Source organism: Arachis hypogaea, chromosome 18, assembly GCF_003086295.3.
Source record: "Arachis hypogaea cultivar Tifrunner chromosome 18, arahy.Tifrunner.gnm2.J5K5, whole genome shotgun sequence".
Taxonomy (NCBI): Eukaryota; Viridiplantae; Streptophyta; class Magnoliopsida; order Fabales; family Fabaceae; genus Arachis; species Arachis hypogaea.
The window spans coordinates 116801932-116874020 of record NC_092053.1 but is presented as its reverse complement, the minus strand read 5'-3'; the positions used below and the strand labels follow the sequence as shown (position 1 = coordinate 116874020).

General features: G+C 34.0%; 4 protein-coding genes across 5 annotated transcripts; 3 read left to right on the top strand and 1 right to left on the bottom strand.

The window, feature by feature from the left end:
• Window positions 1-22988: 22988 nt before the first annotated feature.
• Window positions 22989-29217, top strand: LOC112770953 (glycosyltransferase-like KOBITO 1). Its single transcript, XM_025815465.3, has 11 exons — window positions 22989-23736; window positions 24354-24503; window positions 24632-24684; window positions 24847-24955; window positions 25049-25183; window positions 25271-25315; window positions 26313-26500; window positions 26588-26729; window positions 27090-27136; window positions 27229-27316; window positions 28493-29217. Exons 1-11 carry the CDS (start codon window positions 23374-23376, stop codon window positions 28769-28771), a joined length of 1599 nt encoding a protein of 532 aa, XP_025671250.1. The 5' UTR covers window positions 22989-23373; the 3' UTR covers window positions 28772-29217.
• On the top strand, window positions 28913-40455 carry LOC140181435 (uncharacterized). The gene is made up of 9 exons (XM_072225003.1): window positions 28913-28981; window positions 29317-29354; window positions 29450-29537; window positions 30166-30292; window positions 30844-30904; window positions 38746-38852; window positions 38960-39137; window positions 39528-39906; window positions 40177-40455. The coding sequence occupies exons 1-7, from the start codon at window positions 28913-28915 to the stop codon at window positions 39115-39117; spliced, it is 648 nt and encodes a 215-aa protein (XP_072081104.1). The 3' UTR covers window positions 39118-39137; window positions 39528-39906; window positions 40177-40455.
• LOC112770955 (FKBP12-interacting protein of 37 kDa) lies at window positions 40047-46956 on the bottom strand. 2 transcript variants are annotated; one of them, XM_025815467.3, is made up of 15 exons: window positions 46487-46956; window positions 45135-45163; window positions 45000-45039; window positions 44826-44893; window positions 44112-44179; window positions 43965-44001; window positions 43565-43652; window positions 43354-43418; window positions 43174-43251; window positions 42500-42547; window positions 42182-42235; window positions 41483-41644; window positions 41219-41288; window positions 40834-40889; window positions 40047-40559 (listed from the first exon to the last, which is right to left on the bottom strand). In XM_025815467.3, the coding sequence occupies exons 2-15, from the start codon at window positions 45159-45161 to the stop codon at window positions 40395-40397; spliced, it is 1026 nt and encodes a 341-aa protein (XP_025671252.1). In that variant the 5' UTR covers window positions 45162-45163; window positions 46487-46956; the 3' UTR covers window positions 40047-40394. The 2 variants fall into 2 exon arrangements, with proteins under 2 accessions (XP_025671252.1, XP_025671253.1); XM_025815468.3 differs by having other exon boundaries at window positions 46494-46929.
• On the top strand, window positions 46944-52778 carry LOC112772127 (uncharacterized). Its single transcript, XM_025817010.3, has 3 exons — window positions 46944-48878; window positions 49859-50170; window positions 52431-52778. The coding sequence occupies exons 1-3, from the start codon at window positions 48745-48747 to the stop codon at window positions 52483-52485; spliced, it is 501 nt and encodes a 166-aa protein (XP_025672795.1). The 5' UTR covers window positions 46944-48744; the 3' UTR covers window positions 52486-52778.
• The last annotated feature ends 19311 nt before the right edge of the window (window positions 52779-72089 follow it).

The window sequence follows — 72089 nt, the reverse complement described above, 5'->3', positions numbered from 1 at the left end:
TGATGGCTAAAATTTAACAAAGTTGCTGTCACTTAGACTTTTCCTATATTTTATATTGTGATCATCTACTGTTGCTGCTGCTATTATTATTATTAAATCGAAAATATAGATAATTTATAATGAAAATTTTAATGTTAAGGCCATTATTGCGTACTTCCCTTTGGTAACAAAACTTAAAAGGGAAGAAAAATATTGGTATTTTCTGTATGTATTTAGTTTTAAATAATTATACAAGATAGTGCTACATATACATCGGCGAGTATCTTTGCAAATCTGTCATAATAATAAAATCAGTAGTAAAAAAATTTTACTAGCCAATAAGATGGTCAATTCCCATAACTAAGTTTTTAGACAAAAAACTAATATATGTTTTCGAAAAAATTAAACAAAAAACATATATAAAAATTACCACCGTAAATATTTTATAAAGTTATAACTAAAACTAAAATTTAACGATTTTTAATATTGAAATATTAAAAATAGTTAATATTTTTTTAATTAATTTGAGTTAATTAATGGTTATTTCACTCATCGTTCTTTTAAATAAGTGTCAGATATTCAAATTCTACCTTATGTGTAGTAATCTATTAACTATCAACAAACTCTTTAAATAGAGCTCTAATTCGTAGTAAATTAGTTAGTTTTAACCTGTTGAGTCGAACAATATTGTGGAAAAAAATAGTATTTATCTTTAAGGTCTACCAAATTAAAAAATATCATAAAAACAAAATAATATTTGTCTTTAAAACAGAACAATTACTCATTGATAGCAATATTTATGGATTTTTGTTTTTGTTAAAATTTATCTAGGCCAATTTCATTTGTTGATATCATATTTATTCTTGAAATCAAAGTAATATGATCAATATTTTTACCTATTAAAATTTTATATTTTATGACATAATTTTTAAGCTGTCAAATTTGTAAACTTATGTCACTACAAAAGCTATTGGATTAATTAATATTTCTTACTAACATCACTTGTACACTATTCTTGAGTATTATCAGTTTGTGTGAAGAAAAATTATAATAATTTTTATTATTTAATATTTTATTTTATTAAAAAATAAAATATGATCAGCTAGATTGATAAATATATTTTTTTACACTAATTTATTTAGCAATAATTGTCATTAAAAAATAAATAACCATACTATCTTACAATATCATGTACAAAATATTTTTTATTTTAAAATTAATTTTGGTTAATCACATAAAATTTAAAATATTTTTTATTTTTCACTTAAATTTAAATTTAAATTTAAAATTGATTAATAACTCTTTTTTTTAATTTTAATAACAAAATCAAAATTAGTTAGATACAAAACATTCAGTATTGGTTTTAATCGTTTTAATTTTAATTACTAAAAATTAAATTAATAATTAATCATAACTTAATAATCGATAATATATATATATATAATAATAATAATAATAATAATAATAATAATAATAATAATAATAATAATAATAATAATACATATATATACATGTAAATAATAATATATAATTTATTTATTTTTTTGACAGGGCTAATATATAATTTATGGAGGATTGATTTATTGTCTAATTTTTTTTATAAACTTTCTAGTATGTGAATATAGTAACTTTATTTTTTATTATTTAATAAATAATCTATAATTTTTTATTATGTAATTAAACTAATTAATAACCTTTATTATTATTCTTTTACCAAAAAAAACATTAATTTATACTATTTATATTTTTTTAATACAAATAAGTAAATAAGTATTTGTACTATTATGTTTATTATCCTAAATGATGCCTTAAGTTGTTTATTTCGTATATTATTAATAATATACATAATATCGTGTATATCTTAAATTCATTAATTTACCTATTAGGAGGAGAAAATTTATGCAATAAATCATATATTATAAAGATTAGATGATTTATAGATAAATTTACTATATGATCGTTACAAAAAAAATTATTTATTATATATAATAATTCTTGATATATGTAATGTCATGTATATATTAGGATGATCTATTTTAATTATATGAGTGATTATTGTTATTTTCACTTTTTTATTATATTAGTAAATAATATTTAAAACTAAAAGAGATAAAAAAAGATCATTATAAACTTTTTGAATTTGAATAAAAAAATTTCTTGTAAGTATTTATAATTTTTATGTATATTAAATGTTATAATATTTAATAGTATATTATTTATTATAGTAATGATTCAAAATATTAATTCAAGATATACTTGGATCTAGTAAGACCCCAAACAAAAGTAAGATAAAGCCTAAGTTCATTGTTAGAATCCCAAATTCAACCTAGGTTCATTACTTTAAGATCTAATACAGATAAAATCCACTATATATTGGCTCATATTGAATCTTCGTTGCTAGTTAGGGATGTTAATGCATACTTTGTGAGGGCGTGGTGGGCTCCTTTTCCGTCTCTCACTCCCAATAAAAAATAATGTCTCTTGTCCTCTTTCCATTTTGTCGCAAGTCTTCATTTAATTAAACTCTCAGGGAACGCAGATACTCATGAGTATCTGACGTGGCGGAAATTGGCCGATTAAGAAATTAATATAAGAAATACGTTGTAAGTATAGTTCTTAACCAGCAAAAATCCGCTTATCAATTTAGAAAGGTTGTCACAAATTTAGAATAAAAATACTGGGAGTAGAAATCCCAGGTCGTCTCCCAACGACTTGACAAGAGAGTGCTATTTTATTAGTCAGGGGTTTCTCGAGAATTTTTTTAAGAGTTGAAGAACAGAAAAATAAAGGATTGTGAATTAAAGCAATGTAAATTAAAAGAGATATATGTATTCAGAATAAAAAGTCTTGACCGGGGGAATGATTAATTGGAAGTTCTATCCTTGTTGAATTTTCTCAAGTGTAGTATCAAGAGGTTGTTGTTTTCACCTAGTTAACCCTTACTAAATAAAGGAAAGTTAAGTGATTGAGCTAACTCTTATTCGCAAGTCCTAATCCTCTCCCTTGGGAAGGATTAGCATTAGTAAATAGAGAATTAGCTAACAACTTCTAATTTAACTAATCACTTGAGCATTCCAACTCAAGGGTCTCCTTTTAATCAACCCCCAAGTCAAGTTGGGAGTCTACTCCATTGACAGAAAAATTACTTGCACAGAATTAAAAAGGGAAAAAAAGGAAGACATGATAAATAATAACTAAAAATTAATTAAAAGTAAAAATAGTTCTTTACATTAATAAATCCCAAAATCATAAACATACTTATCCAAACAGGGTTAATGGGCAATAAAAGAGTAAAGGAATAGGAAACAAACTAGAATAATGAAACTTCAACGGAGGTAGTGACTCTTCTCAATCTCCAAGCAAAACCATAAGAAGCATAAAAACTAAAAATCTATGAATGTGAAGAAAACCTAGAGGAAGTCGTAATTTTCTCTCTAAGATTCAAACTAAAACTAAAAAACTATCCTAATGAGAATGTCCCCCGAGTCTCTGCTTGTCCCCTGGCTTTAGTATGTGTTTCTGAGCCGAAAACTGGGTCCAAACTCAGCCCAAAATCGCCCCAGTATTTTCTGCGTTTTCTGCACGTGGCGCATGTCATGCGTACGCGTCGATGGTCTTCTTCGCGTGTCACGCGTACGTGTCAGGTACGCGCATGCATCGCTGTGCTCTTTCGCCTTTCACGCATACGCGTCAGGTACGCGCACGCGTCGCTGTGCAAATCCCCAGATCACACGCACGCGTGAGCCATGCGTGCGCATCGATGCTCGCTGGTTGTCTCCTTTATTTCTTGTGTTCCTTCCATTCTTGCAAGCTTCCTCTCCACCCTCTAAGCCATTCCTGCCCTATAAATCCTGAAAACACTTAACACACAGATCACGGCATCGAATGGTATAAAGGGGAATTGTAAAATCATGCAAGTGGTATGAATAAGTGTGCAAAGACTTGATAAAAACCACTCAAATTAGCATAAGATAAACCATAAAATAGTGGTTTATCAGTATCTATAGATATTCTTTAAAAATATTAAAAAAATAAAAAATACATAATACAATAATCATAAAATAATCAATTCAATGTAATCTAACACGGCTCATAATATATTTATAATAAAAAATGATATTTTAAAAGAAAAATATAAAAAACATCTTCCAACATAATAACATAACATAATTTTTTTGGATAAAACTGCGTAACATAGTGATGGCCTTGAAAGACAGAGAAAGTTAGTTAGTGAGAGAGACACGAAATCGAAGATGAGAATAAGTCTGAAAGAAAGAAGAATGATTTGAATTTGAAGTAGAAATTATGGTTACTAAATTTAAGAAATGGATTTATGGATATATAAATTAGGATAAATAAATAATTTCATATTCGCATGGATTTAACGGGTCCCTTGGGACAGGTACCTATATCTCCATCTCTGTCTATTTACCTGGATAGGTCCCACCCGTGAGATTTCACAGGTCTCATGTAATCCTAAATCATGAGTAATCTCTACAAATACCTATTTTGACTTTTTTTTCATCATTCTTATAGTTAGCATTCGTTTGTTTGTGACATAAAGTTACTCCAACCACTTAGTAAATCCTCAAATAATCAAAGTGTATGCTATATCATTTTCATAAAGTCACATGTATCCTTATTATAACAATATTAATCGAAGATAAATGGTTAAACACTAATTGAGTCACGTTTTTCATTATATATATATATATATATATATATATATATATATATATATATATATATATATATATATATATAAAACTAATATTACCTATTATAACTGTGTAATCATAATATTTTAAGAAATGATGTATAGACAACTTAAATATTGATAAATTTAGACAACTTTAGAAAAAAGTTAAAAATATTAAAATATTATATATTAATCTATAAGATTTTTTTTTAAAAAAATTATTCATAATCTATAATTAATAATTTTGGAATTATATATATATATATATATATATATATATATATATATATATATATTATTTACCTTATATATTATTTATTTTATTTTATAAAGATTTATACCTTTCTTTTGTATTAATGATGGTGACTACAGAGAGATTTTTACCATTAAATGATTAGAGAGAAATTAAAAACAAAATTAGTTCCTGAAAATTTATTTAATTAGTTTTATTTTAAATTTAGATTAAATTATATATTCTATTTATATTTGTTTATTTATCATAATTAATGTATATAATAGATAATATAATTAAACATATTTTGAAAGAAAGTATCCAATTTTACATAATTAAAAGATAATCATGAGATTAAGACTAAGACCAAAGTAAACTATAATAAACATACAAGGAGTAAAAGTAAAATAACTAATTAAAAATGAGTAAATGATTAAATTCGTCCCTAAAAGATCATCACTCGTTCTTTAATTTAGTCCTTGAAAGATTTTTTTAAATCAAATTCGTCCTTCAAAGATTTTAAGTTGGTCACATTAGTCCTTCCATTACTTCCATTGTTGATGACATCAAAGTTTATTGATATGACACATTAAGTAACACCACAATTCATACCTGGCAATCCTAATTAGCTTCTAATATGATAAGTTTGTGAAATTATATCAAATCAATCCTAAATTGAAAATTTTTAATACCTGAAAGTCCTCAGCAATTTGGGATTAATTTGATCTAATTTCATAAACTTATTATTTTAACAACTAATTAGAACTGTCAGGTGTGTGTTGTGGTGAGTGTGGTATCAATTAATGTGCCATATTAGCAAATTTTGATCGTCAATAACGAAAATGACAGAAGAATTAATATGACTAATTTAATGGGTCCTCTTGCAGAGCAATCACCGAACCCAGTTACCCGGACCTAGGTCACCGTCATAGCCTAGGTAAGTCCAATAACCACTGACTAACCTGGAAACTTCAATTCTTAACCGACATTCAAATTCAAACATTCTCGTTATCTTATCTTATCTTAACCAATGAGATAGGATAAGATGATGACTGCAAACTATATAAAGGGGGTCAAAGACTCTCTCAAGTATATTACACAATCCTAATCCATACTCATACCTCTCAGATCCATTCTGACTTGTGCGTCGGAGTGTCGCCACCAAGACCAGCCGATCCTCAACCCTATCCACAAACCGTGCAAGTGACTTCTTGTACATTGGCGCCATCTGTGGAAAACTCCCTAGCCTCAATGGCATGACAGAAGAATTCGAGGATCGATCCTCGAGCCATCACCATGAACCTAACCCACCAACCCACGAAAAGGCGGTTAACACAGGACACCACCTTCCAACTCCTGACCAACAACACACGCGAGACGACAACCATTAGCTCGGGAAGCCCAGAGCAGGCGACAGCCTAGGAGAAAAAGCAATCCAAATAATCCACGAACTCTATGAAAGGGTACAGACTGAGGAAGGCCAGGTTGCTCCCAAAGAGCGATACTGACCAGAACATGCAAGCCACACGACCTCCAAATCCCAATCACGACGAGAGATCAGGAACGAAAGGACACTCGATTAGCATCACAGTAAGCGCCGAGACCACAGCGCTTCTCTAGAGCTAGAGCACAAACGAGATGATGACGACAAAAGGCACCAATGAGATCCCAAACGGACAAGCAACAAATACGTGATAATGGGAGCCACCCTATTCACCGAAAGAATCCTAAGGGCCAAACTACCAAAAGATTTTGAAAAATCTACCAACATATGACGACACCAAAGATCCCCAGGAACACCTAACGGCCTTCGAGACTAGAATGAACCTAGAAGGAGCCGCCGATGTAGTTTGATGCAGAGCCTTCCTGGTAACCCTAGCTGGCCTGGCAATCAAGTGGTTCAACACGCTCCCAAACAGATCGGTCGCCAATTTTGGTGACATCTCCGGGAGGTTCATGGCACAGTTTACTACCAGGATCACAAAGGTAAAACACCCAATCAGGCTGCTGGGAGTCACCCAACGACAAGATGAACCCATGTGGAAGTACCTCGACAGGTTCAACGACGAGTGCTTAACGGTCAACGAACTCACGAATTCTGTGGTGAGTCTCTGCCTGACCAACGGACTCATGAATAGAGACTTTCGGAAGCACCTGTTGACCAAACCGGTCTAGACAATGCATGAGATAAAAAATGTGGCAAGAGAATACATCAACGACGAAGAAGTAAGCCAAGACGTGACCGCCAATAAATGGCACCATGGCACCACAAAGCAATCCCCACCCAGAGAAACCCTAAAAAAGCACTACATGCTCGTCTCCACCAACTAGACACCTAAGGTGGGAAAATTCACAAACTACAGACCACTGCCAACCCTAATCATCAAAATTTATCACCAGATAGAAAAACAAGGCATTCTCCCCAAGGCACGACAATTGAAGGAACGGACAAGCGGCAACAAAAGTCTATATTGTGATTACCACCGAGGATACAGACATAAGACCCAAGATTGCTTCGATCTGAAGGACGCTATCGAACAAGCCATTCGAATCGGAAAACTCCTCAAGTTTGCCAAAATTATCCAAGAACCCAAAAAAGCTAAAAGAGAAAGATTGTCAGAACATGAAGGAAGAAACCCTAGGACGATACTATAGGCACCCCAAGAAAGTTAGAAGGTCGACCCCACCATAATAGTAAACATAATCACGAGAAAAGACGCGCCGAAAAATTCAAAATCATCACTAAAAAAGGATCTCAAGTCCTAGTTGTAAAAAACCAGGCACCAACCTCTTCCTGTCTAGCAGCAATAACGTTCTTCCCCGATGACTGCCAACACGGAACCTCGGCGAAAGACACCCCCTTTGTCATCTTGGCAAAGGTCGGGACCGGACTGGTGAAAAGAATATTGGTCGATACCGGAGCTAATTCTAACATCCTCTTTAGGGGAGCCTTCGATAAGCTAGGTCTCTAAAATGAAAATTTGCAAAGCCATCGCAATGGGGTAACCGGACTCAGAGACAACTTCCTCAAACTAGACGGTTCCATAGTGCTACCACTAACCATCAGAACCGGAAGCCAAAAGAAAATCATACTATCCTAATTCATAGTCCTCAAATATTCCACCGCCTACAACATCATCCTAGGAAGAAGACGATCAACGATTATGCGTCGTCATATTCACCAAATTCCTCATCATGAAATTCCAAGCCGGCAATGGTACCATCGACACACTATACACGATGACTGGAAAGTTGCTGTAGAGTGCGACAACACCAGTCTAGCCCTCTAGAAACATTCCCGAGATGTGGCAGGGATCTTCCTAGCCGACCTCGATGCACGACAAGACAATCAGCCATGACCGAAGCTAGAGGAAGACATGGAAAAGTTACAAATAGGACAGACCAAAAAGGAATTCACATTCATCAATAAAAACTTACCCTTCAGCCTAAAAGGTGAACTCGTGGAGTTCAGGAAACGAAATAGAGACCTATTTGCCTTCATCTCGGCTGACATACTAGGGATTGACCCGGAATTAATGTCACACCGGTTGGCCGTAGACCCCAAGGCAAAGCCAGTAGCACAAAGAAGAAGAAAGATGTCCACAGACCGGGCCTCCAAGGTCAGAAAGCAAGTCAAGATCCTACTTGAAGCAGGCTTCATCCAAGAGCTCCCATATACGACCTGGCTGGCCAACGTCGTTCTAGTTAAAAAAGTAAACGGTAAGTGGCGAATGTGGGTTGACTACACAGACTTGAACAAAGCCTACCCAAAAGACGTTTTTCCCCTTCCAAACATCGATGAACTAGTGGACGTTGCCTCGGAACACCAATACCTAAGCTTCATGGACGTATATTTTGGGTATAATCAGATACCGATGCACCGACCAGACGAGGAGAAAACAACTTTTATGACCCCCGAGGACACATAATGCTACACAGTTATGACTTTCGAACTAAAAAATGCCAGGGCCACATACCAATGGCTAGTCACTAAGATTTTCAAAGGCCTCTCGTGAATCAAAATGGAGGTCTACATCGACGATATGTTAGGCAAAACACGAGCCGGCAAGGAACTCATTGACGACCTAAAACTTGTATTGGGTACGCTAAGGGAACACCAAATGCATCTCAATCTGACTAGGTGCGCCTTCGGGATAGAGGTCGGAAGTTCCTAGGATTCATGATTACACAACGGGGAGTCGAGAAAAACCCAGACAAGTGCAAGGCTATCCTCAAGATGAGCATCCCCGCAAACATCAAAGACGTCCAAAGACTAACAGGACAACTTGCTGCTCTTTCTCGCTTCTTTGGAGCCTCAGCTCAAAAAGCCATCCTTTTCTTCAGACTCATGAAAAATGGCATTGGCTTCAAATGGAAACCCGAATGCGAAAAAGCCTTCCAGCATTTCAAAAAGGTACTAGCTGAGCCCCTCATACTTTCAAAACCAAGAACGGGAGAAAACCTTTATCTCTACCAAGCCATAATGGACGAAGCACTAGCTGTAGCGTTCCGACGAACAAAAGACACAAAGCCCCGTGTACTTCATAAGTAAAGTCTTCCAAAATGCTGAGATACGGTACTCCAAAACCGAGAAACTCGCATTCGCATTACTCACGGCATCCCGACACCTTCGACAATACTTCCAAGGCCACCCCATCACCGTCCGGACGAACCATGCGGCGAGGCAAGTATTGTAGAAACCAGACCTCGCAGGGTGGACGCTCGCCTGCTCAGTTGAGTTGTCACAGTTCGAGATCAATTTCGAACCCAGGAATGCGGTAAAGGCCCATGCTATGGTAGAATTCATAGCCGAAATGACCCCGGGGGTGAACCCGCCGAAATGTGGAGGTTCCACATTGACGTCTTGTCAAACACCAACTCAAGGGGATAGGAATAATAGTGGAGAATGAGCGTGGGGTTGCGATCGAACAATCCATTCGATACGAGTTCCCGATCTCAAATAACCAGGATGAATACGAAGTCCTTTTAGCTGGGCTAACACTAGCCAAAGAAATCGACGCAAAAATGTTAGAAGTCTGCAGCAACTCCCAGATCATCAACTACCAAATGAACAGAGACTACCAAATATGGGACTCCATGTTAGGGCAATATCTATCTAAAGTCAAGGAGCTAACCTTTAAGTTCGACGGAGTGACCATACAGCACGTCCCTAGAGAATGAAACGCAAAGACCGACTTACTTTTGAAACTCATTAACGGGAAGTTGAAGGCCCTTCATCCCTTTGCCCACTGTTTCAATTCCCGTCGCCCTCCTTGTAGGTTGAAGAACAACCCTCCCCCGCTGCCTCAGGATTCACAATGACTTGGAACTTTTTTCTGATTGTAGCTCCATCGCTGTTGTGAGTTACGGGCGAGTTTTGTAGTGATGCGGGTCTCAATCGTTTATGCCTAGACTTGAAAATTGGGGACCTCACCGGAGTAGCCAAACTGAGCTTGAAACCTTGACTTCTCACACCTTTTTATATAACATATGACTTGTGGGAGTGGTTGCTCGCTAGGCCTATCCCTTTCTCTTCAACTTTTTTATTGGACTTGGGTAGAGCCTTTTTTGGTGTGGTTTTTTGTTGGGCCTTTATAGCAAAGCCCAATTGACCTTTACCCTCTTCTAGTGACCTTGGTCTAGCCTTCTTCATCCTTATTTTGAAAAATTTTCACGTTAATACCATGCAAAAATCCTCTGCAAAATCTACCTTTCCCGCAGCCGTTACAACATTGATGGTATTCTTTCCAAATTCAAAAATCTTATCTTCCAATTATGGTCCTCAGTCCCTTGCCTGGCTTATGCCGCCAAACATTCTTTTTCACCCTTATTGGCCACAATCCCAGCTTCTTCACCATTGCAACCAACCTTGCCTTCCCTAGTGACATGCCCAAAATAATTACACTTATCGCAAATGAGATGTAAGATCTCATATTCAACATTATAAGCATAACCATCGACAATAACTCCTAGCATATTTTTATTTTTTCCTAAACTTTATAGCTAGCTCAACCTTAATTGGGTTATCCACAGCTGAGGCAATTTGCATCATTTCTTTTTCTTAATAGTACCAAATATTAAGTCCTAAAATACGTATCCAAACCACAGTTGCATCGAAAGTATCTTCGCAAAGTTTAGAGTCCGAAGACCAAGGTTTAACTACTAGATAGTGTCCTAGAATTATCCACGATCCTCCTAACAACACATTTTCTCTATCTTTTTTTAGGTCAAATTTAACCAGAAAATAAACAAACTCAACATCCAAGACTTCATTGTTACCTTGAAGTTTTCATACTCTTTTCAGTTTATGAACAAGAGCCGTATAACTAAAGTGTTTTTCTCAGCACCTTAATCACAATGGCGTCTCTATAAGGCTTGGATAACGAATCTCTAACCTCCTTGGTGAAAGTCGTCATGGGAGGCGTTACATCATCTTTTTGCCCAAAACTACCGCCATGGTGTCACCTTCCAAGGCATCAGTTATTAGAAAGGCCTTGATCTCAGAAGAACTAACCACCTTATCTCAAAAGAAAACCATGTGATTCACGCTAAAACAACCATTAGAATACACTTCTTTAACATCAGATGCAACCCCCCGAGCACTCTCCCCTTTATTCACCTTAAAGGACGATTCTCATTGTGTTCTTCCCTCACGCCATTCTCTCTTTCCTCATCGTGTATGTTTTCTTTTTTTTTTTCTCTCTCTTTACTTTCTTTTTTTTAATTGTCATAAAAAAATAAGAAATAATTCAAAAAAACGAAAATAGCGATGCTAATAGTAATTATACAAATCAAAATACATAAAAAAAATATATTATTATATAATAGAATTAACATGAATATATTTTATTATTAGATAAATAAAATTATAGTAAAACAAAATCACACGTAAAAAAAAGATTAAAATAACAAAAATGATAAAAGAATGATTCTTACAAAATATATATATAAAAGACTGAAAAATAATAAATTTATAATAAATTAATTTGTATTTATTATATTCAATTTAAATATAACAAATTATCTTATTTTAATTTAGTCATTAAATTTATATGATTTGATTTTGGTTCATTACATGAATTTTATGATTTTTTTCAACGTAAATCATATAATTTGTGTGTGATATAATAATAATAATAATAATAATAATAATAATAATAATAATAAATAACAATATTATTTGATAATTAATATCATTATAAATCTATTGTTTTATATAGGAAATAATGATTTTTTTAATCTGTATTTATTATTTAGTGCATTCAATTAGAATAAGTAAGAGATCATATATTTTTTTGTGTATTTTATAAATTAATGAATTAAAATAACTGGTATAATGAGTTATAATTAATTGATTGATATAAATTATAATAAATTGTATAATATTTAAATAAAAATGGGGTCATTAAAATTTATTGTTTTTGGAAATTACTTAATCATTAACTTAATTCTTTTAGCCTAGTAATCTAACAATATATTTTAGAATAAATGCCTTTTCCAGTCTCTAACCATTTGTACGATGGACTTTGCTCCCCTAACAATTATAAAAACCCAAATCGGTCTCTAACTACCTTTATATTTGTACAATCCAGTCCTTGCAATCGTTTCTCAATAGGTCTGGTATGCACGAATCCCCACACTTCGTACACTGAACTAGCAAGTGCACTGGGTCGTCCAAGTAATACCTGAGCGAGTCAGGGTTGATCCCACGAGGATTATGATTTGAAGCAAGCTATGGTTATCTTGCAAATCTTAGTCAGGCAGATAAAAGAGTTGTTGGATTAGGTTAAACGCATAAAAAGAATAAAGAGATCTTAACTAGGTTGATATATTTATAATGATAAGAAGATGGTTAAGGCTTGGAGATGCTTTGTTCTTCTGGATTAATTCTGGTCTTACTGTCTTCTTCAACTGTGAATGATTTCTTCTATGGCAAGTTGTATGTGATCAACGCCGGTTGAGAGGTCGAGAATGCTCCTCCAGATCTGAACCCCAGGGTTAGTGTGGATCCATTCTGATTGAGGGTGAAACTCCTGCAGTCCATTCTCCTTAATGATCCTACTCAAAACGCCACAGACAAGGTCGAATCTTCCAGATCAGAGAATACTGTGCCTTTGGATTCTAGCCTCTACCACAAAGACTCTAATCTTCCCATACCTTGGCTAAACTGATGTCTCGAGAAGTTCCCAACGAAGTCATGGATTAGCCGTCTAAGAGATGAATAATCAAGCTGGTGGTTCAATGCTTTTCAGTTACGTTGTCACACGAACCTAAGAAGAAAACGGGTGGTTGTCAGGCACGCGGTCTTAGAATGAAGAACGAAGATATATCTTAGAATAGAGAATCAAACACCAATTGAAAAGAAACAGTAATACTTTTATTAAACCATAAAACTCAGCAGGGCTTCTCCCCTCAACCTAGGAGGATTAGAAACTCATACTGATAGAAAATACAATGATAAATGTGTAAAATGTGTGTCCTCCCCCTCCTAATAAGAGGTGTAAAAGTCTTTGAATACTAAACTAATGATTAAGGATTACATTAAGAAGGGTAAAACAGTCTTTTAGTGCTAAAATCCTCTTTTGGGGCCCACTTGGTGAGTGTTTGGGCTGAGTTTTGATGAGATCCACATGTTAGGAGGCCTCTAGGGCGTTGAACATTGGCTAGGAGGTTTTTTATGGGTGTTGGGCGCTGGTCTCTTCTCCTTTGGGCGCTGGACGCCAGAATAGGACAGGAGGTTAGCGTTGGACGCCAGTTTTAGGCCTTTAATTTTGAAGCAAAGTATGGACTATTATACATTGCTGAAAAGCTCTGGAAGTTAGCTTTCTCTAGCCATTGAGAATGCTCCATTTGGGTGTCTGTAGCTCCAGAAAATCTCTTTTGAGTGCAAGAAGGTTAGATCCAGACAGCATCTGCAGCACTTTCTCTGCCTCTGAATCAGACTTTTGCTCCAATTCCTCAATTTCAACTAAAAATTACCTGAAATTGCATAAAAACATACAAACTCAGAGTAGAATCCAAAAATGTGAAATTTTCACATTTACCTATGAAAAAACAATAAAACTTAAACAAAACATACTAAAAATTATATGAAAATGATGGCAAAAAGCGTATAAAATATCCGCTCATCAAAGTCACTTATTAATGTGTCAGTAATGTGTCCATGTGGGTTTCTTTCCTTCCTAATAGGGACAAATTACCTCCTGAACCTTTGGCAAAATGCTGTCGTTCCATAAAGTGGCTTATTCCATAAAATCCCTTGCTCTCCCTCGTCATTTACATATGGCCCTAATTCTGAAAATCTTTCATCTTCCCTCCAAAAGAGCGTTACATTGAGGACGTGCGAATGTGTTGTATCACTGTGTGAAAAGACATTGACTGCATTTTGAAGATTTTTTTTTTTGAAACGGTAAAGAATACTTCGTCTCCTTTTACTTACTTTATCTATTATTGTAGTCTAGTTGAATAGTGTGTGAGATAGTGACCATAAAATTAGTTTTGATGTCTTTACAAGTGTTATACATGGTGATTATGAATGGAAGTAGTGGAGTGTGGTACGTTGGTAATTTAAGCACTGTAATTGTTTGATGACTTAGGGTTTTTGCAAAGCTAAAGTAGTGGTTTTAACTTCAAAAGTTTCTATCGTTGTCTTTACTAATGAGTTAATAATTCTTAACTGATTGACATGTAGTTGACTGATTGATAAGTATATGTGGCATTATAGTTATTTGCTTTTGATTAGCTTTGAATTTTAATTTAGTTACTAAATTATGGTTAGATTTTTTTGCAAATGTCTGTATTTGTTGTCTCTTTTTTCATCATGGTGGGAGTTTAAAAAAGATTCAAATAGAATGTTATACTACATAGATAGAAAGGTTAAGAAGTTTTTATCCTTGGATGTTGATTTTGTCAATAAGAAGGACTTGGAAGAATTCTTCAAGAGATTAGGATATCTAGAATATAAAAAAATTTATTGGCTTGATCTGGGGATAAGAAACATGCAGTTTGGACTTCATATTCTTAAAGGGTAGATATCTACTCTTTTGGTATTTGTTTTAGGGATTTGTTTATGGTAGAAAAATAATTTTATGGTTCTTTAAGGACCTATTGATAAGATTTCTAATTTGTGGCCAATGTTGCAGCCATTCAGTATTTATGTATGCGATTTTGCTAGGTAGACAATAATTTTTGTAAACAATGTGAACAATAGGGTTTAAAATTAACTCAATAAAAAAAATACTCCACCTCTAAATTATCTCTTAAACTTTAACATTAGGATAACCATCTGCACACTTAGTGAATTGAACATCCAGCTATTGTTAACTGTGCATGAGTAAATCGAATAAAAAAAAATAACTATTCAATTAAGAATAATCAACATAATCATTTGCATACCTATTGGATTGAACATCTGACATATTCATTGTTTAGTATTCTCGTTATTTTCTTATACTTTTTCTTACGTATACAATCTGACCCAAAATATTTTCTAATAGTAAATGAATCTCCTATAATTAAAGCAATTTATTAATTTGTTGGCCTATATTCTTTATTGATAGCTATATGCATTGTTATTCGAAGTATAAAAGAAATGTTTTGTGAAAAAATATTTTTTTGTTTAATACTTTTTTAATACAATTCCGATGAATATTTTCTTAATTTCTTTTGCTATATATTTATTTGCGAGTAATAATGAAACTCATAAGAAACGAGTAAAAATAAGTTAAAATTAGACATTATCTTATATTTTTTATTAATGATTTGGATAGTTTTTTTTACTAGTCTAAAAGAGAATTATTTATTTTTTTTAAATATAACTCGAAGAAAATATATATAGGAATCACATGACGAAATTGATCAAATTAATCCTTATATAAAGCTTTTTTGTCTTTTTTTTTTATAATCTTAAAATTTTTATATTTTTTAATGTTACTAATTTTTTTTTAGTTGCTCACGATCGATATTTCCTAACCTGATAGGTCAAGGACTAATCCATCACGAATTTGAGATTCATTTAAGGGTTTATCACTGGTTAATAAATTGCTATATACATAAGGCAAAATTCGAACCCCTAACACTTATATAAGAGAAAAGGACAAATAGGTCCTTGATCTTTTGCCCCGCAGACATTTTTGTCTCTAACCATTGAAAAATACTTTTAAGTCCCTGACCTTCACAAAACTTGGACGGATCAGTCCCTGACGGAGGCATTTGGACGGATCAGTCCCTGGCGGAAGCATTTGGACGGAGGGACTGATCCGTCCAAATTTTGTGAAGGTCAAGGACTTAAAAGTATTTTTCAATGGTCAGGGACAAAAATGTCCACGGGACAAAAGGTCAGGGACCTATTTGTCCTTTTCTCCTTATATAATCTCATTTTTTACACCTTAAAAAGAAATACAATTATCTTCAACATTATAATGTTTATGTCATGATGCTGGGTTGGAATTCTAACAAAATTTAAGGGATGAGAGATAACTTGACTACTACTAGAACATGCTATTTCTTATTATATATTACGTTTTTTTTAACTATATTACATAACCATATACTATATTTTTAATTAAAAAAATATCATTTAAAACATTCGATTATATATTATTTTTATATTTATTTAATTTTTTTAATTTTATATTCACTCTTTTTTAAATTAATTATTTTTTTAATTATATAAATTATTAAAGTAAACATTAAATTTTATTAAACATCTATAAAAAGTAAACAAAAAAGATTTTATTAATAAAGTATTTACTTTTTTAATTTATAGATGTTTAATAAAATTTAATGTTTGTTTTAATCATTTTGTACAATTAAAAAGACAATTAATTAAAAAAAGTGAACATAAAATAATAATAAATTAAATTAAATATAAAATAATATTTAATTAAATATTTTAGATTATATATATTAATTAGTAATATAATATATGATTATGTAATATAATTTAAAAAACATAATATATAATAAAAAATAGTTTAATTTAGCGGTATTTAAATTATTTTTCATTTCTCAAGTCTCTTTTTTAAAACTTACATTCAAATATAATTAAAAAATAAAAAATATATTTTTTTTGTCAATAATTTATTTTCTATAAAAAATTATTAAAATACTTATTAACAAATAATTTATATCCATGAGACGTTTAAATAAGTTTTTATTTCAAAAACAAAGACTCCGAATAAAAAAATAAAGTAAATAATCAAACTAAAAGGCAAAATATAAAAAAATATTTTAATTATAACACATAATTAAATATATGCATAACATCTTTAATCTGATATTATGTTAATATTAAATTAAAAAATATAAAAAAATTAATTATTTTAAGAAGAAAGAAAGAAAAAAAATTGTAAATTAAGTTTATATTATTTTATATAAATATATTTTTTAGATACAGGTTTAATTTTTGTGATACTTATATATAATTCTAATTTTAAATTATAAATATTAGTTTATTTATAATAGTTTATCAATAGGCGTTAACGTGCCAAGTAATTCAGTCTTTTATTATTAGATGTGTATAAAAATAAATAGAAACAACATTAATTAGGATAAAATTATCTATAATTTAATTAAAATATTTTTAAGTTCAAGTTTTAAAAGTAAAAATTAATTTTTTATAAATTATATATAATAAATAATATTTTAAGTATAATTAATAATATTTAATAAAATTTATTTTAATATATATAATTTTTGCTCTTATTTTTAAAAATTTTTGAGTATGTCACTAAATACAGCACAATAATCCCTCAATTTGAATAAAGTTTAATTCAATTATGAAAGCACATTCATCGTGTATATAATACTTTAAAATAAAATGTATATTTGCAAGTGTTTAAATAAAAATTGTATTATATAATAATATATTTTTAATAAAATTTACTACAACAACATTTTTTTAATTTTAACAAGAAATATAATTATTGATAGGGATAAGTATTGTTTTGATCCCTAACGTTGAGGGTCAAAATCAAAATCGTCTCTGATGTAATTTTTTATTTAAAATCATCCTTAACGTTACATTTTATTTTAAAATCGTCTTTTTTAATAATTTTTTTTAAATGACAAAAATACCCTTTTTTTCACCATTTCATTCTTCTTGTTCTTCTTCTTCCGGGAGAAGAAATTCTCTTGTTCTTCTTCTTCTTCTGGTTCTTCTTCCAGAAGAACAAATTCTTCTTCCATTAACAAATTAAAAATACAGATTCAACAAAAAAAAAAGAACACACAACTCAAAATCAGAAATTCAAGAAATCCAAAAACAAATTCTTCTTCCATTAACAAATTAAAAATACAGATTCAACAAAAAAAAAATACACAACTCAAAATCAGAAATTCAAGAAATCCAAAAACAAATCAACAATGAATCCAAAAAAAATAACAGCAATTCAGAAATCAAAACAAGAACAAAACCAACAATAAAAATTAGGGATTATGATGAACAAATCCATTATTCCAATCCAGATTCAACAAATCAATATCAGATTCAATAAATCAAATCTAGATTCAACAAATCAACATACAACAATGATAAAATCAGTAAATAACAAATTAAAATTAAATTAGAAGTAAAAGCAGAAGCACTCAAGCAGAAGCAAAAGTAGAAAGTAGAAGACGAAGCAGAAGATGCAGAAGCAGAAGATGCAGAAGCAGACGATGCAGAAGCAGAAGCACTCAAGCAGAAGCAGAAAGTAGAAGATGAAGCAAAAGATGCAGAAGTAGAAGAAGCAGAAACAGAAATCGAAGCAAGAAGCAGAAGCGGCGAGGCGGCGAGGAGCAGCGGCTGGGTAGATCGGCGGTGGCAGGAGCATGCATGAACGGTGGCGACTCACTCTACGGCTGGGTAGATCGGCAGTGCGAGCTCCTCTTCCCGGCGACGCACTCCACGGCGGCGGCAGATGCAGAGGCTGAAGTAGGACCACCGGTGGGCTGGGTATATCGCGGTGGCCTCCTCCCCTCCCTCCTTCATGTTTCCTTTCCCCCACCCCCAGCCCCCCCCCCCCAACAAACAAAAACGCGTTTCCTCTCCCCCTTCCCCCAAATTGCGTTCTTTTTTTATTTTATATTTTTTATTAAAAGAAGGGTAGTTTAGTAATAAAATAAATAATTTTATTAAAAAGGACGATTTTAATATGGAAAAAAACGTTAAAGATGATTTTAAATCCAAAATTACAATAAGGACGGTTTCAATTCTGATCCTCAACGTTAAGGACCAAAATAATACTTATCCCTTATTGATACGTAGTATGATTTGGGGACTCTTGTGGATGACAAAAATGGGCTTTTCAGTTCAAGCATTTGTGTGGGACACACGTTGTGATTGACAATAGAAGTTTGCGATGAATTGTTGCTATATTTAAAATGAGGCACCAAATTTTTTAAAATTCGATAAACTATCCTGGTACTTGAAGAACCAAAAAATTCTTTCCTCATATTAGAAGCTTCTTTATTTTAGTTTGAAGTTATAAATTTGTGTAACACTCTACCACATAGAGTCTTATACTATAGTCATAAAATTGAGATAGCAAAATATTACGACACCTAAAAATAAAATCATATATATAATTATATTATAGGTTAACATTTGATTCCGATGATGGTTAGGAGGTTCAGAGGGGTTGGATTGGGGAGTATTAGATAGTCTGCCCTTAGCTAGTTGTCTATTTCATTTTCATGGTTTAGTTATATGTTGAAAGTTTTAGGATTGCCTTCGACTTTCTCAAGACAATATATATTAGATATGTGGACGCTGTTACCATTATGAGAATCTCTGGTTCTCACCCCATGCGAATTTTATAGTTTTTAGATGTATGCAGGACTTGAGGCTCCTCGTTGAAGCATGCTGGAAGCTTCTGATTAGCAAAGATATATATATATATATATAATAACCTCTAAAAGGAGTTAATACAGTACATGTATATACGGTGGAGATAATAAGTATCTATATAATTACATATAACCAAAATAAAGCCCCAAAAGATAAAGATCTTCGCTAATCAGAAGCTTCCAGTATGCCTCAGCGAGGAGCCTCACGTCCTGCATCTGAAAACTACAAAATTCGCATGGGGTGAGAACCGAAAGTTCTCAACATGGTAATAGTGCACACATATCTAACATATAATGTCTTGGGAAAGGCGAAGACAATTCTAGAACTTCCGACATATAATTAAAGCTTATAAACATAACTATACCATGAAAATTGTAACTCTTGACATTCTACTCTTTATACTTATGTATTATCCTTTTCTGTTTTTTCGGTTTGCATTCACGCGAGCAATGCACTTTTATTTTTACGACTTATTGTTTAAATTTTCTTTCAAAACTCCTCGAATATATATTCATTTCACCTATAATATATATTATATATATGATTTTATTTTTAGGTGTCGTAATACCTCCTACCTCAATTTTATGACTATAGTATAAGACTTTGCGTGGTAGGGTGTTACAATCTGGTTTGTGAAACTATGGATCTATTTATATTTTAGTTTCAACTTTTATGAAATACTTATAGTTTGGAGTATAATTTTAAATGTGTCACAAATTTGAGTATTTAAATTGTTAATTTCATATTCAGTATTTAACAATTACATAATACAATATAGCAATATCTCAATCTACTATTCTAAATTTTAATAACAATATAAGAAATAAATTAAACATCACTAAATTTAGCACCATAACATAAATTGTTGTCTTCCTATAAGCTATGAAATTCAGTCATAATATATTAATTGTCTTCTATTGACATAATTTTACGCCTTAAACTAAAGTATATTTTTCTCAATTTTAGTCCACTTAAAATTGATGAAATTAGAATTGTAAATATAATTTCAAGTAAGAATGTGGTTAGGGTTCTACATTTTAGTATTACCTCCAAATGATTTTTGAATTCTCTATTTGGTCCTCATCACTTTTGGTAACTTCAATCTTTCCTCTATCTTTTTCAAAAGGATCAACCACTTCATTCTAATTAGCATTAGTTTATATGTATATGAACCAATATATTCATCAAGTCAAGAAAAGTATTTGCAATGTGAAATTGCGATCTATAATAAGCAACACTTCATCATAACAGTAATGAATTTTGAAAAACAACAAAAGTAAAGGTTTACTTTAAAATAAGAGCAAAAAAAAAAAAAAAAAAACATGTTCGAATTCTGTATGGTGCTAGATTCAAACAATATTGTATATATGCCACAATAACATGGTGTTACGAATCTTTTCTTGCCTTGATTTACCTTTTTCTTTATAATCCCAGTGGAACCTAGAACCGGATTCCAGTGCAAATTGTTTCCAACTTCACTGCTTTCCTCCACGCTTGTGAAGAAGAATCTCTGCCTTCTGTAATCATAGTCTTTTTTAGGAGAAAATTACGTTTTTACACACAATAAAGACAATGAAAAATGAAAAAAAAAATCCTAAAGAACTTTGAACCACCAGATGATAACCCATTTTATGGAACAACAGCGTTTTACCAAAGGTTTAGGGGCGATTTGTCCTTCTTAGAAAGGAGAGAAATTCACATAAATACGTTATTGATACATCAAGAAGAAGTGACGGATCCAAAAAATTTTGTGAGTGGGGCAAAATAAATATAATATGATAATAATTTTTATAATTATACTTTGTTATTATAAAATATAATTAGTTTTTAAATTATCTAACCAACAAATTAAAATACTAAAATAATAATTTAAATAATAATATAAAAATTAAATTTCATTTTTTTAAGTTTTATATTTTAAAAAGATTAAATAATTTTTTTATTATCAATATAATTAAATGTCTATCTTTTTATATATGTTATTAAATAATCATTTAAAATTTCATCGCTAATAATTACGAAATCAATTTTTTATAATATTCATATTTAAATTTTTTTTTAACTGATGTTGTCCTAGAAAAAACTAAAGTTAACTTAAAAAAAATACTAATAATTAATGAATAAATAGTATTATTTTGATTTCTTATTTTATTATTATTATTATTATTTATTTAATCATTTTTTATTTAATAGTCAATATAAAAAAAGTCGCAAAGAACTAGGTATTCATTGAAAAAATTCCGAAGAACTAGATATACATTAAATATATATATATTCTAAAAAAAAATTTTAGATGTCATATTTTGATACAATTTTTTGTAAGTAATATTAAAAAAATAAAATATTTTTATTTTAAAAAATTTATAATTTTATGTCAAGTGAATTTTTAAAAAAATTTTTAATTGTGAATGACTAAATTTTTATAAAAAATAAAAAAAAAAATTTAGAGATCAAATTTTGTTCTAAATATTTTTATGCATCTTTTAAATATTTATTCAAACGTTGACAAAATAATTTAGATTAAATGAATATGTTATTTGTTAAATATAAATTTTTTTGTCCCTTTTAATAAATATAATATTTATTAGTTATTTTTATCGTAATTTTCATTCAAAGATTATTTTGTCTGCGCTTTAATTTTTTGGATAGTAAATTAGTAGTTACTTCTATTTTGAACAAATAATCATATATATATATATATAATAACAAATTTATTAGTTACAATTATAAAATAACAAATTTATAATTATTTCACTCATTCTTTTTAAAGGTTATTATAACAAATTCATTTGAGTTTTGAATTACCATTTTTTTTACATAATTGAAGTTAATAAGTGAAGTTCAATTATAATGGGGTTAAATTTAATTATATAGTGAAGGCAAATAAATTTTGTTACTATGTATTAATTAAAAAATTTAAACTTCACTGGGGACAACAAGTGACCTACTGAAAATTGGATTATACAAACATGAAAATAGATAAGAACCGATTTGAATTTTATAATTGATAGAAAAAGTAAAGTCTAATTGTGTAAATTGTTAGGAATAAAAAAGAATATTTATTTTATATTTTATTATATATTTTTAAATATAGATAATTAACTGATGACTAAAATAATAAATTATATTTAATAAATTAAAAAATATATTAAAAAATGCTTCTAAAAAATGTCATATAAGTTTTATGGCTAAGTGTAAAAATTAAATTTTTATATAATAGATTAGATCCAGCAGACAGATAGACTTCTCTCCAAAACAGCATTCTTCTTCCAAATAATCTGATATCATCCTCTACGTAAGCTATAACCATTGCAGCCATTGATCACAAATCATCCATGCTGGCAATCCATCCATCCATTAACAACAATAAAACTGGTGTTTGTAATTGTAAAGTAAAGGACTAACAAGATGCACGTAAGAAAAGATCCAATATCAAGTTAATTGAAAAAAAAATAGGACCAACTTGATTCGAAGGTTAAAATTTTGGACTAACTTGAGCATTCAATCTATCACCGTCCTGGCGTACTCGAAGCTATAGTCAGAGTCACAGTCACGACTCACGACTCACGACTCACGATTAGGTTATGTGACGGGTAAGCTGTTAGTTCTGGTGCCAACCACCGTGGATCAACGATGCCGAGCCACCACCAACTCCACGTTCCTCTCCGCAGTAACCCTTCCTCCTCCTCCTCCTTCGCCTCACTATCTTCCAACTCTTTCGTCTCGAAGATTCTTCTCCTCCTCACCCTCCTCCCAGTTTCCTTGGCAGCCATAGCATTCGTCCTCCAATGGCGAGGTGGCATCACAGATCCAGCTTCCCTTTTGTCCCCTCCTGGTTCTCACCACTTCCCTGGTATGGCAGACCCTTCTCCTCTCTCCCCCCTCTCACACTCCTCCTCCGCCTCCGACTGTCTTAATCTTGGCCGCACCTCTTCCCCCTCCTTCCCTTACTACCACAACTGGAAACTTGACTATGCCGCTAATATCAAACCTAAGGTTCATTCTTTTCTTTTCCTTTTTTACTTCCGTGATTTGTATTTTGGTTTGGGTTATGCCTATTTTGACTAAACTTTTGTACTTTCCAGTTCCAACTGCAGAGATTGGCTACCTGGTACTGTACTAGTTTTGATTTTAGGGTTTGGTACATGTTGAGTTTGTAGTTCTCAATCACTTCAAAGTTCAAATTTTGAACTATTTAAAGGTGTTTTTGCTTTTGCTGTTTCATTTAATCATGTGATGTGTCCGTTTTTGCTCTGTTTTGATGGGAAACGCGGGGAATTTTCATTTATTATTGTTTCATGGATAAACAATTTGGGATCTATCCTTGTTGAGTTGTACATCGCTCACAGTACATCATGAATCCTGATGATTTCTGTTAGTGATGATGCATTAAGCTATATATCTATGTTTGATAAGTTGTTTTGTAATTTGAAATCTTTGTCATTGTTGTAATTTGCTGGTACTTGCTAGTTGTTGATTTCTGGTTTTGCTTCTGAAATCTTGTTATCAACAAAGTATAAAAGGAAGATTGTTTAGAACTCTGTTTGTCTTATCTTACAAATTTCTTGAAAACATTGCTATTGATCTAACTGCATTTAATTCTTGATGTTCAGATCTGTATTACGACTAGTACATCGGCAGGGCTAGAACAGATTCTACCTTGGATGTTTTATCATAAAGTCATTGGAGTGACGAACTTCTTTCTCTTTGTGGAGGGTAAGGCTGCTTCTCCTGAAGTATCAAAGGTCTTGAAATCAATTCCGGTAAGTTAACTAACTTGGTACCTTATCCATATAGCAGAACCAGAGCAGGTCTTTGGATCTATTTTTGTTTTCTGATTTTCTAATCCTTAATAATATATTATTTTTATTTGGTTATCTTATTTCATCAGGGTGTCAAGGTTGTATATAGAACAAAGGAGCTGGAAGAGCAACAAGCAAAGAGGTTTTTACCAATTTCTTAACAACTCTTATCTGTTGAATTTATTTCTTTTAGTTTACAAATTGTAGATAGTTCTTGAGATTTTTCAATTCCTGAGAGACCCTAAATCTTCAGCTTCTGAGATAGTTTTGTTATTATTATTCTTTATATCGTTGATTGCATCAGCCGAATTTGGAATGAGACATGGCTAGCAGGTTTCTTTTATAAACCATGCAATTACGAACTTTTTGTGAAGCAATCCCTCAATATGGAGATGGCTATTGTCATGGCAAGGGTATGGTTTTGCAGCACACACTGTTTAATAAAAGTTATCATTTGGTGCCTACTTTAGATAATTATCACAATATTTTCCACGTTTAAACATCAGGATGCTGGTATGGAGTGGATTCTTCACCTTGATACGGATGAATTAATACACCCAGCGGGTGCTCGAGAGTATTCTTTGAGGCAGTTGCTTCTTGAGGTTCCAGGAAATGTAGACATGGTCATATTTCCCAACTATGTGAGTAGAATTTGCTGGTTCATGCTTCCTTCATGGAACTGGTAAGAACTTCAGTGGTGTAATAATGCTTGTGTCTATGGTTTTCAGGAGAGCAGTGTTGAGCGAGATGATATTAAAGAACCTTTTAGTGAGGTAAGTTGCTGAAGCTGTACATAGTCATTTGCCAGAAGTTTCTGTTCTACTTATTACTTAACAAAGAACCCTTTGGAGTACCTGAGTTTGTAGAATCAGTGAATAACAAAAGGAATTTTGACTTTTGGAATCATGAAGATCTATTTTTCTATTTGGTTTTACTTTTAAGGCTTAGTAGAGGGAAAAGAATCACTTAATTTAGTTATTGAAGATAGTCGTAAAATAGCTCCCTTGCCTTTTATATACAGCAGAAGAAAAGTTAGTGGGGAGGGCGTCAGTGAGGGACGATTCTATTATAGGAGAGAGAGTTGAGAATGTATATGAGAGAGGTGAAGGGAATTAGAAGAGGGAAGGAGGAATTTAGGCTGGGCAGGACCTTAGGAGAGTGGTAGCTTCTCTAATGCTACCTTGTTCTCTACTTTTTCTGTGTTTTATTCTTCCATTAATTCACTCACAGAGACTGGAATGGTATCACCCTGATGCCTTCCACCTCCTCTGTTCTTTCTTCATGCTCACTTCAACTCTCTCCTCTATACTTCTGCTCTTTACACTTTCTGTCTTTATTCTGGTGCGTATGCCTATTCTTAATATCTGTGGTACGAAGCTATTACACCTTACTATACACAGTACTGGTATACTGTATAGGTTCCACTTACCCCTTTCCACTTTCACACACACAAACACCCTGAACTTTTAGCATAGCTAACAATCACCTGTAATAGTCATAACTTAATTCAACAATGAACCTTGTAGCCATTACTGGACAACAATTATTGACCAGAATTAAAAGGCATAGATTGATTTCAACGGTTCAACCAATTATTGTGCAATGGAATGAATTTTAAATTACTGAATTTGTAATCCTTAGATTTTAATTGAGCAGTACTTTGTAAAGAGGAAACCGATAAATCATGTATTGGTTTCCTTATAAATGCAGTTGCATGTTTTGGCATTGATACTTCTATCTCCTTCATTTTCTCCTGATCTGTTGATTCAGGTATCAATGTTTAAGAAGAATTATGACCATCTTCCAAAAGATACATACTTTGGCAATTACAAAGATTCTGTACGTGGGAATCCAAACTACTTTTTGACTTACGGAAATGGTAAATCAGCTGCCCGTATACAAGATCATCTTCGTCCAAATGGTGCACACAGATGGCATAACTACATGAAATCCCCAAAGTATGTTCTGTTGATTCTTTATATTTATGTCTCCCCTTGATGTTTTTTCACTTATGAGTTCCATGATGTTCTCCTGAATTATGCTAGTGAGATCAAGTTGGAGGAGGCTGCTGTTTTGCATTACACATATGCTAAATTCTCAGACCTCACTTCCAGACGTGATCGCTGTGGTTGCAAACCTACCAAAGAAGATGTAAAAAGATGCTTCATGTTGGAATTTGACAGATCTGTGAGTTCATGAACTCTTTTTCCACCTTATTCTTTTACTTTCTTTTCTGTCCACTTAGCCATTTGGTTGAATATTGGGAAAAAAATGGATTTGTCTTACCCGGTGCAGTATATAATTAGATTACTATAGTTTGAATTTAAGGTTGACCAATCGTCACAGATTCTAGTTGCTAAAAAATAGGGAAAAAGGGTTTGGGCATGGTGGGGACTGCTTTCCCAACTCATAAGTTATGGCTCACACCTCTTAGTTCCCTCAATTGTTGGACCATTCTGCTCTGTGCTCCCATTTTTTTCCCCCCAGCTATGAGAATCAGGTGTATATTCTGGAATGAAATTTCCATTTATGCCATATAAATTTCAGGCTTTCATCATTGCTTCAACAGCAACTGAGGATGAAATGTTGAAGTGGTATGTTAGCTTAAATTCTTGATTTTTACACATGTTCTCCATGTCCTTTGCTTTTTCTACTAAAATCATTTAGTTTTTGCTTCCTACTCCAGGTATAATGAGCACGTTGTGTGGGGTGATAAAGACGTGAAGTTGAAACTGCTGAGGAAGGGGATATTGACTCGCATATATACTCCCATGGTAAGCATATTCATTATTTATTAAAAAACGTGGATCTTATATTTGATATGGAAAAGAATCTGTTAGAACCTGGTACCTCAACAATTTTAGAAGTAGAACCACCACAGAAACAGACCAAAAGTGCAGAAATCGATAGAACATGAGATGGAAAAGAATCTGTAATAACCTGGTACCTCAACAATTATAGAAGTAGAAAAAACTACTGAAACAGACTAACAGTTGCAGAAATAGTTAGAACAGTAGCAGAATTAGAAGAATATAGCAGAGAATTGAGATGAGATGAGATGAGATGAGATGAGTGTATTATTTATTGTAAGAAAAAGGGGGATAGTAAGATGCTACCTTCCAAGAGACTACCTTCCCCCAGGGCCTGATTCTAGTCTATTTTCCTAAATGATCTACTCGAAGTCTCGAATCCTCATTCTCATTCTCATTCTTCTCTCTATCAGAATTAGCACACATTATGTTAGGGACTTAGGTATTATGGGGTGTTCAAAGTCTCAGATCGGGTAGTATGCGATGCTTGATGTTGTATATAAGGAGAGTGGTTCTTCCCCCTTATCAGCTAGCTTCTAATTGTGATTTCCCACTTTCCTTAGATACTTAACACATTACTTCTCCAAAACCATACATTGGATATGTAACAGAGTCATATGAAAAGAAAGAAGATACTAACACTCTAATATGTCAGCACATTTGGAAAGTGATCTAATTTGAAGATCCATATTCTTTTTTATCACAATTAATTCGCATTTAGATAAAAAAAGATCTTTTTTTATTTTTTAACGTGTTTGGCAAATTTCTAGTAGTAAAAGTAAAAGCACTAGAAAAAAAAAAAATCTTTTTTGAGAAGTTGTAATTTACATCTTTTTTTAAAAGATCTTTTTTCCTTAAAAAAAAAAGATGTTTTTCATGTAATAAATAAACAAAAAAGTACTTTTATATTGTTATACCCAAACATAATTGATAGATAAAAAGATCTTTTTGCATGAGATACTCAAATATAAAATTACTTTTACTTTTCCATAAGATCTTTTAAAAAAAGATAATTCGAAAAAAGGATTTTTTTTTAGAAGCTCACCCAAACAAAAAGATAACTACATGAATTGTATTTGTTCCCTTCCCCTTATATATCTTTATAACATAAAGTTGCTTTCCCAATGTATTCACATTCAGGTCATAATACAAAGTTTGAGGGAATCTGGGGTCTTCAGCTCAGTTATTGCATCTGCCCCAACACTTTCCAAAGAGAATTTTTTGCTCTCTATCGATAGTAGCAACTCATCAAGAGCTGATGCCTCTGCATCACTCCCTAGAAAGACGGTAAGGACCTTGGAATCTGAAGCTACCGCAAGGAGAGTTCTGGATATTGAATCTGCTGCATTTCATGGAATGGCTGTTCCGCCAATGTCTCCACCGGAAGTAGAAGATAATGAGCCCTATTCTCACTCTTGAAGTCTTGCTCAATCTTACACCATTTCCTTCCCCTTCCATCTATATATATACTATGTCCAATCATATGCAGCGGAAGAAGAGCAAGTTTGCTGCATGCTCTAGCTATCTAGAAACGTTTGATGCTTCGTTGCTATCCATTTAATGTACGAGATTCTTGTGGACATAGTTGTCTCTAGCATTGGACGGCCCCTTATGAAAATAGTTGGAGATGTATCAGCAGGAAACCTAAAGTGCAGCGGTGGGATTTCTTTTTTTAATCTATTTTTTGTCATACAATAGTAAGACTTGATTGTAAATGTGTGAATTATTTTTGTATGATAAATGGTTGCTTTATGTCGGATCTGAGCACATTTGTGGTTGAAATTTATCGTGGTGTATTTTCATGACCAGACATGACTTGCACTCAATGAACACATTCCTAAAAAGAATAATAACAATTTATAACACCTCTCTTCTAATTTTGGATTTTTCAAAGTCAAGGTTGTCTTTCTGTGGCAATAATAAACGTCCAGGCCTAAACATGAACATTCTCCATATTATGGTAGGGATATTTCGGATTTTATGCGAATGATAATATTAACTGGTAAGTTGTGGGAATATTCTATGTCGTGGTCCCGACAGGGCATGAAGTACTTGTAACTTGAGTTATAAGCTTCAATGATTTATACCTGAGTTTAGGCAGCTCAGGGAAGACGTTGTAGTCGGGGTAGATGAGACCATGACAACTCTAAAGGCTCAAGGCGTAGTTTTTGTCTCTGATCTTGACGTTTCCATGCTCTCTGGCCAAGGTTGTAGTCAACGAACAGATCGTTGATGTTCTCCCTTCTTGATTTAGTTTTAACTTTCTTGTCCTTGAACTACTTAACTTTAGATGAGAAAACTCCTTTTCCAACTTTTGATATATTGTCCTTCGAGAGTGAATCCTTCTAAGAGCGAGTCGGGGAGTTAAACACTTCATATTTGAGTTCGTCTTTTTTACATAAACCGTATTAAGCTAGTGCGTTTTAGATACAACTATTTTCATAAAAGGACATCCAAGCTTGAAGGCAAATTGATTAGATTCAAAGGCGTTTGGAGTTTGCTGATGTTTTGTCTCTGAGGATTAGAGAAATTGAATTGAGAGAAGACTACAACAGATTGTTGGTGCAAGAGGAGTTTTTTTTATACTAGAAATTTAAGTAACATTTATTCTGAAGTATTGAGATAGAGAGTGAGAGATTGACTATCATATTTGATTAAAATTAAAATTTCAGTCTTTTTAATACCTCCAACAAATAAGGATACATGAAATTAAATTTTTTAAAGATAAAAAAAAAAATTTAAATAATAATTTTTGTTTAAAATACCCTCGTTCCAAATTGTTAATTTCAAATTTACCCCTTTTGCAAAATCAGATTAGGACACATATATCATCTTCTCAGAGGAAAAGCTTCCAAGCATCGACAGGTGGAGCAGCTGTCCCATCGCCGTCGCCAGGACCACCTCTTCCTTCTCGTCGCCGTTGCAGCCACCGTAAATTAGGTGAGTCACCGTCGCACTTTAAAGTTCGTAACAATTTTCTCGCATCATCAGTTTCCTTATCCTTCCTTTTACGAATCCCATGCTCCTCTTTGCGTTCTGACACTTTTCTCTGCCTCCTTCATTTTTCCCTTTTGATATTTCGTTTCTATGAATTTTTTGGATTTAGCCGTACTTTGAAGATTTTCTCTTCAAATTTGCATCGTACTTGCTTGAGTTAGTGAGTTTAGATATTTAAATTGTGCTTTCTGAATTTGATTACTTTAATTATGTAGTGTCTGCTTAAGTGTCAAATTTGATTAATTCTTGATAATCATCATATCTGAGCTGAGGTTTGCTCTGGAAACAATATATGATGATGGTCGAAAGCAGGTTCTGCAGTAGCCAACAACAAGGGGTTACTGCCGTGTGCCACATTACATTTGCACTTCAGTTATTTTAACCAATTGACAATTGATTTCTATTACTCTTTGAGCATCGACGTTACGTGTTTCAAGCATGTAGTGGTAATGAATGAGTGACGACAGTTAACTAAGTAGATGTATTTGTAATAGATCTCGTGAATTCTGTGAGCACTCCAACTATTGAAAACCCTACTCCGCCACCATCAGAATGGTATGTACCTTCAAGAAACTTATTCCATTGAAATGATTATTGATACGGAACGTAATCCAGGATAAGATGGAAGATTAAAGAAAGGGACTCCTCTACCTCAATTTGATTTCCTAATGCAACAGTTAAGGGAATCACTCGACCTCACCTGTTCACACCCAAGTTTCTCAAAGAAACTCAAAGAAAATTTCATTCATTAAAATTAAGAAAAAAAATGGCTACCAGGTTTTAGAGGGTTTTTATACCTCTTAAATTTAAATCCCTAACTCATAAGTTCACTAGAATAAAATATGGGTCAAATCATAATTGGGTCTAAAACAAATAAATAACAAAAATAAAATAAACATAGAATAAATTCTAAGAAAGTGATGTCTCTTTTAATTCATCTTGACTAATAAGAGTCTTCAATGCATCTTGTAAAATAGTAAGACGTGTGGCTTTTGATAATCGTTAATCATTGTCTTACCCAATTCTTGATGCATCTCCTGAACACATGATTTAGTCATGTTTGCAAAACCTTCTTTTATTCTCTTAGTGAGGTAATGACCAAATCAGTACCCGAAAGATTCAAACGCTGACATTTTGGTACCTCACTATTGTTATTGACAAAATGGTTCTTAAAAGGTTTTAAAATTTGACAAGCGTACCCACGAGTTCATCGGAGCACATTTCCGGCAAGCACAGTGCTGATGTGGCCACCGTGTTTTGGTGACTTGGCAAACCACCCCCAAAGTTCCCTCCCCTTCCCTCTCCCTCCCTGTCGCAGCCCCCATCCCCAACGCACACTTCTCCCTAATCGCAGTCCCCGCCGCATCACAAGCCCCTCCCCAACGTACACTTTTTTTTCCTCCCTCAACACCACCATTCACAGCAACAATAACTTTAACATCAACAGCAACAACAACCTCCACCACTCTCTCTCTCTCTCTCCACCACTCCCCCTTTTCCAACGCACACTTCCCTCTCCCTCCTTCAACACCACCATTCACAGCAACAACAACCTCAACATCATCAGAGTTGCCCAAAATCATGAATTGTCCCAAATTTTTAGGTTAAATTATCATTCAAAAAGATTAATCACAATAAAACTCAAAAATAAATTCATATACAATAATCAAAATAAAATAAAATAAAACTTAATACAGACACCACCAAAGTAAGAATAGAAGAAGAACACCAGACACAGAGGGGGCAGGATACGATAGAGCCAAGATGGAACCCAGACAGAGGAGGCATGGCAACGACTGGGGGCTAGCAACAAGCAGATACAAGTAGTGAAGGCGACAGCGGTGAAAGCGTGCAGACAACGCAATGCTACGAAGGAGACACTGACGGACGCAGAAGACCCGACGACGAGATGGCGACAGTGCAGTGTCGATGACATTGGCCATGTAAGACTGAGAAGGTTGAGCTCTACTGCTGTTTTGGGGAGAGTGAGTTGAGAGTGTGAGACACTGTGTTGGGAAGGAGATTAGAATTCAAAGAGGAAAGGGAAGGGGATTAGGGTTTAGAAAGGGTGATTTTGGACTGAGGAGGGGGGAAGTGCGTTGGAGATGGGGAATTAGGGTTAGAGAGGGGGAGGGAAGAATTAGGGTTGGGGAGGGGGGAGAATGCATTCAGGAAGGGAAAGGGGGGAGTGCGTTGGGGAGGGGGAAGGAGAAGGAGAAGAATTAGGGTTAGAGAGGGGGAGGGAAGGATTAGGGTTGGGGAGGGGGGGAGAATGCATTCAGGAATGGGAAGGGGGAGTGTGTTGGGGAGGGGGAAGGAGAAGGAGAAGAATTAGGGTTGGGGGGTATTTGCCATGTCATCAAAATGCAGTGGCCATGTCAGCATTGTGCTTGCTGGAAACGTGCTCCGGTGAACTCGTGGATACGCTTGTCAAATTTTAAAATCTTTTAAGGACCATTTTGTCAATAACAATAGTGAGGTACCAAAATGTCAGCGTTTGAATCTTTCGGGTACTGATTTGGTCATTACCTCTTCTCTTAGTTGTTGTTCTTATAATTGGACCAATTGGCATATGACAGTTTTCGGTTTGTCCCATAAGGCTCATATCATTCCCTCCCTCCTGAAAAAGATTCGTCCTCGAATCTGCATCACAAGCAAAAGGAGATAGGTAAGAGACATTAAAAGTAACTGATACATTATACTCATCTGGAAGGTCAATCTTGTAAGCATTGTTATTGACCCTTTCGAGCACTTCAAATGGACCATCACCCCTAGGGTCTAACTTGGATTTTCTTTGAGTAGAAAATCTCTCTTTTCTCAAATGAATCCATACTTAGTCACCAGGTTCAAAGATAAGTTGTCTTCGACCTTTATTCACCCGTTGGGCAATCAACTTATTTTTCAGTTCAAGCGATTCACGTGCTTTCAAGTGCATTGTTTTAACCTTTTCAGCTTTACCTTCTGCATCCAAGCTAACAATATCACTCAAAGGCAAAGGTAATAAATCCAAAATAGTTAAAGGATTAAAACCATAAACAAGTTCAAAAGGAGAAAATTCAGTAGAAGAATGAGTAGTTCTATTATAAGCAAACTCAATAAAAGGTAAACAATCTTTCCAAGTTTTCAAATTCTTACCAACAACAGCACGTAATAAGGTTCCTAATGTTCTAATTACTACTTCAGTTTGACCATCAGTTTGAGGATGACAAGTAGTAGAGTATAATAATTTTGTGCCTAATTTACCCCATAAAACTTTTCAAAAATGACTCAAAAATTTGACATCACGATCAGAAACAATAGTTTGGGGAACACCATGCAAACGCACAGCCTCTCTAAAGAACAGATCAGCAATATTTGTTGCATCATCAGTTTTATGGCATGCAATAAAATGAGCCATTTTACTAAATCTGTCTACCACAACAAAAATGCTATCTCGACCTTTTTTTGTTCAAGGCAAACCAAGAACAAAATCCATAGAAATATCAACCCACGGATGCATAGGAACAGGTAAAGGGGCATACAAACCATGTGGTAAAGACTTAGATTTAGCCTGTTTACATGCAACACACTTAGCACAAAATTTTGCAACATCTCGACGCATGCGGGGCCAGTAAAAATGTTCAGATAACACCTTCAATGTCTTATGCACACCAAAATGACCCATCAAACCCCCATTATGTGATTCAAGAACAAGTAAGTCCCTTATAGAACAAGTAGGCACACAAATTCTATTACCACGAAATAGAAAACTTTCATGTCTATAAAATTTGTTAAATGCACTATGTTCACAAGAGGCATAAATAGCAGAAAAGTCAGAATCAGTGACATACAACTCCTTTAAAAACTCAAAGCCCAATAACTTAGAGGTAAGTGTAGTAATCAAAGCATACCTCCGAGATAAAGCATCAGCAACGACATTATCTTTACCTTGTTTAAAGGCAATAACATAGGGAAGTGTTTCAATAAATTCCACCCATTTAGCATGTCTTTTATCAAGCTCACTTTGTCCTTTTAAGTGCTTCAAAGATTCATGATCCATGTGAATCACAAACTCCTTAGGTAAGAGGTAGTGTTGCCAAACCTCTAAAGCCCGAACCAACGCATATAATTCTTTGTCATATGTTGAATATTTACGCTGAGCTAAATTCAACTTTTCACTGAAGAAGGCAATAGCTCGTTTTTTCTGCATTAAAACAGCACTTATACCAATCCCAGAAGCATCACATTCAATCTCAAAGGTTTTATCAAAGTTAGGTAAAACAAGAATAGGAGCAGAACACAAACAGTCTTTTAGGGTATGAAATGCAATGTCTTATTCCCTTTCCCATTTAAATCCAACATCCTTTTTTATGACCTCTATGAAAGGCGCAGCAATGGTAGAAAAATTTTTTACAAATCTTCTATAAAACCCAACTAACCCATGAAAACTTCGTACCTCAGAAGCATTCTTAGGCGTTGGCCATTCACGAATAGCCTTTATCTTTTCCTCATCAACTTCAATTCCACTCGCACTCACAACAAAACCAAGAGATATAACTCAATCAATACAAAAAGTGCACTTTTTAAGATTAGCATATAATTTCTCTTTTCGAAGCACTTCCAAAACAGTTGAAACATGTGACAAGTGGTCATCCAAACAAGTGCTATAAATGAGAATATCACCAAAATAAACAACAACAAATTTACCCAAAAAGTCTCGCAAAACATGGTTCATCAGACGCATACAAGTACTAGGGGCATTAGTTAACCCAAAAGGCATTACTAACCACTCATATAATCCATGTTTTGTTTTAAATGCAGTTTTTTATTCATCCCCTGGGTTCATTCTAATTTGATGATACCCACTTTTTAAATCAATTTTAGTGAATATGCATGCACCATATAACTCATCAAGCATGTCATCTAACCTAGGGATAGGATAACGATACTTTACCGTAATTTTATTGACTGCACAACAATCCACACACATTCGTCAAGTACCATCCTTCTTTGGAACCAACAAAACTGGTATAGCACATGGACTCATACTCTCCCGGATGTGACCTTTGGCTAATAACTCCTCCACTTGTCTTTGAAGTTCCTTTGTCTCTTCAGGATTACTCCTATAGGCTGGTCTATTAGGAATGCTAGCACCAGGAATAAAATCAATTTGGTGCTCAATCCCACGTAATGGAGGCAAACCACGTGGTACGTCAGTAGGGAAGACATCGGCAAATGCCTGCAACAAAGAGACAAAACTATTTGGCAAATTTGGGTTAAGGTCAGTGTCAGAGAATAAAATATCCCTAAATCGAACCATAAACAAAGCTTTCTTGCCTATTAAAGCACTCTTTAAATCTCTCTCTTTTGCAAAGAAACACAATTTGCTCTCAACTTTCTCAATTTTTTTTTGTATTTGTACTACTCTCATGACATGGACTCTTTTCTTTCTTTTCACTCACCTTTGGGCCTTTTGCTATATTCTTTTCTCTCATAGCCTCTTTTCTCTCAGATTTTTTTGTGATCTCACATCCCATGTTCCCCTTGGTATCTTGTTGAAGCTTCAACTGGTCAAGGTAAACCTTCTTAGGTGATAAAGGAGCAAGAGTGATCTTGCGACCATTAAAATCAAAGGAGAATCAATTTGTATAACCATCATGAAATGCTCGACGGTCGAACTGCCAAGGTCGCCACAATAATAAATGACAAGCTTGCATTGGCACCACATCACACAATGCCTCATCAACATACTTGCCAACAGAGAAGGCAATTGTCACCTGTTTGTCAACCTTGATCTCTCCACTGTCATTCAACCACTGCAACGTATATGGTTTAGGATATCGAACACATGACAAACCCAATTTCTCCACCATAAGTGTACTAGTCACATTAGTCCAACTCCCGCCATCAATAATTAGACTACACACTTTTCCACCCACCAAGCATCTAGTGTGAAAAAGATTGTGACGTTGCTCTAGACTTTCTTCTTTCACCTGCAAGTTCAAAGCACGTCTAACAACAAGAGATTCACCATGGACTGCATACTCAACATCACCATCAGAACAATCCTCCAAAGATGGCATGCTATTATGATCAGAGTCATCACCATGATCAGAATCAGACACAATATCATCTCCTCTAATAACCATCAATCTCCTATTTGGGCAATCACTAGCATAATGACCCATACCATGACACTTGAAGCATTTAATATCTCGATGTCTAGAAGTAGCAGAAGAAGAGTTAGAATTACCTTTCTTCTTCGTAGCATCAAGCAATGCATTGGATTCAACACCCTTAGTCTTTGTTGTGTCAGCACTACGAGACTCCCACTTTGGATTAGCATGCGATAATCCTCTTGGTGCTCTTCTTTGTTGTTGCCTCTCCACCTTCATTGCCATACTGACCAAATCCTCTATCTCCACATAATGATGTAACTCCACCACATCAGTAATTGCTCTATTCAAACCACCCACAAATCGTGCCATAGTAACCTCAGTGTCCTCTTCTATGTTGGCAGTAATCATAAGCATTTCCATTTTCTTATGGTAGTCTTCAACGGACTTGGAGCCTTGAGTCAGTCGATGTAACTTCTGATGCACTTCCCTGTAGTAGTACGAAGGCACAAATCGTTTCTTCATGAGGCGCTTCATAAGATCCCAAGACTCTATAGGGTGATCATCATTCCGCCGTCGTGTCTTCACTAGTTCATCCCACCAAAGCAAGGCATAGTCAGAGAATGCAACTGCTGCCAAACGAACCTTCTTTGCCTCAGAATAATTATGACAAACAAAAATTCTTTCCACCTTACGTTCCCACTCCAAATAAACTTCAGGATCATTTCTCCCTTTGAATGGTGGTATTTGCATCTTGATGGCGTTGATATTGCTATCTTGACTTTTATGTTGAGGTGTTATAACCCCATCAGAGTCATCATCAGAAGGTACATGATTCTGACGCCGATTCCGGAAAGGTCCTTGTTTAGCAATCTTGGATAGTGTCTGTGTCACCTCTTGCTTCCATGCTTCCAATTCAGTCAAGCGATTAGTTAAGTGTTGAATGGCCCTTTGCATCAACTCCATGTCAACTAAAGTATCTTTGGAATGAGCTGCCATAACAATGAACCTATAACAAAAATATTATAAAAGGACCTCACAATCACTCGCTCACGTGTTTCACTCAAAGATGGACACTCGTGTTTATTCTCAAAATTGGCTTTTACCCTCTATTGAACCTACCACTCTTGCCTTTTACCACTCTTGAATCTCTTTGACTGTTGCACTTTAGAAATCAAATAAAAATAAAAGATAGAGAAAATCCGACGCAACGATAAGAGGAAAAGATGGACAGAATAATAAAAGGGACAAAGACTTTGTTTTTTTTTTAAAGAACACAATGCTTCTCCTTTTTTTTTTTTGCTTGAGTGCTGCTGTGTAAACTTCAAAGTATGTACTCTCAAGTATGTACTCTTTTTTTTTGGGTACTCAAGGTGTGTTGGCAAAAGAAAATTTACTAATAATAAGAAGAAATTTCAAAGTGCGTACTCTTTTTTTTTTTTACTAATAATGAGAAGAATAATAATAAAATAATAAAAAGGAAGGACGAAAAGAATAACGATGAACACAAAGGTAGCAAGGAAAGAAAATAACCCTAGGGAAAGGAATTAAAAGCCAATCAACAAGAAAAGAATAAGACGTAAGGATAAAGTGACTATGCGTGGCTGAAATTTTTTTTTTTTAAATTTATGTAGAACACAGAAAGGGTGAACGTAGACTAATGAAAATTAATCTAATATCTGAAATCTGATACCAAATGATACGGAACGTAACCCAAGATAAGATGGAAGATTAAAGAAAGGACTCCTCTACCTCAATTTGATTTCCTGATGCAACAGTTAAGTTAAGGGCCTCACCTGTTCACACCCAAGTTTTTCAAAGAAACTCAAAGAAAATTTCATTCATTAAAATTAAGAAAAAAATGGCTACCAGGTTTTAGAGGGTTTTTATACCTCAAATTTAAATCTCTAACTCATAAGTTCACTAGAATAAAATATGGGCCAAATCATAATTGGGCCTAAAACAAACAAATAACAAAAATAAAATAAACATAGAATAAATTCTAAGAAAGTGATGTCTCTTTTAATTCATCTTGACTAATGAGAGTCTTCAATGCATCTTGTAAAATAGTAAGACTGTGTGTCTTTTGATAATCGTTAATCATTGTCTTGCCCAATTCTTGATGCATCTCCTGAACACATGATTTAGCCATGTTTGCAAAACTTTCTTTTATTCTCTTAGTTGTTACTCTTGTAATTGGACCAATTGGCATATGACAGTTCTCAGTTTGTCCTATAGGGCTCATATCAATTATACATTCAAAATTATCCCTTGGACGTTATTCATCTTGCTACTGTACAGGTTAGAGGACACGCTTATTGATCTTTACTTGTCTGGCTACAAGACAGAGAATAGCACAGCTGATACAATGACAGTGCCCTTGGAAAGAGATGATGGATCTGCTGATGGTTTGTCATATACCCCCTTGACGTTTTTAACTTAGAAAAATGTAGAACTACCCTGCTTCTAAATGATCTGTTTCCTGAATGTATGGTTAATGACAATACTTGTGAAGTGGGTGACAAGTGGATCCCAGGGCCAGTAGATGCAAATGGCATAGTTGATAAAACTGCTGTTGATGAAGGTATGGCTTACAGCGATACTTATGAACTGGAAGAGGGTGAGTGGATCCCAGATGCCGAGGACTTAAATCAGTTAAAATGGCACAGTTGATGCAAGTACCACAGATGAAGGTATGTTACAGATGTGTGCTTGTAAGCTTGATATTATATTGACAGAGTTCAACAACATATATCGTATTTTATGATATAGTAATTTACTAGGTTTGATATTTCCTCTATTCTCTTTACACCTAGAAGTAATTTGTAGAAAGATCATTATGTTGTGCACTGAGTATACTGTAAGTTAGTAACTGTAAATTGCTTATTTCCGTGAAAAATCAAATAACCTAACATTAGCTTGTTTCCTTGTTTTGTTTTCAGCAAATCTAGTTTGCTTTGAGTGTTCTATCAAGTGTTTTTCATTCTCTGCATGAATTCACAGCTGAATTTTTATCACATGGTTGGAACTTGGAATTACTTGCCTCTTTTTGTTCATATGCCTAATGCTGAATGCTGTTGTAGGTATCCTATCAGACGAAGAGAAATGGCGAGCTCAATATGGTCAAGTCATTGAATCAGAAACAGATCTGGTTTCGGAGTTTCCAGTTGTGGACATGTGGGATTGGGAAATGGTTAAAGGGTATTAATGTCTATCTATAAAAACTATGGCAGCAAATGAGATGTAAATACAGAGATAGGGTTGCTGAAAGAAGAAACTTGCATGGCGGTTTTGGCGTGGGCTATGGACAGAAGAATTCCGAGGGCAGTTATATTGAGACGCCATCGTCACCCGGTGCTAGCTGTACACAAGAAGCTGCATCAGAGGCCTTGGAGATGTCATTTGGATTTGGAAGTTATGCTAGAAAACTACTCAAAATTCAAAAACATGGGTTGAAAGCAGGTATGTTCTTACCGTCTACAAATGTTTTTAACTTACTGATGGCATTTATTTGTTTTGGATTAAGCCATTCACGATTCACCTAACATGCGCAACATTATTTCATGCTTACATTAAACAGGTTAGTTTTGTGATTGCAAGAGTAATCAGAATCACATTTTATAAAATAATGGTGTGGGTTATCAACTTATCATATAATATCTTTAGAATTTAGGGTTTGAGATTTGTCTACTGAAGTAACGTTATATGCTTACATCTAACAATAATGCACAGGGAGAAGGGCTTGGCAGTTCGACCAAGGGCCTGTTGGAACCCTGTTCAACCAGTTGGAAACATTGAAAGTGCAGGCTTGGGATGGCCTCGTCGAAACTGATAAAGATATTGCTCACTTGCCAATGCACTATTTTTCTGCTTATCATTCTATAGAGCGAGTATAGAGCTAAATATCGGAAAAAAAATGAACGTCTGCTGCAAACTTGGTGACAGATATACTAGTTGGCAGCTTCCTTAGGTACTTCCGGTTTATCACTCTCAATAAATTTTTCTGCTGCATCCGATCTCCCATCTTCCATCATCAAATTCTTTTGTTGGAGCTTTTGTTTCAGTTTTTGAATCTCCTGATCCTTATCTTGTAATTTTTCCTGCAATATTACAACCTGAGCAAAACAAATCCACTTAGTCTCCGCCTAAAATATCCTGGAGCTATTAATTTAAAACAATCAACCATGGAAGAAACTTGTGTCTATCTCTCGACATAACATGAATACACGATCATATGTTCAAAACAAAAATAAGAACATCCAAGTCCCTCATGAACAATAATTCTCATCAATTTTGACAAATAAGATGAAGCATGAAGCATTTTATAACTAGGCATGCATAGCAATCCTTTAAAAATAACAACAAAAAAGGAGGGAGGGAGAAGTTAACCGTTTGATTGGATCTTTCCACATCATTTGTCAGTCCTTGCATATGTTTCTGCAACCCTGTAGTCATCAGTGTGAAGGATTAACGCTACGTTAATTTCCAGTGTGAGATTATATATATAAGTAATCGAATACATAAATATTTTTCTCTCAGAAGATCCATTTTTAGACAAGAGGAACGTAAGGCAACCTCTTCCATCCGCAACAATTTCTAGCATAGATAATACATTTTTTATGATTAATTCTGCCATCACACATATCATTGTTGATTCCATATCTCAATATGTTAAGAAGGAAATTAAGATTACCAATGTACCTAGAAAAGCTAATACATGAGTCAAAGGATCCAAAAGCCAAAATATAATGAAATGGAATATCATTCAACAAACCTTCAAACTGGCTTCTGATTTGTGCATTCTGGGACTTCTGCAATGCAACTTTCATGGCTAATTCATGAATCTGCACAGGAAGAAAACAGAAGGGGAAAAGATGATAACATGACAATCAATGCATCAAAACAAAGAATACCGATTACCGAGTTTTATATTTATGTGAATACATGCAAGTGTAACATTAGTTCTAGTGCTAACACAGTACATCTATGGAGAGAAAATGGTGACAACAATATGCATAAAGCGGTGAGAGAGCAGCACCTTTCCCTCAGAAGCATGATTCCCAACCTCCTCATTTTCTTCCTGCAGAGTTCTACATTTAGCCATCAGCATCTTCCCCATCTTGCTTTGAGTAGTAAAGCTTACTGCATTTATGTTATCTTGCAACTCCTTCACTTTTTTCTCCTTTTCCTCTACTAAATTCTATCATCAGATGAGAACAGTTGAGAACATGTTAGGTAAAAACAAAAAAAAATATATAACCACTAATTGACATTATTACAAGGAGATATACATATAATTGGAATTGAGGACATGTGACGACTATGAATACACTAAAAAATATTAGAAGACTCTTGCCTATTCTAATATGCCACCTTAAAATCTTATTTTTATACTTTAAATCCATCCTCCACAAAAGAATTATTCACATACCCTAAAATATAACACCTGTCTATATTCTTCCATCTCAATTTTTCAAAAGTCTCTTAAGTTCTCTAGTGAAAAGGGGACGCAATTTCCGCTAACCATTAACACTGTTAATCATGGAGATAAGATGTTTTTTTACACTAAATCCTCTTGGCGCAACACATGGTGTGACATACATTTTGACCACCTCCATGTGCAAGTCACCAACAAAGTAAAAGATAGACCAAAGTTAATTCAATACAAGTCAGCATCGAGCTGCATATAGCCAAACTTCATTATACAGTAGTCAATATCTAATTAGAAGTAACAAACCTTTAAACGCGTGAACTCTTCATGAATAGCTGGATCTAGTAACAACCTTCTTGCCTGAAAATTATATTCACAAGATATCAAGGCACAAAGGACAAGCTTGCACAGATTTAGTTTAGTGAAGTAATATCCTAAAATCTTAACCTAGGCAAGTCATTAAGGCCAAGGTACATGTCACTATTCAAGTAAATGAATCAAAGTAAAAGCTGAAAAATAGCACACTAGTGTATTCCAGTTTTTTTAAGGAGCAACACAGCTTGTTTGCACAGGGAAAAGTGTATATCTAGAGTGTCACACTTAACATCCATGTTATAACCATACCTGCATTGAAGGTGGCTTGAGTTGTGCTTTTAGATCCCGCACAGCAGACTGAGTTTATAAACAGCAATAAAATAGTTAATTTGATCATGATAACAATAAGAGGAATAAATAAATAATAATAGAATAAAAAGCATATCTGGCTTTTTCGAGCTTGATCACAAGGTGTTGTAAGATTATACGATTCACAGGGCATCGTGATAGTTTCATCTTCATATCAATAACAACTATTAATAAAGTAAATGGCACTTTCTTATAAACTACTAAATGAAAACCCCACACTAAAGATAATTTATTGGGTGTACCCTATCTAGTACTTAATTAATGAAGAGAATAAAATGAAAAGTTTCAATCGGAAAGTCCACTGTGTTAAGGATAAATAATACCTAGCCACAATATCTAAAAGAATACACTATCTTCTCTGAAATTAGGTTATTTGACAATTCACATCCCTATATTTTGTAAAATGCCACTCTTTCAAACTACTTTCATATTTAACATTTGTAAATAGCTAACGAAATACAACTTGACTAGCATTGAAGAGTGGGTAAATTTGTTAGTGTTCTTAAAAGGGTGGAAATAAATTTTACTCAGGTGGTCAAAGTTGATGTCAGAAAGAAATGTAATTGCACATATACAGACATGCTATAGAAAAAATCTTATTTTGAGCATGATACCTTCAACTCTGCGATCTCTTGTTCTCGTTTTGCCAATGTTACAATGAACGCAGCTTCCTTTTTCTTTGCCTTTTCAAGCTGATAACAATAGATATATGTCAATGGTCAATGAAAATTGATAATTAATCAATGGATAGTGAACTACATCAACAGAAAAAAAGGGCAGATTAGATTCTAAACCTGCTCTCTTAAAGACTCTTCTGAGGATTTCAGGGCCTGAAGATAATCAAGCAACATTTTGGGCTCTGGAAAGAACAAACGTTAACTAATAGTTAATGGATAAATTTATAACAAAAAAATAAAGCAATTGTGTATAAAGAACTAAAACTTGAACAATTAAAATGCAGGTGTATATCACAATTAACATGCCAAAGACAAGGAGCAAACTAACCAGGAGTGCCACCAGCAGGTACACAAGGCTCATTTTGAATTGAAGAATGCCAACTTTGAATCTCAGATTTAGCAGCCTCAAGTTCATTCTGGAAAATTCACTGATCAAGTCAATGATTTATTTTTTAAACAATTAACTATGAAGAGTAGGCTGCAACAATACTTCGTCCACATGGTTACAATACAATAGTTATAAATGAAGCCTTGCCATTGAGAACCAATCATGAATTCATCTCTTAAATTACATGAATTGTAACTAAAGTCCACTTTTAACATGATGACAGATAGTAAATAAATAAAATAGTAAAAAAACAGAATAATAAATATTTAGACAATAACGTGTGCACAAGAAAGATAATGGTAACAGAGGGGGCAAATTCCAATAATGGAAGAAAACGTACTTGGCACGTTGCAAGTGTATCCTTACAGTTCTGAAGGCTGTCAATAACAAGATTCGAAAGAAAGGAAAAAGAAGGGTTAGGCACAAATAATTTACTGCAATCCTGGCAGTGTACAATGTCTAACACAAGCTGTATACTATGAGCTACCTCTCACGAAGTGACACGATCATTCCTGTTGTTACACCAGAAGCAACCTCATCGGTTTTTGATTTGGTCTGCATTACAATTTGCAGTTAGAATTTGTGTTTTAGTATTTTTCATTTGCAAGTAAGCATATAACTAGTGAGCCATCTTAAACACATCAACACACTTCACCTATGCTAACTTCCCTTACTCACCAATCAATACAATAGCAAATAAAAATCACAATCATCCCCATAACACTATACTACCCCGATTTTCATTGCGAGAAAACACAGCAATGTTTCTCAAGCTACCTCATTCCTCAAAGCCAATACTTACTCCACAACTATAATTCAGCTCTGCAAAAGAGAAAAACAACAACTAGTCCTATCCCCATTAGCTGGGGCCATACTTCATGAACCAAGCAATACCATTGTATAGAGTCATGGACAACATATATCTCACACAAGCCCTAAAAATCTAAGCTCCTTCTCAATAGTTTCATTCATCCATAAATTTCCTACGTCTTCCTCTATTACTATGGCCTATTTGCATACCCTCATTTGGATTCCATAAGCTTAATATCTCAGATCACGGTGCCAATAATAAATTCTAATAAACTATAAGGAAATAACACTGCACCATAGCTATCTATCACCTCTAGCTTTTAGCCTAGTGGTAAATGCTAGCATTGCAAAACAAATTCAATTCATGGATACAGTGTGAACGTTAGAGTACCTTCTTAGGCGCAAAAGGATCATTATCATAATCTTCATCGTCGTAATCCGGCAAAGGCCTCTTATTACCTATATTACACAAACGACGATAAAAATCCACCAAACACATCTTAAAATTCCGATAACGAACACCGTTACCTAAACCGAAAACAAAACTAAACAAACAAAAAGAAACCTGAATGCCTTGCAGGGAATCCGCCTCCGAAATCAAAATCCTGTGGAATTCAGAAGAATTGAGAGCGATTGAAAGGAAAACGCAAGAGAGAGAGAGAGAGAGGGAGGGAGGGAGGGAGGGAGAGAGAATACTCACATCGTCAAAATGCGCAGGAGAAGCCATAACTGCAGAAACAAAACCCTATAAATTACGATTCTGAGAGAAATTGAATGGGAGCTGAGCTGAACGGAGCTGAACTAGTTTTGGTTATACCGTGTGTTTTCACTTTTACTACCGAGTACGGAGTACCAATCTAAAAACATGAGAAAGTACCTATGAAAGTTTCCAATTACAATTTTTACCAAAGAAAAACCCAAAAATAAAAACACATTTTGTTGTTTCACCATTATATTATCTCAGAGAGGCTGAGCAATCGATACAGTTGGGAACCAAAGTTGAGTTCCAAATAAAAAAATGGGTCAAAAAATGCAACTTAACCATTTTTAATCCTAAGCTTCCCTGTATTTCCTATCATGGTCACCAACCCAAAAAATATCAACCATTTGACAAAGAATTCATAGTTTAGTAACAGTTTTCCATTAGCATCTATATTGGGCCTGGTAACAAGATAAATTCACAGCTTAGATATTCTGAACACATGAAAATACATGAATTGTGTAGATCATATGACCAATATGATTTCTTTCTTGATTTTTTGTAAAGTGGGTTCTGTTATCCCTTTCTCCATTTTCTTTTCTCTTCATCTTAATAAAATTCTTCTCTCATGAAAAAGAAATAGATAAAAATAAAAATCTCTAAATGGATGAGCAATGAGCAGTGACAGAGTCATCAATCCTCAATTTAATTAACAAGATTAACAAGATTTTCAAGTTAAGCAATGAGCAACGACAAAGTCATCAATCATCATCAATCACAGGTTCACAAGAACCCACGGAGTTGCGAGAACCGGACCAGTCATTGAACCGGTTAAGTAACGGGTTCAATGATTCAATGGGTTGAACCAGTTTAATTAAATACATAATAAAATTATTAAAAAATTAACTCCCCAATATGTGAATTCCTGCGAGTCAATCAAGTCACTCTCCAAAACATCCAAAATATGTATCCAACTTAAGAATTATAAGCATAATTCAACCAAATCATATGAAGCCATATAGTAAATTCAATGCAGAATTGTGGCAATGTTTCTATTTTGAATCAATAACAGCAAAACAACAATTCACCAAAACAAATACAACATATTGGATTTAAAAATCAATCTCAGCAGAATTAATTCAATATCAACGGACTGAATTCAAATAAAAATTCAAAACATTAATATCTCAAAATTCAGCAGAATCATCAATAATACATCATATGCATGTTCAGAATAAATTTCAAATTTCAGAGGGATAGAGTCAGGGAGATAGAATCAGGCAGAGTTAGAGACTGAGACTTGAGACATGAGAGGGTTGAAGGCTTGAAGCAGAGAAGAAGAGACTTGACACCTGAGACCTGAGAGGGTTGAAGCAGAGACAAAAGACTCCACGCGAAGAAAGAGAAGCAACGACGGAGAAACAACGACGGCGAGACACGGTGCGGAGCAGAGAAGCAGAAACGACGCCGGCAAGGAGGGTAGAAGCAGAAACGACGAGGAGGGGAGAAGCAGAAACGACGCACGGGGAGGAGGGGAAAAGCAGCGACGACCCACGGCGAGGAGCAGAGAAGCGGCGACGACCCACGGCGAGGAGCAGCGACAGAGAGAGCTCGGACAGAGAGGGCGACAGAGAGAGAGAATGGAGAGAAGGGTTCGGTGATGAGTTTGAGCTCTGAAGTGGGATGGTGGGTAGTGGCTGTTCTTCGAAGAGAAGAGAGGATTATGGGTGGTGGCTGGAATTCGAATTCGAATTGGCCGATTAGGGTTTTCTGATGGGGGGAGAGAGAGAGAAAGAGAGGGTGTTATGCGCTGGGTTTTCTTTTTCTTTTTTTTTCAAAAAACGGCGCCGTTTTGACTTGGAGGAATGAACCGGCCCAAAATAGCGGTCCGGTCATCTGTTACTGGTTAATTATCGGTTTGGTCGGTTTTTTATCAGTTTTTTGCAAAATAATTTTAGAAGCCAACCGGACCGGTCAGGAAATCGATTCTCGATTAACCTGGTTGAACCGACCGATCCAGTTCTCAGAAAATTGATAATTACTCAACCCAGCAATTACAAAGCAGCACCAAACATTAAAAAACATTCCAAAACAGTAACCAGAAATGACACTAAACCCTCGGAGTTTGTTGTTCTTCTTACGCTATTATTTCGTCAATTGCATCCTTAATCTCATCACTACCCTCTTTATTAAAACTTACTTTCTTTTTATTAGTTTTATTTTTTGAATCTCTTTCAATAAACCTTCTATTTGTTTTTCTACGTCATAAAGGACCTTAGAACACTTCTTAGTATCTCCCCCTATCTTCAATTCTTCGCCAAATATTTTTTCATTTATTAATTCCCCCTCCCCAAAAGTACTCAGACAAAATAAGCATTGATAATGCGATTTTTCATTTATATTTTGTAAAGCAACATATCTCCAAGCAGGATCAGTTTTTTCCCGAACATTAGAAGTTTGTGATTGACTATCATTAGATCTAGGAGGAAGAGAAGGTTCATTCGAAGCCGAATTATTCTCAGTATTATTATTCTTAGGTAGTTCTTGGTTGGTACTGTCATCCATATCTAAAAACTACCAGCAATCCAATAATATAATCCAATTACAATATCAAAGCAACCCATTCCAACCTAATAATCTCAACAAACAACATCCAAAATTATCTAAAATTATTCAACAATTATTTAATTATTCAATTATTCAATTATTAATCAATTATATAACAATTAATCAATGCCTCAACAGCAAAATTTAGCACCCAACAACTAATCAATTATCAATGCTTCAACAATTAATCATGTTTCAAGCAATCAATAGCAAGATTTAGAACCAACAATTAATCAATGCTTCAATAATTATTATTACAAAAAACAAAATTTATACTTAGGATTAGAAGCTGAAAGCCTGAAAAAATATAGAGCTGACAGTGACAGTGGCTGGCAAGAGACAACATAGTGGCTAAAAGGATGGAAGGGTCGAACAAAGCTGGCGCTGGCGGAAAGACACTGCACGACAGAAAGTGGCGCTGACAGTGACTACAATTTTCGAAGATCAAACCGAGCTGACTTCGCAACGGAATGTGGCTGCGCGAACAGAGCTGACTGACATTAGTTCCACGGAAGTAGCGACTGCGGTGGTGGCTGGACGGAAGTTACACCGGAAGCTTGAGGTGAGTGTTGCTTCTGCCCGTTAGTGGAAAATGAGAGTAGAGACTGGAGACTAAAGACATAAGAAGTGAGAGTGAAGACTCCAGAGGAGAGGAGTGAGTGGGTGACTAAAGTTCCTTTTCAGCATTTCAAAACAGCATTTTTGCCAAATTTCAAAAACTCACCGAATTATAGTTTGGTTTGACCGATCAGTTTTTCACCGGTTCGACGGTCCAACTCCAATTTGTAAATCTCACGATTTTGCCTTCTGTCCAAACCGTGTTTGCCAGCGGTTTCCGGTTCGAACTTTCATAACATTGGTAAACAGGCCACGAATGACCCAACGCGAGAATCACAGCCACCGTTTTGTCTCAATTACGTAAATGCCTTAAGTGGCAGAAGGCGGTAGAACAACTGAGCTTTCGACGCCGGCAGTAGCAGAGACTAGAAGAGGTCACTGCAAAATGTCGCTGGTCGATTACGCTTCTTCTTCAGACGACGACGTTGAGGAACCCACCGAACAAGAACGTAAAGAAGATCAGAAACCCCATCTTTCTCAAAACGATGCACCGGCGGCGCCACCTCCTCAACGCAACCCGTAATTTCGGTCTTCTTCCCTTCTTTTTGAACTCAGCATTTGATTGATGTAGCTTTATTATTTTTTAATTTTTTCTTATGGTAGTTTTATATTCTTTTACTTCGAGAGTGACAGGGAGATGAATTTCTGAATTATCATTCACCGTCATGCGTTACATTCGTATTTCCAAGTGCTATTAGGCTGAGTCCGAGAGAGAAATGTAACGAATACAGAAACTTGGTTGTGGAGTTGAAACGGAGGCACAATTTTTTTCTTGCTTAGGAGTCACAAAATTTCTCTATTTCTGTATTTCCTAATACCTAGAATAGAAAATTTCCTTCTCAGTTCCTCTGACTATATACAAGGAAAGAGAAAAGAGGGTGTGTGGTTGATGATTACCAAGCATAAACTATAATGCCAAGGGGAGTGTTCAGAGATTGAGGCAGAGGGAGTATGTGTAGTTTAGAAATAAGAAGCTGCTGTTAAGAAACTTCGAAAAATGGACAATCTGGTAGGAAAAAGGGTTTTTGGATTCTTTTCACTCTCTTATCTCTTTCTAACTCAGTTTCCTCAAACTGGTATATGAGTAGATTTTTTGGAGAGGTCTTTAGCTTTGCACTTGGTTCGAGTTTAGCTAGAATTCATGGTGGTTTATGGCTTTGTTAACTTATCATAAAATTATTTTCGTATGCTCGCCGAAGCTGTTCTTCTGTGTCTTTTTCAACTACCTGTCTTCTATAGATGTTAGATTTTGGTATTCAGATTGCCCTCTACTTTTCATATGTTTATGTTTTTTTTAAACCCTTTTGCTCTAATTTTATATGATGATTTCCTTTGGGTGAATTACAAAGAAGGAAGATTTTGGCAAAAAGAATTTCAATTTTAAGGCAATTGAGCGGTTATGTAGTTTTCAACTCATCATTGTAGCAACCAGAAACAATTCACCTGTATTGATGAACATTGTTCTCGTCAATAATTAATTGTGCAATTTTGAATTGTAGGAATAAATCTGGATCTACATCTGATCAGCAGCCAGAAAAATTATCACATTCATCTTCACCTTTGGTGGAGAAACTGCCAGATGCTTCACTTCTCCTGAATTCACCTGCAGCCTCAACTAATCTGATGAATGCTAGCAACCACTCCTCTCGAGTTGCTGCTGCTCTAGCTGAAAATGCTTCACGTAAGCGAGACTCTAATGGAATGGCCTCCTCTGCTGTTCGCAGCAAAGTTCCCCGAGGAAACATGGTTCATACTAGGAATGTTCCAGATACTTCAAGTGGTATGCTGGTTCCACCTCAGATTAGTGGAAGGTTAGCACTTAGCAGTGACATGTTATCGTGTTTTTTGATAATCCCTCCTTGATGATTTTTCGATCCTTTGTTGCTAACTTTTTCTTGAAGTTATGCTGATTTATTTGTCCTTTTTTATATCTTATTGAAAACAAATAGTTGATCCCGAATGAATGAAGGTTCACATTGAGTCATTTTTAGACTGAAATTTTAAACCTAGATGAGGTTAAGAATTCGTCTATACAAAAGAAAAAAACAACTAAAAGAGTTATCTACAAATCATTGTTTTTCAATCTTTCAACAGGAGCTTTATAGAACATAGATGCCAAATCTCTTGTCTTATCCTATAAAACTTTTGTCAAAAAATTTGTCATTGAGCATGCTAGAATTGCACATAAAGGAAATACTCCAAGGGTTTCATATATGCCACAATGAATTTGTCCCACACACACATCAGGGTACTTGCAAATAGGTTGTCAAGCTAGAAAGAGTTGTATTTGAGGAATGAGTTAGGAAGTGGGAAAAATGATTTACGAATAAAACTACCAGAGGATTCAAGAAACTGTAACCTTTTGTCAGGTCTAGAAGATAAAGAGATTTATCATGGAGCGCTAAGAGTATCGTAAGTTAACAGGATTCATATCATATAGGTAATAGAAGAAGTGGAAATCCCATGAGAAAGTAAGAATCGTGAGTGTTGTAAAAGGTCTGAATTGTGGATTTGCAAGGAGATAGTTGATACCCTTTACCCTCATAAGTTGCAAAAGCAACATGCAGCTGTTGCTTCTTCTTCCTTTAATTCCTTTCTTTCATTTGATTTTGGAAATGCAATCAACAAATTGTAGGTTCCTATTAATCAGTTTGTTATTCTTCAAGTTTACGTTGATATATTGATTTATTCAATGTCTTGTTAAACAGCCCAGTGTGTTTTGTCATTTGGTTCTGTTCACGTTCAATTTAGATATTTGCACACATTAGTTAGCTTAAATGATATGCTAATTAGTATTACTAATATAATATGGGTCTGGTGTGTTTTCTCAAAGGGAGTGAACAAGACAAGGTTGAAGGTAGTTTGGTGGAGGAGGAAGAGGAGTGATAAGGAGGTGAGAATAGGGGTAGGTTAACCATTATATTTTAAAAAAAAAATTCAAATGGACTACATATATCTTTTTTCACAAAAGTCATTTTCTACACTCCATTACTTTGACTCTATTAGCATTCGCCATGTAATTAGGACAAATTTCAATGGAGGTAACTGAAATTTATCCTAGTTAAAATTGGTATATTTCAACACTCTTTTGAAATTACTGTTCTATTCCTAGGTTTCTGTTTTAAAATAATTCGACCATGTACAATAAACTAGGACTTACAGAAGGGTTTAGGTTTACGGAGTTTTTGAGGACGTGGTTTGATCTTACGACAATTCAGTTGCAAATGGTTTAATATAAGGATTTAAATAGGATCCGAGGGGATTCTCACTTCTAATTTGCAATTTGTGCTCCGGATGACATTGTTTCGTTCTTAGACGAGAATACAAAGGGCTTTCGCAGTCCCCTCTCTTTTCTTAAGCTAATTGTATCCTGAACAAAAAGTACAAACAGAGAACGAGCTACACAACCCCCCCCCCCCCCCCCCCTTTCCCTCTTCCCAAAATATCGTAGACACAGCCAGACCCCCCAACCCAAAGAAAGGGTTAAGGGGGGAATCAAGGACAAAAGCAGGCAACACAAAACAGTACTGCTCCTTAGATACATGAAAGAACTTAAAACCTTTTGGCTGTCCATGATTTATCTTTGAAGTTCCTTTTCTACTTACTTTCTGCTATCTGTATTTGTCGATAAAGCCAGTGTTGCCTCCTCTTCAGACAGCTTTTCCAACTTTATCCTGCATGAAGTCAGAAAGTGACCGCGGATCATGCAATGCATCCGCATCATCACATGGTCAAAGAGAAATTGTCTCCTCATTGAGTTCTTTGATAACACAGCTGGGTAGAAATTCGTTTTCAGAACAAGCATTAAAAGAGTTATCCAATTTCCCTTTGCTTGAGTTGTTTTTCCCACCTTTTGTCATAAATAAATCTATGGTTCATAAGGAGATTTATTGGTATTGCTAACTTAAATTTGAGTCTTTGGTGAGTTAAATTATTTATCTAGAGCCTATTCCTACAACCAAGCTGTATATTTATCTGCAAGTTTTAGATAATCCAGAAGCTGCAAATGTCTCTATTTCTTCAATTTAAATATTTACTGATATTCATGAATTTCTCATTTTATATTTCCAGGAAAAATGTCGTCACAGAAGACTTGAGCAAGCTATTTGTCAAAAAACACAGTTGACACTAATCATGATAAAAAGCTCAGTGGTTGGAATTTATGGGGAGAAACTAGTACCTGAAGAAGTGGTGGACTTCACTAACTGGTGTTTGCTTCTCTGAAGAATGTGTATTATTATGAGTATAAGAGTATTATTATGAATAGCCTTTGAAGTTTGTTTATTTCCTTAGGTTTGAACTGTACCAAACAAATCACAAATGTGTTAAGATTTTTGCATATTTGATATAGGATATATAATGATATAATGATATATGATGCTTTGTTATAACATAAGCATTCAAAAGGTGTTCAAGCCATCGACATTATCATGTTTCGGCCGACAACGATTTCCACTGCTTTTCTAAATTTCTTTTTTTATATAGTTATTTAAGTTAAAGCTGAATAAGAGTAGCATGCCATACCATAATAGCAAGTTAAGTTAGTGATCGTGTTAGTAAGATTAAGTTATTATAACCTAGAGAGGAGGGATAAGTCACGTAAATAAAATAATAAATTCCTATAGTAGTTTCTTATATTTACCGTTTTTTATCAATTTGGTTCCTATTTCAATTGCACTATAATGATTTCTGAGATTGAGTTTCAGATATTATAATAATCTCTGAAAGCAAATATAGTGATGATTTGGCACTTTTTTGTCACGCTGAACTAGTGTGAAACAACGTTATCGTTTGACACCCAAAAAAAGTCAAAACGACACCTTTAGAACTAATTGTTTCTTCGTCATACAGAATTTTTCCATTATCGGAAATACTCGCAACACATTTTTGAGAATTTGATTTTTCTAAAGTTTTCTCTATACTCTTTTTGTTTCGACATTTTTTTTAAGTGCTCTCATGCCACAATTGTAGCATTTGAATTGCTCTTTCTTTGTGACTTGGTCTACTTTGGTTTTCACTGGAACAATATTTCATTGGTTTCTCTCTCGTCAGTCAACAGTGTCTTTGCTTGCTTTGAGCTCTCCAATTTATCTTCCTTTATTCTTGCGCCTAAATTTTTTTTTCAAGAATTGTAGCAGCCATATTATGAGAAGAAAGATAATAAAAAAATTATTAGTTAAATTGATGATGAGTTGATTATATGAATCTGGTATACTTCGAATTAGAAGCTCTATACGTTCATTTTCTGCTATTTTGTAATCCAATTATTAGAGTTAGAAACATAGTGTATTTAACTTGTTGATGTGATCCATTACTGATGTGGATTTTCTCATTCGAAGGATATAAAGTCATCCCTTCAAGAATATCTTGTTGTGAAGTAACTTAGCTTCATATGATTAGGAGTAACAAGTAACAACACTACTTAAACTTGTGATACCCGACCCGTCATACCCAGTTAGGATCGATAATTACCCGATCCGGTATGGGACAAGTTTTTAGCGACGCGTGGTTGGGTTTTTGGAATACCCACCCCTACCCATCCCGGTATATATATGTAAAAAACATAACAAAATAATTAATAATATGTTGTTTGACATTGCATCATTCTTATATTTTTAGTTTAATTTATGTTATGTATGCAATCAGGATTATATAAATTTTGAAATTTAATTTTGTTTGTTGGATTTTAATGATGACAAGGGCGAGACGGATTAGGAGTCTTTTACTACCCACTAGTATGGATGGAATGGGTTCTATACAGTTTATTGTAGTATTTGAGATGGGGTCGGGTAGAGTAAAAATCTCTCCCTACCCACCTCATTGTCATCCCTAAGTATAATTTGGTGAGAGCATTCCAATTTTTTTTTTGGTTATATTTTTCTTTCCTACACGTGATCAGGCAAAATCAACCAATGCCTAGAGTATGTTTGCATCGACATTGTCATTCATCTTCTTTCATTTTTTATCTGTAATCTTAATGAGTCTACTTTCAATTGCTGCCACTCAATTTTCTTTTCTTATATTTTTAATTTTCATAAGAAAAATTATTCCCAATAAATTTCTAATATCATACTTTGCTTCTATTTTTAATAAATAGTAACTCGTAACAAAAAAAATTATTAATAAAAAATCTTTAACCCTGATACTACTATTAAATACTAAACAAATGACCTAGCTAAAATATATAGATGGAAAAATAGAAATAAAATATAGAAAAAACTAAATAACTTTCTTTGTCAATTATAATTTATCTTTATTATAAGGAGATTATAATAATTCTCTCATTTGACAAAAGGAGAATACATTTTTCTCTAAATATATAGGAACAAACTATTCAAAGAAAAGTATTTTTTTTTTTTTAGCTATGGTGACTTGATGAAAAAAGGAATTGAGAAAACTCAATTTATATGTGAGTCTCTGTTAGGTAAACTATCCGTAACATGAGGTAACTAATTCATCTCTACCTCAACCATCGAAATTTTATAGTTAATAATTTGAGTTAATACTCAAAATAGTTCCTGAAATTTGACTCCCGACGTAATTTAGTCCTCAAACTTTCAATTGACTCAAATTGTACCCTGAAATTTTGACCCGTACCTCAATTGGCCTGTCCGTCGTTTTTCGTCACTGGAAAGCTGACTTGACAATTTTAAATGACACCTGTCACTGTAACAGTTAGATGACGTGGCCAAAATTTTCAAGACATCAATTTAATGCCTCACAATTTGAATATAAAACCTAGCGCATCCCCAATTCCTCTAAATTATAGTAGTCTCTCCAAGAGTTGGAAAGGATGTTAGGGAGCAGCAGTCAAGGCTCAGGTAGTTCTAGTAGAGCTCGTTCGCATGGTAGTTGGGTAAAGAATGCACACCGTGACAAAAGTGAAAAGGTTCTGCATTGGTGTGGTTGTAGATTGCGTCCTATTTTTCGGTGGTTTGGGACGGATTCTAATCCAGAGAGACCATTTTATGGATGCTCTAATTATAATGTGAGTTGATTGAATTGTTGCAAGTTGATTGTGTCTTGTTTCTCAAATTCTTGTTAGTTTTGTAGTTGTTCTTTCTCTTAATTTTTTTTTTAGATTTTTGGTTTTGTAGACTGTCGATAAGAGATGGTGCGGCTTTTTTAAATGGGTAGATGTTGAAGAAGAAGAAGCTATAGTTGGCAGAAATAAAATTTCAGTTAGTGAATACCATTAAAAAATATCCCTAGGATGAAAAATTAGTGCAGTTGAAGCTGAAATTAGAATCTTAAAAATGTGGAATATTATGTTGTTTGTGTTTGTCATTATTTTCGGATTTGTGATTGTAGCTTATGGATTAGGTGGGATGAAATATATATAAATGTGATATCAATTATGTGAATGAAACATTGTTATGTATTTAATGACAAAATAAAAATGGGATTTTATGTTTTCTTGGGTAATGATGTATCCCATGAAAGTTGTTTAAAACTCAGAATATATGAAAGAGGAGGTATAAAATTTGACAAAATACGTTATTAAAAAACAAAAGATAGTCATTCATCTAGTAATTCATAGTCATTAATCATTGTCAATATCACAGTATTAGCAATAGCAATATCTATAACATACTTTAAATATCCTACATAACACAATTTTAAAATATGCTAAGCCAAAACAGATTATCCTACATAACAGAGTATCAAAATATCAAAAAAATATAGTTTGATCAAATGCTCTCTACAAAATATGTCCTATACAACTTCTAGTCAACATTACAAATCGTTTTCTATTTTGTTGTTGGTGGTTTGAAGCCCGGGGTGGGAACGAATTTCATAAACTCTGTCAAGCGTGCAGCTGTCCCAGAACTTGCTCCTTGCATTGGGTCAATCTTGAAAGTTGTTTTCCTCTTAGATTGCAGCTTGTCAGGCCTTGTCACCTGTTGTGGAGGTGGAGGTAGGTCTGATGGAGAGACCTTGTAAAATTGTTAACATAATTAGTGACCAATACAACCCAATAAAAACCAATCAATATATAATCAAATAGTATCAATCAATTAGATCTAACCAATATTTAATCATGCCAATGAGTTATAACTCAAATGACATAGTCTCCTCATACTCAATTAAGAGGTTGCGGGTTCGAGTCTCCTATCTTTGGTAAAAAAAAAAAAAACCAATATTTAATCATGTATTATAAACCAATACAAACCAGTTAACAATTAATCAAATATTAGAAACTAATCACTACCTGTTCTTGATTTTTGGCTGTGAATAAATGGGTTGGGTGAGTACAATGTTCCTCCACTATTTTCTCCTTGCCCTTCTTTCAGGCAGCACCTGGAGCATGCTCCAACTTAAATTCTCTCAACCTTGATGCAGATAAGTCACCTTCAATATCTGATTCAGTAGAACTGTCTTGTAGTCTAGACTTATATAGGTTGTCTTCTGCAGATTCGTAGGAGTCATATGAGTCACTGTCACTGTCATTGCTGTCATCGAGGCTTATATAGGCTGTCTTGCTATCAGTACCCTATTTTTGTCCCATCACTTTTTCTTTTAGTCTAGCAGAGGATCTGGTTGCAGTAGAAATTAATTTGGATGAAGTGGCTTTAGATTTGGGTGCTGAGTTAGGTGTTGGATTGGGCTTGGATGCTTATTTGGGTGTTGGATTGGGTTTGAGTCTAGACTTGGGTGTGGACTTAGTTGTATTCGATGTAGACTTGGACTTAGGTGCTAGTTTGGGTGTGGGTTTAAGTGTCTCTTTAGATGCTGGTTTGGACTTAGGTATATCCTTAGGTGCTAGCCTGGGATTAGGTGTGGGTTTAGGTGCTGGTTTTGGTTGGGGTATCTCCTTCAACGGGAGGTGAAAATAGATTGAGGTGGGGGATTAGATGTTGCGTTGGAAGGGTCTTCAATTGTGCTGTTGATGGGTGATTTGCTATGGGAAGGAATGGTTGGTGTATCATTCTTTGGGTTAGGTGTGGCCCCTTTGACATCCTTCTCTACACCAGCGGCATTTGGTGTTAACTCTATCAATTCAGATGCTTCTTCATCTACTATGGGTTGAAAAACTCTATGCTCAATTGCTCATAGTATATGTGTACTCTTTCCTCATTGTTCTTTGCATAGAAGCATATTTTTACCAGCTCTTTATCATAACTTAGTGTCCGTAGTCCACTCTTCATAGGACTACTAGGAACAAGCCACCAACACTCAACCATGTTATCATAACCTAGGATCTTGTAGTAATCTCTCAATGAAAATACATCTAGTAAATTCTCATCCAACCCAGTCAACTCATCAGTGTAATCATTATCATAAACCAAACTGCCATTTGGTTTGGTGACAAAATTATTTTTATAATGATATACAATCATTATACCTTCATCAATCTACAAATAAGATTCAAAAAGACACAATGATTAAAAATTACACTAACTTTAATATATTGAAAATAGTAATTCAGATTATAGACAGCTCAATTGGGGTCTAGCAATCCTTTCTCAAACCAACACAAATTATGTATCAAATATGTAATTTATATTGCAAAGAAAAAAGTGGAGGTGGCATATATCCCAGGCTCAACACAACCACATAAAAATTTGAGAGGTATACAGAGATAGAGGCACTATAACTATGTATAGGTCAATGAGTACATTTATTATGCACCACTATAACTGGTTTTATATTTTTGCACCATACTTTTTCAAGTTCTATGCTTGCATTGATGGAGATTCTGGACTAGAGTAAAAAACAATATCAAATTCAATATGCAAAGTATTTGGATGCAATCAACATTCAGAAGAACTCATACTCTCAATTTTATTTTGTTTCTTTGCCTAATGTCAAACTCTCATTATGTATGAATATGATTCCTTCCTTTCTTCTTTTTGTTAATTTTATCAGAATTTTCACCTTCTCTTCTGATCTCTACTCAAAATAATTACTTAATTTTATATTTATTTCTAATATCTAAATATTAATACTAGATATTCACTAAATATAATTTAACAATGCTGGCACTAACACTTGCTACTTTTAACTACCATACTTTAATAATAATAATTATAAACTCTTGTTTGGAATTCAGCAAAAAAATATTTTGCTTTTGGAATTATTGATTAGATAAATCTAAAGAAAGGGAAAAAATTTATAAGGTAAACATAGTGAGATATTTGAAAGTGAAAATTTTTTTGAGAGTTCAGTAAAGAATATCTTATGAGATCTACCAAGACCAAGTTTTTATAATAATAAGAACTCTCACTACTGATTTCACTAGGCATGTACAGTAATACCCTTACTCTAACAATGATTGCTCCAGTAATAAATTTTTTATAATTTCAACCAAAAATTTATAAACAAAGAATTAAAATGGGATATGAAGGAATAAGAATGTCATTTTAAAATGGTTATGAAGAATCAATGACTGTTCAAATGGACAAAGAATTAAAAGATTCAATTGATCACAGTCACAAACATACAAATAAAAATAAACCCTAGCATGCAAGAATCCTACCATCACAAAAAACCATAATCAACTAATGTCCCCCAAAGATTCACCGATGAAGTAGAGCAAAAAAAAAAACGAAAAACAAACCTTAACCAACATTTTGCAAAAAACATAGCATTGTATGTTGAGAGCAACGATTTTGTTACTAACCTGTTTTTGAAGAAATCGTAATTCTCAGGTACTTTGTTTTCACTGGGGGGAGGGGGACGAAACCAGTGAGAAAACCTTCAAACTTCAGTTATAACCACAACAATGAATCTTTTTTTACTAGACGTATACAAGAAGAGGAGGAGGAAGAAGAAGGGTCAATTGAGGTTTCACTTTTGAAGTGGTTAGCGTTTGGATTTTTGTTTAACCCCCTCCCTCATGTCACACGACGTCGTTTTTGAATATTTCCTGCCCCAAGCGTTAAACGACATCGTTTAGACAGTGCCATGTATCATTTAAAATTGCTAGGTCAATTTTCCGGTGACGAAAAATGACGGAAGAGCCAAATTGAAGCACGGGTCAAAATTTTAGGGTATAATTTCACAAAATTAACTTTACTAATTTTATAAATAGAATATACTACTCGGTATTTTTTTAAATGAAAATTATATTGATAATACTCTTAAAACATATCATTTTTATAGAGAATCACTTTAATACAATAATATCTTTTATTAAAAATATTTATTTTTGTAAATACTACGTATTCCTCTTAAAAATTGAATAAATCTCTATATACAAGTTAATTAACCAAATAAGTCCAACAAGTTATTTAAACTCGCGCGCGCACATTCTTCTTCGCTCCCCCTGTTTCTTCTTGCTGCACGTTCTTCTTCTTCTTCATTCTTTTTTGTTATTTTTTTCTTTCGTTATCGTCATCACCAACACCACCTCCTCCTCTTCCTCTTTCTTTTCTCATTGGAATTTCTTCTCCTCTTTTCTTTTTTTCGTTCTCTTCCATCATCTTCATCATCATGATTATCATCGTTATAGTTATCGTCGTTATCGTTATCATCGTTATTATTATCGTTATCGTAGAATTTTTGCCATATTGATGTCGTTGCCTGATCCAAAATTGATTTGGATGTGTTTTTGTTGATAATTAAGTTATTTTTGTGTTATTTTCGAACTCAGTTTGTATGTCGTAATCATTAAAGAAAATATTTCTGTTGTAGCAAAATTTTGATGTAAAAACTAAGAAATTTATGCTATTGTTAAGAAAATTTGGCGTATTTTTATTCTGATAAGTTATGTATAATTCAAAACTCTTTCACTTCCTCCTCCTAATCTTTTGCTGCTGTTTTTTCTTCTTTTTCATCATCATCATCATCTTTTTTTTCTCATTCATCTTTTTCTTATTTTATCTTCTCAAGTTTCTTCTTTTTTACTCTCTTAACAAGAATAAAAACAAAAAAATCAAACAAAGAAGAAGAAAAAATACATAGTACTGCAAAATTACTTGAAAGAGGATGAACCTACATTCATTCAACCAAAAGAAAGAAAGAAATAAGAAAAAAAGAAGAAAAAATGCATTAAAAAAATATTTTTGGGTATTTATAGCAAAATTTCGGTGTAGGAGTTCTGAATCTGTTCCATTCTCGTTTCGATGTATTTTGAAAAACTTTTGGTGCATTTTGGAAATTTTTCGATGTATTTGTATTCTATTAAGTTCTGCATAATTCAAAATTCTTCTTCTTTCTCCTCCTCATCTTTTGCTGCTGCTTCTTCTTCTTTTTCATCATCATCTTCTTTTTTTTCTTATTCATCTTTTTCTTCTTGTTTTACCTTCTCAAGTTTCTTCTTGTTTTACTCTTTTAACAAGAATAAAAACAAAACAAAAATCAAACAAAGAAGAAAAAAATACATAATGTTTTAAAATCACTTAGAAGAGGATGAACCTAAATTCATTCAACTAAAAGAAAGAAAGAAATAAGAAAAAAAAAAGAAGAAAAAAATGCATTAAAGGAAATATTATTGTGCATTTATAGCAAAAGTTCGGTGTAGGAGTTCTGAATCTGAATTATTATTGTGATGAATCCGTTCCATTCTCTTTTCGGTGTATTTTGGAAAATTTTCAGTGTATTTTAGAAAATTTTCGGTGTATTTGTATTATGATAAGTTCTGCATAATTCAAAACTCTTCATCTTCCTCCTCCTCATCTTCTGCTGCTCTTCTTCTTCTTATTCAATATCATCATCATCTTTTTTTTTCTTATTCATCTTTGCCTTCTTGTTTTTTTTCTCAAGTTTCTTCTTATTTTACTCTCTTAACAAGAATAAAAACAAAAAAATCAAACAAAGAAGAAAAAGAAACACATAATGCTGTAAAATTACTTGAAAGAGGATGAACCTACATTCATTCAACTAAAAGAAAGAAAGAAATAAGAAAAAAAGAAGAAGAAAAAATGCATTAAAAGAAATATTTTTGTGCATTTGTAGCAAAATTTCGATGTAGGAGTTTTGTGATGGGCGAAAAATTGCCGATTAAGAATTTATAATGGAAATAACGTTGCAGGTACAGTTTTTAACCGACGAAAATTCTGCTTATCAATTTAAAAAGAGTTGTCACAATTTAAGAATAAAATACTGGGAGTAGAATTCTCAGATCGTCTCCCAACGAGTTGACAAAAAGAGTGCAATTTATTGGTCAGAAATTTTCTGAGAAATTTTAGAGTTGGGGAATGAGAAATAAATTATTATAAATTAAAGCAATAAAAATTAACAAGAGATTTTATGTAATTGAAATTAAAAGCCTTGACTAGGAGAAGATTAATCGGAAGTTCTATCCTTGTTGAATTTTCCCAAGTGTAATAGTAAGATGTTGTTTCTACTTAGTTATCACTTACCGAATAAAGGAAAGTCAAGTAATTGAACCAACTTTGATTCACAAGTCCTAATCCTCTCCTAGGAAAGGATTAGAGTTAGTGACTAGAGAGTCAGCCAACAACTTCCAATTACAAATTAACACTTGAGTATTCCAACTCAAGGTCTCCTATTAATCAACTCCAAAGTCAAGTTGGGAGCCTACTCCATTGACATGGATGTCATTTTCGTAAACATATAAAGGGAGTAGAAAGGAGATATGGTAATTAAAATTAATTTAGTAAAAGCTATTTTTGAAATAATAAATTAAGGAAAGATGATATTCAAACAAATAATGAAATTAAATGTAAAATTAACTCTTGCATTAATACTTTCCAAAACCAAAGATATCCATATGTAACTCTGAACAAAGTAAATGGAAAATAAAAGAGTAAGGAAATAAGAAAACAAACTATAATACTAGAGACTTCAACGGAGGTAGTAACTCTTCTCAATATCCAATCCAAAAGCATAAAACTAGAAATCTATGAATATGAAGAACCCTAGAGGAAGTAGTATTTTCTCTCCAAGATTCAAAACTAAAACTAAAACTAAGTGAATGTGAATGTGTATTGAGTCTCTGCTTGTCTCCTGACTCTAGTCTGTGTTTCTGGGCCGAAAACTGAGTCCAAAACCAGTCCAAAATCGCCCTAGCGTCTTCTGCAATTTCTGCACGTGGCGCACGTCACGCGTACGCGTAAGTCACGTGTACGTGTCGATGGTCTTCTGCGCGTGTCACGTGTGCGCGTCGATATGCGACTTCGCTGGTCACGCATACGCGTCAGTTACGCGTACGCGTCACTGTGAAAAGCTCCAAGTCACGCGCACGCGTGAGCTAGGCATGCGCGTCGATCCTCGCTGGTCATCTCATTTATTTCTTGTGTTCCTTCCATTTTTGCAAGCTTCCTCTCCATCCTCTAAGCCATTCCTGCCCTATATAGCCTGAAAACACTTAACACACAAATCACGGTATCGAATGGTATAAAGGAGAATTAAAAATACACAATTTAAAGGCTTAGGAAGCAAGTTTTCAATCATAGAACTAAATTGGGGAGGATTTGTAAAACCATGCAAATTGTATGAATAAGTGTGCAAAGAATTGATAAAAACCACTCAATTTAGCACAAGATAAACCATAAAATAGTGGTTTATCATTCTGAATATGAAATATTATTGTAATGAATATGTTCCATTCTCGTTTCGGTGTATTTTGAAAAACTTTTGTTGCATTTTGGAAAACTTTCGGTGTATTTTGAAAATTTTTCGGTGTATTGTATTATTATAAGCTCTGCATAACTCAAAACTCTTCACCTTCCTCCTCCTCATCTTCTGATGCTCTTCTTCTTCTTATTCATGATCATCATCATTTTTTTCTTATTCATCTTTTCCTTCTTGTTTTACCTTCTCAAGTTTCTTTTTATTTTACTCTCTTAACAAGAATAAAAATAAAAAAATCGAACAAAGAAGAAGAAGAAACCCATAATGCTACAAAATTACTTGGAAGATGATGAACCTACATTCATTCAACAAAAAGAAAGAAAGAAATAAAGAAAAAAAGAAAAAAATGCATTAAAAGAAACATGTTTGTGTATTTATAGCAAAATTTCGGTGTAGGAGTTCTGAATCTGAATTATTATTGTGATGAATCTGTTCTATTCTCGTTTCAGTAAATTTTAGAAAACTTTCGGTGTATTTTAGAAATATTTCAGTGTATTTGTATTCTGTTAAGTTCTGCACAATTCAAAACTCTTCCTCTTCTCCCTCCTCATCTTCTACTGCCGCTTCTTTTTCATCTTCTTATTTCATTTTTTCATAATTTTTCTTGGGAGAAAAAATCAAACAAAGAAGAAAAAAGTACATAATGCTACAAAATCAATAAAAAGAAGAGGAGAGAAAAATTGCAGCAACAATAGTAGCAATAGAAAGAACGATGATGAGGATGAAACATGCGAAGAAGAAGGAACGCGAAGAAAAAGAATGAGGAACGCAAAAAAGGAGAAGAAGAAGGAGGAGGAGAAAGAGGAACACGAAGAAAAACAACGTGATTTCACGCGCACATTATGTAAGTGGGTTTTGTTGTGTTAGGGTTAACTTATTTAGACTTATCTGCCAAAAAAACATGTATGTGTAACGAAACTGTAAAATCTATTCTATTATATAAAAATCGAATTTCTACACTTAATGATGAAGCTGACGTGGCATGCTTCTGAAAGTGTTTCCCGATTTATTTCTTTTAATTATGTAAAGCAAATCAATTATAACTAATTAATGATATCAATTAATTAATTTGATTAGAAACTCAAATCTCACAATTAATTATATCAATTAATTAATTTAGTTAATTATATTACTTATTTGATTTGATTTAATTGGAGTAAATATCAAATTATTTTAGTAAATAATAAATATGATAACGAAATACATGAATTAATTTAATTAGTTTATTTTTTTCAATGTCATTTATTTATACGAAATCATAATATATTTTTTACTCATTCTTTCTCTTTTCTCTCTTTCTTTCTCTCTCTCTTATGTTTAGGGTACAATTTTTGTAATTTATTTAATTTTTATTTCTTTTATTACTACTTATACATTTCATTTTTTTTATATTTTTTAAAGATTTTTGTCTATTTTAGTTGCTCAGTATTAGGCGCATATTTTTTCCCTTCTAACTTTTGATTAACAAAAGAGATGTGTCTTTTTTACGGTATTTTTAAATAATCTTACTACAATTTTGTTTTGTAATATTTTCTTTTATCATGTGTACTTCATGTGTTTAAGGAGTTAACTTAAAGTTATAATATGATATATAAAATTATAGTATAATTTATAGTATGCTAAAATATTAGGATATTATCGTATAGATATTTTTAAATTTGTCCATTAAATTCAATCATATAGGATCTTAAAAATTATGCAATTATGTAATTATTTATTTTTTTTATATAATTATTGTATTGGTCATTTACATTAGTGAGACCATTTTTATTATTAAAATTTATAAATATACTATTATCCGTATAATTAATTAAATCATCTTATTCATTTAAGTTTAATTATATTGAATTAATTATTCGAAGTGTCATCGCTATTTCTATTTTTAAAGATTCTTTTCCAATATTATTTAACAATTATAATAACATGATAATAGTTAAAAAAGGATAGAACAAAAGAATTTTTAATGTGAAAATAGGGCAAAAAGAATAAATTTATTTAATAACTTTTTCAGAATATATATGTTTCTTTTTTATAGATAATTATTGTAAGGCATCAAAAACTCTAACAATTATTAAGAATAAATGATCGTTATAAAAACAATGCTAATTTAAATGATACACAAATAAATCATGCCAAACATAACGTACAACTTAAAAAAGGGTTATTTATGAAAGAATATAGTTTATAATATTTATTTTTTATTATTTATTTAAAAAAAAATCTTAATTACTCAACCATCTTTATTTTTAAAATTCAATATATATATATATATATGCAATTTTACTCTTTTTTTTTATAAAATTCTACTTGTGATGCTACTTATGATGTTAATTCTTCTAATGATGTAAATGCAGATAATTATATTTTTATTTTTTGATATAATCGATATATTATTAATCATGAATAGTAATTAACCCCTCATATTTTTAATCAAATCATTTTGACGATAGTTTTTATTTATTGATGTATGTTAATGGTTGATTGTTTCTTTAAAATAAAATGCATTATAATTTTAGGTTATTTCATAATTAACAATAATGCTTGATTAATTTTTTAAAAATAAATTACATTATGATTTTAGGTTATTTCATAATACATAATTAATGTTCATAATACTAAATTACTCTAAATTTTCTATTTTATATGGTTAGTAGTTAATCCCAAATTGAAAAGATTATGTTGAACTGTTGAATAGTTCAAGTATAATTGACGTAGTTAATTTAGTTTATTTGTTTATTAATATATTTGATCAAAAGCATGAATTGATAAATAAGACAAAAAAATAATTAAAAAAATAAAATGTTAGTAATTACTTAAAATAAATAAAAAAGTTATAGTGTATTATTTTATTTAAATTATTAATAACTAGAAGAATAGAAGGTAAGTAATTATTTTAAATAGACATTGAATTTAGTTTTATGGTACTAATTTATTTAAATTGTTAATAAAATTTTATAATTTTCAGATTTTATCTATTCAATTTGTGTATTTTATTTTATGTTACTTTAACAAAAAATTAAAACGTGCCTTTTTAATTTTTTTTTAGAAAGTATAGTGAAATGAGTTATATCAATTATAATTATTTATCTATAATTAAATTAATTGATTGTGTTAATTTGTAAGATGAATAACACATAATAAATTGTGTGAAATTAATTATAATAAGTTAATAATTAATAAATAAAAAATATTTTTTTATTGTCTTTTGATAACTACACATTTTTATTCGTTCACTTTTTTTTATCTCTTCCTTTCACATTTATTTCGTTTAATTTATTGAACAAAATCAAGTATACTAATTATTTATATTAACTAATTAAGTATTTTTGGATGGCTCTGCTAATTGTGTCCTTAGAGCATAAGCTAAAAACATTATAAGAAAAATATTTTATAAAAATTATTAAAAAATAAATATTTTTAAAATATATCCTTAAGTGACAAGTTAGCCAAATTATTTTTTAATTTAATGTGTTTGATTCATTCAACTGTATTAATTATAACTAACTAATTATATTTATTTGATTTTATTAGAATACATAATATTCCATCATTTAATATTTTATTTGATTCATTAAATTATATCAATCATAACTAATCAAATATTTAATTTAATTATAATAGATATTAAATTATTTAAAATTTTGTTTGATTCATTAAACCACATAAATATTAAATAACATATAAGACAATGAAATAAATAAATTTATTTAATTTAATTTATTATCTTATTTTATATATATATATATATATATATATATATATATATAAAATAAAACGAGTATTAATTATTGAGAAGGTAACGAGTTTATACTTTGTATTAATTAATAGATACTTAAATAAATTATTTAAATTGGTCATGTAAGACCCGGTTAATTAATGGCTAATTAACCCATAAATGAGAATTTATTCTAGAAAGCCAAAAATGTTATTTTTATGGCTAAATGTGATAGAGGAAATTGAGACGAGAATTTCGGTACCAATTTTATAGAAATCGGACCAAGATTGGACCGAACGGGCCAAACCGGACCAACCGGACCCAAAGTGGGCCCTTGGCCCAACATAACTAAACCAAAACCCTAGTTTTCAGCACTCTCTCTCCTCACACAACACCAAAACACGCTGAAAATTGAGATGGAAGGGGGAAGAACACTCTCTCAACTTCCTTCTCTCACTTGATCTTCAAACCTCATAACTTTTGATCTAGAGCTCCGATTGCCGCTCCGTTTGCGGCCACGCGTTCACCGCGGAGAGCTCTACAAAACCCATACAATCAATCTTGAGGTAAGCCATGTTTTACTGTTCGAAATTCCAGCCCTTGATTTCGAGTTTCATGAGCAAAAATGTTGAGATTTTGGGTTCTTTGATGTTATAGGACCCAACTCTCTTGAAGGAGAAGGTTAATCTTGTCTCCTTGGACCTTGGGTGTGGTAAGATTCTCAACCTTAGTATAATTTGTTGTTCTATGATGTTTGGGTATTGAGATGTTGTGTATGGGTATGATGATTGTGGCTTAGGTTGTGTATATGTGAATATTGGAGCTTGATTGGTGATTTTGGAAAGCTTGGAAGAGGGTTTTGTGTGATAAAATCTGTTCTTGGAGGTGTTGATACCTTGAGAGCTTGTGGACAAGTGGTTTGGAAGTGCTCCGGTTGAGCTTGGGGAATCGGCTAAGGTATGGTTTTAGTTTCCCGTATCTAATATGTAATGTGGTAGGAAATACTTAGGCTAGAGGCCCTAAGATAGGCATTGAATTGTTGGTGTTGTTGAATGGTTGAAATATATGATGTGTTCATATATGTGATTATGAATATTGATGCCTTGATTGTGTGAAATATGAGAAATGCATGTTGTGATATATGCTTGATGGATGATTGAGGTTGAATTGATGGGTGGTACCATGTTGATGGTGAGTATGATGTTGATTATGTATAATGATGGTTAATTGGAAATGGTATTATTGGAAATTGGGATGAGGAAGGATGTATGACATGATATTGTGTTTGTCCTTTAGCCATTTGATTGAGAAGTGTTAAAATGGTTGGATGTGGTTTTGGAAACCTTGGTAAAGTGTCAATGTGTGAGTTGAGGATGGCTTGTTGTTGATTTTGGTACATTTTGAATGATTTCAAAGAGAAGGATTGAAATTGGCATGTTTGATTGATTTTGAAAAGAGTTGAAAGTGGCTTGTTTTGAAAATGGCACCTTGTGGTTTTGTATAAAAACATGGTTTTTGGGCATACTTTGACGGGACATAACTTGGACTACGGATCTTTGATTTGCGCCAAATCTGTTTAGAAATGAAATTGGATCCGGGATGTCCATGCCGTTCGAAGAACGAGTGAAAAACGATTTAAAATGAGGAAGTTATGTCCGTCGGAAGATTGGGGTTTGAATCTGTAAATTCTGCAGCTTTTAACTTAGAAAATTTTTAGCAGAATGACCCCTCGCGCGTAGGCGCACTTGGTGCGTACGCGCCGTTCTTCGAGAAAGCGCCATCCACGCGTGCGCGTGGAGTGCGCGTACGCGTGGACCTGTTTTCATCCCAAAGTTGATTTTTGAGTTTTAAAAGCCAAATTTCATACTTCTAAGCCTCCGATCTCACCACTTATGTCTTAAATCATTATGATATGCCTAGCATGAGAAAAAGGGCTAGTGAATGTGGTAACTTGCGAGTGAAGCAAGGGAAAAATGAATGATCATTGAGGATCAAAGATGATTATGTGAGATGCGGATAATGGCGGTGGAAGTGCTTGTTGTGCCATGGGCCGAAGGGCCGTAATTGTTAATGAATTGGCTGGTTATGGATTTAACCGTGAGCCGGATGGCTAGATTATTGCCGTGTTACGGCGGAGCCATGTTTATGGCCAAGTATAAATGCATATATGATGTTGATTGAATTGTGAAGGTTTGCACTTCCACCATTGGAGATGAGGGTTTCCCTGGGTAGTAGCAATGGCTAGCCACCATGTGCTCCAGGTTGAGACTCGAAGCTCTTTTGACCCTATGTCGTAAGTGTGGCCGGGCACTGTGAAAGGCCCGGATGAGCTCGCCCCCATAAATATTCACCAGTGATGGTGATGGATAAATATTCACCAGTGAGGGTGATGGATATGGATCATGATTATGATCAAGTTTATGATGAGTATAACTCGAGTTGGGGATACACGACAGAGGGACAGTCCAATGGCTAGCTACCAGGACTTGTCGGGTTGGCTCTATAACCGACAGATGATATCATCAGCCACTAGGGACAGGCATGCATCATAAGCATACTACATGAATTGTTTGAGATTGCCTATTTGACTGCATATTACTTGCTAATTGCCTAAATGCCTTATTTGTTCCTATTTGTAAATCTCTTGTCTGATATAACTGTGTTTGCTATATTATACTCCTGCTGGTTGTTGGGAGGTCTGAAGGAAGTAGAAAGGGAAGTATTAGTTAGACTGAAGGATCTTTAGTTAGTTGCCGCTTACGGTTTAGCTTGTTTATAAGCTTTGATATTTCCTGGAGGAAGTTCTAGGATTGCCTTCGGCTTTCCTCTATTATTATGTATTATATATGTGGAAGCTGTTACCGTACTGGGGACCTCTGGTTCTCACCCATGCGGATTTTGTGGTTTTCAGATGCAGGACGCGAAGCTTCTCGTTGAGGCATGCTGGGGACTTCTGGATTAGCGAAGATTCTTGTTCTCGGGACTCTATCTTGATTTATATATCTTGTTTAGATACTTTTATCTCCATTAAATAATACAAACTGTGATGACTCCTTCTAGAGGGGATTTTGGAGATTAGGATTTCGGTATTTATGTCCCTTTGGGTTTTCCTTGGGATTTTCCTTATTTTATTATATGTATATATTGCTATGCTCGAACCGGTTACCTTCGCAACTGGATTTTGAGTCTTGATATTCCTGTTTTTGATACTCTTTATATATATGATCTTGCGTTAGCTTATCCTTTGCTCGTTGTGTTAGTGATCGGAGTGTTGCGCTTTCGAGTTGCGGTTTTTGTTTATCCCTTTTTTCTACAAGGCTCCTAGTTATAATCAATCATTCATACTACTATACGTACTAAATTTTTGTTTTAGAGGTCGTAATACCTTGCCATCTCTGAATTATGACTTAAGCATAAGTCTCTGTATGGTAGGGTGTTACATTATGGTATCAGAGCAGTTCGTTCCTGTAGAGCCTGAGGAATGGACTGACTATGCTTCTGTGCATTCTCTGTATGTGTGTTATGTGCTGTTAGTATATCTACTTGATATAGTTGGCATAAACGTTCATGAGCATGCATTTGGGACTTTAAAGTACTAAACTTCCGATATTGAGACTGATCAACTTAATATCGATTGTTTGGTGTGTATAGGAACCAGATGGCGCCTCGTGGACGCGGTAGAGGCCGTGGGAGAGCTCGTACTAATGCTCGTGCGCCGGACACTAACCCTAATGACCCGTTGAACTTTATGACTGCGTTGGAGAATATGGCTGCTGCTATGCAAGCCACTGCTGAGGCTCTTGGTCAACAGATGAACAACCATGGTAATGACGGAGGTGGAGTTCAAGGCCCGATGACACTGGCGAACTTTTTGAAGGTTAATCCACCTAAGTTCAAGGGAACTACTAGCCCGACTGAGGCCGATACATGGTTTCAGGCTATAGAGCGAGCACTGCAAGCACAAGTGGTACCTGAAGGACAGCGTGTCGAGTTCGCTACCTATATGCTCACAGGTGAAGCGTCGCATTGGTGGCAAGGTATCCGTCGTCTTCTGCAGCAGGGTGATGATTATATCACCTGGGATGTCTTCCAAGAGGAGTTCTATAAAAAGTACTTTCCGACTTCTGCTAGGACGGCCAAGGAGCTTGAATTGTTGCAGCTGAAGCAGGGTACTATGTCCGTATCTGAGTATACTGACAAGTTTGAGGAGTTGTTCAGATTCTCTCGTATGTGTCAAGGGACTCCGGTGGAATATGAGGAATGGAAGTGTGTTAAGTACGAGGGAGGACTCCGGAGTGATATTTTCGGTTCGGTGGGGCCAATGGAGATTAGGACTTTCTCCGAATTGGTGAACAAGTGTAGGGTTGCTGAAGAGTGTGTGAAGAGGGCAGCCGCTGAGAAAGGAAGTCACAAAGGATCATTTCCACAGAACCGAGGGAAGAGCTTTGCACCTAGAGGTCTGTCTTTCAAGAGGGGAGGTTCTTTTAGGAGGCCCAACAACAACTACTCCCAAGGGAAAAGGTTTGGGAAGCAGCCTCAGAATGATCAAGCTTGTACTAGGTGTGGGAGTCACCATCCGGGAGTACCATGCAAGGCCGGATGGGGTTTGTGCTACAATTGTGGAAAGGCGGGGCATAAAGCCGCAAGTTGTCCAGAAAAGCAAAAGCAAGGTGCTGGGAAAGCACAACAGACTGGTCGGGTGTTCACCACCTCAGCTGTGGGTGCAGAAGGATCTGAGACACTCATTCGAGGTAATTGTGAAATGGCTGGTCAAACTTTAAATGCTTTATTTGATTCGGGAGCATCGCATTCATTTATTGCATTTGAGAAAGCCCATGAGTTAGGATTGAAGATCGTAACCTTAGGTTATGACCTAAAGGTACATAATGCTACCCATGAAGCCATGGTAACTAGGCTAGGATGCCCGAAAGTTTTGTTCAGGTTCAAGCAGCGTGATTTTGTCCATAATTTAATCTGCTTGCCGATGATCGGTCTTGATCTTATCTTGGGATTGGACTGGTTATCTGAGAACCATGTCCTGCTTGATTGTTCTACAAAGTCGGTGTACTTTATGCCGGAAGATACAGAAGGGCCGGTCGTGGTGAATAATTATTACTTGAATTCGATGATGGTGAACAGTTCTGGAATCAAATGTCAGGGTATCCTGTTGTTAACCGCTGGTGTTTCGGGTGATGATCAAAAGTTGGATCAGATTCCGGTAGTGTGTGAGTTTCCGGAAGTGTTTCCCGATGATATTGAGGAATTTCCACCTAACCGAGAGGTCGAGTTTGCTATTGAGTTGGTGCCTGGGGCGGGACCAATCTCAAGTGCTCCTTATAGGATGTCACCGTTAGAGATGGCCGAGCTAAAGTCTCAGTTAGAGGAATTGTTGGGTAAGAACTTTATCCGACCAAGTGTTTCCCCGTGGGGTGCTCCAGTATTACTGGTAAAGAAGAAAGATGGAAGTATGCGGC

What these genes read in the sequence shown, in the direction of transcription:
- LOC112770953 (XM_025815465.3), top strand. Translation starts at nt 23,374, where the DNA reads ATGCCGAGCCACCACCAACTCCACGTTCCTCTCCGCAGTAACCCTTCC. An exon ending in AGGTCTTGAAATCAATTCCG is followed by an intron (nt 24,504 to 24,631) that starts GTAAGTTAACTA and finishes TTATTTCATCAG; the next exon opens with GGTGTCAAGGTTGTATATAG. An exon ending in TGTTGGAATTTGACAGATCT is followed by an intron (nt 26,730 to 27,089) that starts GTGAGTTCATGA and finishes TATAAATTTCAG; the next exon opens with GCTTTCATCATTGCTTCAAC.
- LOC140181435 (XM_072225003.1), top strand. Translation starts at nt 28,913, where the DNA reads ATGTACGAGATTCTTGTGGACATAGTTGTCTCTAGCATTGGACGGCCC. An exon ending in TTATGAAAATAGTTGGAGAT is followed by an intron (nt 28,982 to 29,316) that starts GTATCAGCAGGA and finishes ATATTATGGTAG; the next exon opens with GGATATTTCGGATTTTATGC. An exon ending in ACTCCGCCACCATCAGAATG is followed by an intron (nt 30,905 to 38,745) that starts GTATGTACCTTC and finishes GCTACTGTACAG; the next exon opens with GTTAGAGGACACGCTTATTG.
- LOC112772127 (XM_025817010.3), top strand. Translation starts at nt 48,745, where the DNA reads ATGTCGCTGGTCGATTACGCTTCTTCTTCAGACGACGACGTTGAGGAA. An exon ending in CCACCTCCTCAACGCAACCC is followed by an intron (nt 48,879 to 49,858) that starts GTAATTTCGGTC and finishes TTTGAATTGTAG; the next exon opens with GAATAAATCTGGATCTACAT. An exon ending in CCACCTCAGATTAGTGGAAG is followed by an intron (nt 50,171 to 52,430) that starts GTTAGCACTTAG and finishes TTATATTTCCAG; the next exon opens with GAAAAATGTCGTCACAGAAG.
- LOC112770955 (XM_025815467.3), bottom strand. Translation starts at nt 45,161, where the DNA reads ATGGCTTCTCCTGCGCATTTTGACGAT. An exon ending in ATCCTTTTGCGCCTAAGAAG is followed by an intron (nt 44,180 to 44,825) that starts GTACTCTAACGT and finishes ATTGTAATGCAG; the next exon opens with ACCAAATCAAAAACCGATGA. An exon ending in ATCGTGTCACTTCGTGAGAG is followed by an intron (nt 44,002 to 44,111) that starts GTAGCTCATAGT and finishes TGTTATTGACAG; the next exon opens with CCTTCAGAACTGTAAGGATA.